We start from the raw sequence: 69,749 nt of genomic DNA, 5'->3' as shown, positions 1-69,749 counted from the left end.
TGACAGAGGCTGCCTCCCCAAGGTCAGGGAAGTTATTTCTCGGACTTCCCCGAACAGGGAACACATGTGACTGAAGAGAGCTGTGTGGAGTTGTCTCTCGAGCTCCCCCACGCACTGACAATGGTTCCGGAATCCTGAGCGTGGGGAGGTTCCACCAACGGTCGGCAGCGCGTGGGTTCTAACGGGATGCCTGAGCTCGTCTCCCCTGAGGGGTTTTCCTAATGTCTCTGTGCCAGGGTATGCTAGGGGGCGTTTGCAGGAAATCCCAGTGACAGAGGCTGCCTCCCCAAGGTCAGGGAAGTTATTTCTCGGACTTCCCCGAACAGGGAACACCTGTGACTGAAGAGAGCTGCGTGGAGTTGTCTCTCGAGCTCCCCCACGCACTGACAATGTTTCCGGAATCCTGAGCGTGGGGAGGTTCCACCAACGGTCGGCAGCGCGTGGGTTCTAACGGGATGCCTGAGCTCGTCTCCCCTGAGGGTTTTCCTAATGTCTCTGTGCCAGGGAATGCTAGGGGGGGTTTGCAGGAAATCCCAGTGACAGAGGCTGCCTCCCCAAGGTCAGGGAAGGTATTTCTCGGACTTCCCCGAACAGGGAACACCTGTGACTGAAGAGAGCTGCGTGGAGTTGTCTCTCGTGCTCCCCCACGCACTGACAGTGGTACGGGAATCCTGAGCGTGGGGAGGTTCCACCAACGGTCGGCAGCGCGTGGGTTTTAACGGGATGCCTGTGCTGGTCTCCCCTGATTGTTTTCCTAATGTCTCTGTGCCAGGGAATGCTAGGGGTGTTTTGCAGGAAATCCCAGTGACAGAGCTGCCTCCCAAAGGTCAGGGAAGTTATTTCTCGGACTTCCCCGAACAGGGAACACCTGTGACTGAAGAGAGCTGCGTGGAGTTGTCTCTCGAGCTCCCCCACGCACTGACAATGGTTCCGGAATCCTGAGCGTTGGGAGGTTCCACCAACGGTCGGCAGCGCGTGGGTTCTAACGGGATGCCTGAGCTCGTCTCCCCTGAGAATTTTCCTAATGTCTCTGTGCCAGGGAATGCTAGGGGGCGTTTGCAGGAATTCCCAGTGACAGAGGCTGCCTCCCCAAAGTCAGGGAAGGAATTTCTCAGACTTCCCCGAACAGGGAACACCTGTGACTGAAGAGAGCTGCGTGGACATGTCTCTCGAGCTCCCCCACGCACTGACAATGGTTCGGGAATCCTGAGCGTGGGGAGGTTACACCAACGGTCGGCAGCGCTTGGGATCTAACGGGATGCCTGAGCTCGTCTCCCCTGAGGGTTTTCCTAATGTCTCTGTGCCAGGGAATGCTAGGGGGGTTTTGAAGGAAATCCCAGTGACAGAGGATGCCTCCCCAAGGTCAGGGAAGGTATTTCTAGGACTTCACCGAACAGGGAACACCTGTGACTGAAGAGAGCTGCGTGGAGTTGTCCCTCGAGCTCCCCCACGCACTGACAATGGTTCCGGAATCCTGAGCGTGGGGAAGTTCCACCAACGGTCGGCAGCGCGTGGGTTCTAACGGGATGCATGAGCTAATCTCCCCTGAGGGTTTTCCAAATGTCTCTAAGCCAGGGAATGCTAGGGGAGGTTTTCAGGAAATCCCAGGGCCAGAGGCTGCCTCCCCAAGGTCAGGGAAAGTATTTCTCGGACTTCCCCGAACAGGGAACACCTGTGACTGAAGAGAGCTGCGTAGAGTTGTCTCTCGAGCTCCCCCACGCACTGACAATGGTTCCGGAATCCTGAGCGTGGGGAGGTTCCACCAAAGGTCGGCAGCGCTTGGGTTCTAACGGGATGCCTGAGCTCGTCTCCCATGAGGGTTTTCCTAATGTATCTGTGCCAGGGAATGCTAGGCGGGGTTTGCAGGAAATCCCAGTGACAGAGGCTGCCTCCCCAAGGTCAGGGAAGGTTTTTCTCGGACTTCCCCGAACAGGAAACACCTGTGACTGAAGAGAGCTGCGTGTACTTGTCTCTCGAGCTCCCCCACGCACTGACAATGGTTTCGGAATCCTGAGCGTGACGAGGTTCCACCAACGGTCGGCAGCGAGTGGGTACTAACGGGATGCCTGAGCTCGTCTCCGCTGAGGGTTTTCCTAATGACTCTTTGCCAGGGAATGCTAAAGGGGGTTTGCAGGAAATCCCAGTGACAGAGGCTGCCTCCCCAAGGTCAGGGAAGGTATTTCTCGGACTTCCCCGAACAGGGAACACCTGTGACTGAAGAGAGCTGCGTGGAGTTTTCTCTCGAAATCCCCCACGCACTGACAATGTTTCCGGAATCCTGAGCGTGGGGTGGTTCCACCAACGGTCGGCAGCGAGTGGGTTATAACTGTATGCCTGAGCTGGTCTCCCCTGAGGGTTTTCCTAATGTCTCTGTGCCAGGGAATGCTAGGGGGGGTTTGCAGGAAATCCCAGTGACAGAGGCTGCCTCCCCAAGGTCAGGGAAGGTATTTCTCGGACTTCCCCGAACAGGGAACACCTGTGACTGAAGAGAGCTGCGTGGAGTTGTCTCTCGAGCTCCCCCACGCACTGACAATGTTTCCGGAATCCTGAGCGTGGGGAGGTTCCACCAACGGGTGGCAGTGCGTGGGTTCAAATGGGATGCCTGGCCTCGTCTCCCCTGAGGGTTTTCCTAATTTCTCTTTGCCAGGGAATACTAGTTGGTGTTTGCAGGAAATCCCAGTGACAGAGGCTGCCTCCCCAAGGTCAGGGAAGGTATTTCTCAGACTTCCCCGAACAGGGAAGTCCTGTGACTGAAGAGAGCTGCGTGGAGTTGTCTCTCGAGCTCCCCCACGCACTGACAATGGTTCCGGAATCCTGAGCGTGGGGAGGTTCCACCAACGGTCGGGAGCACGTGGGTTCTACCTGGATGCCTGAGCTCGTCTCCGCTGAGGGTTTTCCTAATGTCTCTGTGCCAGGGAATGCTAGGGGGGGTTTGCAGGAAATCCCAGTGACAGAGGCTTCCTCCCCAAGGTCAGGGAAGTTATTTCTCGGACTTCCCCGAACAGGGAACACCTGTGACTGAAGAGAGCTGCGTGGACTTGTCTCTCGAGCTCCCCCACGCACTGACAATGCTTCCGGAATCCTGAGCGTTGAGAGTTTCCACCAACGGTCGGCAGCGAGTGGGTTCTAACGGGATGCGTGAGCTCGTCTCCGCTGAGGGTTTTCCTAATGTCTCTGTGCCAGGGAATGCTAGGGGGGGTTTGCAGGAAATCCCAGTTACAGAGGCTGCCTCCCCAAGGTCAGGGAAGGTATTTCACGGACTTCCCTTTTTAGGGAACACCTGTGACTGAAGAGAGCTGCGTGGAGTTGTCTCTCGAGCTCCCCCACGCACTGACAATATTTCCGGAATCCTGAGCGTGGGGAGGTTCCACCAACGGTCGGCAGCGCGTGGGTTCTAACGGGATGCCTGAGCTCGTCTCCCCTCAGGGTTTTCCTAATGTCTCTGTGCCAGGGAATGCTAGGGGGGGTTTGCAGGAAATCCCAGTGACAGAGGCTGCCTCCCCAAGGTCAGGGAAGGTATTTCTCGGACTTCCCCGAACAGGGAACACCTGTGACTGAAGAGAGTTGCGTGGAGTTGTCTCTCGAGCTCCCCCACGCACTGACAATATTTCCGGAATCCTGAGCGTGGGGAGGTTCCACCAACGGTCGGCAGCGCTTGGGTTCTAACGGGATGCCTGAGCTCGTCTCCCCAGAGGGTTTTCCTAATATCTCTGTGCCAGGGAATGCTAGGGGGGGTTTGCAGGAAATCCCAGTGACAGAGGCTGCCTCCCCAAAATCAGGGAAGGTATTTCTCAGACTTCCCCGAACAGGGAACACCTGTGACTGAAGAGAGCTGCGTGGAGTTGTCTCTCGAGCTCCCCCACGCACTGACAATGGTTCCGGAATCCTGAGCTTTGGGAGGTTCCACCAACGGTCGGCAGCGCGTGGGTTCTAACGGGATGCCTGAGCTCGTCTCCCCTGAGGGTTTTCCTAATGTCTCTGTGCCAGGGAATGCTAGGGGTGGTTTGCAGGAAATCCCAGTTACAGAGGCTGCCTCCCCAAGGTCAGGGAAGTTATTTCTCGGACTTCCCCGAACAGGGAACACCTGTGACTGAAGAGAGCTGCGTGGACTTGTCTCTCGAGCTCCCCCACGCACTGACAATGGTTCCGGAATCCTGAGCGTGGGGAGGTTCCACGAACGGTCGGCAGCACGTGAGTTCTAACGGGATGCCTGAGCTCGTCTCCCCTGAGGGTTTTCCTAATGTCTCTGTGCCAGGGAATGCTAGGGGGGGTTTGCAGGAAATCCCAGTGACAGAGACTTCCTCCCCAAGGTCAGGGAAAGTATTTCTCGGACTTCCCCGAACAGGGAAATCCTGTGACTGAAGAGAGCTGCGTGGAATTGTCTCTCGAGCTCCCCCACGCACTGACAATGGTTCCGGAATCCTGAGCGTGGGGAGGTTCCACGAACGGTCTGCAGCGCGTGGGTTCTAACAGGATGACTGAGCTCGTCTCCCCTGAGGGTTTTCCTAATGTCTCTGTGCCAGGGAATGCTAGGGGGGTTTGCAGGAAATCCCAGTGACAGAGGCTGCCTCCCCAAGGTCAGGGAAGTTATTTCTCGGACTTCCCCGAACAGGGAACACCTGTGACTGAAGAGAGCTGCATGGATTTGTCTCTCGATCTCCCCCACGCACTGAAAATGGTTCCGGAATCCCGAGCGTGGGGAGGTTCCACCAACGGTCGGCAGCGCGTGGGTTCGAACGGGATGCCTGAGCTCATCTCCCCTGAGGGTTTTCCTAATATCTCTGTGCCAGGGAATGCTAGGGGGGGTTTGCAGGAAATCCCAGTGACAGAGGCTGACTCCTCAAGGTCAGGGAAGGTATTTCTCGGACTTCCCCGAACAGGGAAAAACTGTGAATGAACAGAGCTGTGTGGAGTTGTCTCTCGAGCTCCCCCACGCACTGACAATGGTTCCGGAATCCTGAGCGTTGGGAGGTTCCACCAACGGTCGGCAGCGAGTGGGTTCTAACGGGATGCCTGAGCTCGTCTCCGCTGAGTGTTTTCCTAATGTCTCTGTGCCAGGGAATGCTAAAGGGGGTTTGCAGGAAATCCCAGTGACAGAGGCTGCCTCCCCAAGGTCAGGGAAAGTATTTCTCGGACTTCCCCGAACAGGGAACACCTGTGACTGAAGAGAGCTGCGTGGAGTTTTCTCTCGAACTCCCCCACGCACTGACAATGGTTCCGGAATCCTGAGCGTGGGGTGGTTCCACCAACGGTCGGCAGCGTGTGGGTTCTAACTGTATGCCTGAGCTCGTCTCCCCTGAGGGTTTTCCTAATGTCTCTGTGCCAGGGAATGCTAGTGGGGGTTTGCAGGAAATCCCAGTGACAGAGGCTGCCTCCCCAAGTTCAGGGAAGGTATTTCTCGGACTTCCCAAAACAGGGAACACCTGTGACTGAAGAGAGCTGCGTGGAGTTGTCTCTCGAGCTCCCCCACGCACAAACAATGTTTCCGGAATCCTGAGCGTGGGGAGGTTCCACCAACGGGTGGCAGTGCGTGGGTTCAAATGGGATGCCTGTCCTCGTCTCCCCTGAGGATTTTCCTAATTTCTCTTTGCCAGGGAATACTAGTTGGTGTTTGCAGGAAATCCCAGTGACAGAGGCTGCCTCCCCAAGGTCAGGGAAGGTATTTCTCAGACTTCCCCGAACAGGGAAGTTCTGTGACTGAAGAGAGCTGCGTGGAGTTGTCTCTCGAGCTCCCCCACTCACTGACAATCGTTCCGGAATCCTGAGCGTGGGGAGGTTCCACCAACGGTCGGGAGCACGTGGGTTCTAACTGGATGCCTGAGCTCGTCTCCGCTGAGGGTTTTCCTAATGTCTCTGTGCCAGGGAATGCTAGGGGGGGTTTGCAGGAAATCCCAGTGACAGAGGCTGCCTCCCCAAGGTCAGGGAAGGTATTTCTCGGACTTCCCCGAACAGGGAACACCTGTGACTGAAGAGAGTTGCGTGGAGTTGTCTCTCGAGCTCCCCCACGCACTGACAATATTTCCGGAATCCTGAGCGTGGGGAGGTTCCACCAACGGTCGGCAGCGCTTGGGTTCTAACGGGATGCCTGAGCTCGTCTCCCCTGAGGGTTTTCCTAATATCTCTGTGCCAGGGAATGCTAGGGGGGGTTTGCAGGAAATCCCAGTGACAGAGGCTGCCTCCCCAAAATCAGGGAAGGTATTTCTCAGACTTCCCCGAACAGGGAACACCTGTGACTGAAGAGAGCTGCGTGGAGTTGTCTCTCGAGCTCCCCCACGCACTGACAATGGTTCCGGAATCCTGAGCTTTGGGAGGTTCCACCAACGGTCGGCAGCGCGTGGGTTCTAACGGGATGCCTGAGCTCGTCTCCCCTGAGGGTTTTCCTAATGTCTCTGTGCCAGGGAATGCTAGGGGTGGTTTGCAGGAAATCCCAGTTACAGAGGCTGCCTCCCCAAGGTCAGGGAAGTTATTTCTCGGACTTCCCCGAACAGGGAACACCTGTGACTGAAGAGAGCTGCGTGGACTTGTCTCTCGAGCTCCCCCACGCACTGACAATGGTTCCGGAATCCTGAGCGTGGGGAGGTTCCACGAACGGTCGGCAGCACGTGAGTTCTAACGGGATGCCTGAGCTCGTCTCCCCTGAGGGTTTTCCTAATGTCTCTGTGCCAGGGAATGCTAGGGGGGGTTTGCAGGAAATCCCAGTGACAGAGACTTCCTCCCCAAGGTCAGGGAAAGTATTTCTCGGACTTCCCCGAACAGGGAAATCCTGTGACTGAAGAGAGCTGCGTGGAATTGTCTCTCGAGCTCCCCCACGCACTGACAATGGTTCCGGAATCCTGAGCGTGGGGAGGTTCCACGAACGGTCTGCAGCGCGTGGGTTCTAACAGGATGACTGAGCTCGTCTCCCCTGAGGGTTTTCCTAATGTCTCTGTGCCAGGGAATGCTAGGGGGGTTTGCAGGAAATCCCAGTGACAGAGGCTGCCTCCCCAAGGTCAGGGAAGTTATTTCTCGGACTTCCCCGAACAGGGAACACCTGTGACTGAAGAGAGCTGCATGGATTTGTCTCTCGAGCTCCCCCACACACTGAAAATGGTTCCGGAATCCCGAGCGTGGGGAGGTTCCACCAACGGTCGGCAGCGCGTGGTTTCGAACGGGATGCCTGAGCTCGTCTCCCCTGAGGGTTTTCCTAATATCTCTGTGCCAGGGAATGCTAGGGGGGGTTTGCAGGAAATCCCAGTGACAGAGGCTGACTCCTCAAGGTCAGGGAAGGTATTTCTCGGACTTCCCCGAACAGGGAAAAACTGTGAATGAACAGAGCTGCGTGGAGTTGTCTCTCGAGCTCCCCCACGCACTGACAATGGTTCCGGAATCCTGAGCGTTGGGAGGTTCCACCAACGGTCGGCAGCGAGTGGGTTCTAACGGGATGCCTGAGCTCGTCTCCGCTGAGTGTTTTCCTAATGTCTCTGTGCCAGGGAATGCTAAAGGGGGTTTGCAGGAAATTCCAGTGACAGAGGCTGCCTCCCCAAGGTCAGGGAAAGTATTTCTCGGACTTCCCCGAACAGGGAACACCTGTGACTGAAGAGAGCTGCGTGGAGTTTTCTCTCGAACTCCCCCACGCACTGACAATGGTTCCGGAATCCTGAGCGTGGGGTGGTTCCACCAACGGTCGGCAGCGTGTGGGTTCTAACTGTATGCCTGAGCTCGTCTCCCCTGAGGGTTTTCCTAATGTCTCTGTGCCAGGGAATGCTAGTGGGGGTTTGCAGGAAATCCCAGTGACAGAGGCTGCCTCCCCAAGTTCAGGGAAGGTATTTCTCGGACTTCCCAAAACAGGGAACACCTGTGACTGAAGAGAGCTGCGTGGAGTTGTCTCTCGAGCTCCCCCACGCACAAACAATGTTTCCGGAATCCTGAGCGTGGGGAGGTTCCACCAACGGGTGGCAGTGCGTGGGTTCAAATGGGATGCCTGTCCTCGTCTCCCCTGAGGATTTTCCTAATTTCTCTTTGCCAGGGAATACTAGTTGGTGTTTGCAGGAAATCCCAGTGACAGAGGCTGCCTCCCCAAGGTCAGGGAAGGTATTTCTCAGACTTCCCCGAACAGGGAAGTTCTGTGACTGAAGAGAGCTGCGTGGAGTTGTCTCTCGAGCTCCCCCACTCACTGACAATCGTTCCGGAATCCTGAGCGTGGGGAGGTTCCACCAACGGTCGGGAGCACGTGGGTTCTAACTGGATGCCTGAGCTCGTCTCCGCTGAGGGTTTTCCTAATGTCTCTGTGCCAGGGAATGCTAGGGGGGGTTTGCAGGAAATCCCAGTGACAGAGGCTGCCTCCCCAAAGTCAGGGAATGTATTTCTCAGACTTCCCCGAACAGGGAACACCTGTGACTGAAGAGAGCTGCGTGGAGTTGTCTCTCGAGCTCCCCCACGCACTGACAATGTTTCCAGAATCCTGAGCTTGGGGAGGTTCCACCAACGGTCGGCAGCGCGTGGGTTCTAACGGGATGCCTGAGCTCGTCTCCCCTGAGGGTTTTCCTAATGTCTCTGTGCCAGTGAATGCTAGGGGGGGTTTGCAGGAAATCCCAGTTACAGAGGCTGCCTCCCCAAGGTCAGGGATGTTATTTCTCGGACTTCCCCGAACAGGGAACACCTGTGACTGAAGAGAGCTGCGTGGAGTTGTCTCTCGAGCTCCCCCACGCACTGACAATATTTCCGGATTCCTGAGCGTGGGGAGGTTCCACCAACTGTCGGCAGCGCGTGGGTTCTAACGGGATGCCTGAGCTCGTCTCCCCCGAGGGTTTTCCTAATGTCTCTGTGCCAGGGAATGCTAGGGGGGGTTTGCAGGAAATCCCAGTGACAGAGGCTGCCTCCCCAAGGTCAGGGAAAGTATTTCTCGGACTTCCCCGGACAGGGAAAACCTGTGAATGAAGAGAGCTGCGTGGAAATGTCTCTCGAGCTCCCCCACGCACTGACAATGATTCCGGAATCCTGAGCGTGGGGAGGTTCCACCAACGGTCGGCAGCGCGTGGGTTCTAACAGGATGCCTGAGCTCGTCTCCCCTGAGGGTTTTCCTAATGTCTCTGTGCCAGGGAATGCTAGGGGAGGTTTGCAGGAAATCCCAGTGACAGAGGCTGCCTCCCCAAGGTTAGGGAAGGTATTTCTCGGACTTCCCCAAACAGGGAACACCTGTGACTGAAGAGAGCTGCGTGGAGTTGTCTCTCGTTCTCCCCCACGCACTGACAGTGGTTCGGGAATCCTGAGCGTGGGGAGGTTCCACCAACGGTCGGCAGCGGGTGGGTTCTAACGGGATGCCTGAGCTCGTCTCCCCTGATTGTTTTCCTAATGTCTCTGTGCCAGGGAATACTAGGGGGGTTTTACAGGAAATCCCAGTGACAGAGGGTGCCTCCCCAAGGTCAGGGAAGGTATTTCTCGGACTTCCCCGAACAGGGAACACCTGTGACTGAAGAGAGCTGCGTGGAGTTGTCTCTCGAGCTCCCCCACGCACTGACAATGGTTCCGGAATCCTGAGCGTGGGGAAGTTCCACCAACGGTCGGCAGCGCGTGGTTTCTAACGGGATGCCTGAGCTAATCTCCCCTGAGGGTTTTCCAAATGTCTCCATGCCAGGGAATGCTAGGGGGGGTTTGCAGGAAATCCCAGGGCCAGAGGCTGCCTCCCCAAGTTCAGGGAAGGTGTTTCTCGGACTTCCCCGAACAGGGAACACCTGTGACTGAAGAGAGCTGCCTGGAGTTGTCTCTCGAGCTCCCCCACGCACTGACAATGGTTCGGGAATCCTGAGCGTGGGGAGGTTCCACCAACGGTCGGCAGCGCTTGGGATCTAACGGGATGCCTGAGCTCGTCTCCCCTGAGGGTTTTCCTAATGTCTCTGTGCCAGGGAATGCTAGGCGGTGTTTGCAGGAAATCCCAGTGACAGAAGTTTCCTCCCCAAGGTCAGGGAAGGTTTTTCTCGGACTTCACGAACAGGGAACACCTGTGACTGAAGAGAGCTGCGTGTACTTGTCTCTCGAGCTCCCCCACGCACTGAAAATGGTTCCGGAATCCTGAGCGTGAGGAGGTTCCACCAACGGTCGGCAGCGCGTGGGTTCTAACGGGATGCCTGAGCTTGTCTCCCCTGAGGGTTTTCCTAATGTCTATGTGCCAGGGAATGCTAGGGGGGGTTTGCAGGAAATCCCAGTGACAGAGGCTGCCTACCCAAGGTCAGGGAAGGTATTTCTCGGACTTCCCCGAACAGGGAACACCTGTGACTGAAGAGAGTTGCGTGGAGTTGTCTCTCGAGCTCCCCCACGCACTGACAATATTTCCGGAATCCTGAGCGTGGGGAGGTTCCACCAACGGTCGGCAGCGCTTGGGTTCTAACGGGATGCCTGAGCTCGTCTCCGCTGAGGGTTTTCCTAATGTCTCTGTGCCAGGGAATGCTAGGGGGGGTTTGCAGGAAATCCCAGTGACAGAGGCTGCCTCCCCAAAATCAGGGAAGGTATTTCTCAGACTTCCCCGAACAGGGAATACCTGTGACTGAAGAGAGCTGCGTGGAGTTGTCTCTCGAGCTCCCCCACGCACTGACAATGGTTCCGGAATCCTGAGCTTTGGGAGGTTCCACCAACGGTCGGCAGCGCGTGGGTTCTAACGGGATGCCTGAGCTCGTCTCCCCTGAGGGTTTTCCTAATGTCTCTGTGCCAGGGAATGCTAGGGGTGGTTTGCAGGAAATCCCAGTGACAGAGGCTGCCTCCCAAAGGTCAGGGAAGTTATTTCTCGGACTTCCCCGAACAGGGAACACCTGTGACTGAAGAGAGCTGCATGGATTTGTCTCTCGAGGTCCCCCACGCACTGAAAATGGTTCCGGAATCCCGAGCGTGGGGAGGTTCCACCAACGGTCGGCAGCGCGTGGGTTCGAACGGGATGTCTGAGCTCGTCTCCCCTGAGGGTTTTCCTAATATCTCTGTGCCACGGAATGCTAGGGGGGGTTTGCAGGAAATCCCAGTGACAGAGGCTGACTCCTCAAGGTCAGGGAAGGTATTTCTCGGACTTCCCCGAACAGGGAAAAACTGTGAATGAACAGAGCTGCGTGGAGTTGTCTCTCGAGCTCCCCCACGCACTGACAATGGTTCCGGAATCCTGAGCGTTGGGAGGTTCCACCAACGGTCGGCAGCGAGTGGGTTCTAACGGGATGCCTGAGCTCGTCTCCGCTGAGGGTTTTCCTAATGTCTCTGTGCCAGGGATTGCTAAAGGGGGTTTGCAGGAAATCCCAGTGACAGAGGCTGCCTCCCGAAGTTCAGGGAAGGTATTTCTCGGACTTCCCCGAACAGGGAACACCTGTGACTGAAGAGAGCTGCGTGGAGTTTTCTCTCGAACTCCCCCACGCACTGACAATGGTTCCGGAATCCTGAGCGTGGGGTGGTTCCAACAACGGTCGGCAGCGTGTGGGTTCTAACTGTATGCCTGAGCTCGTCTCCCCTGAGGGTTTTCCTAATGTCTCTGTGCCAGGGAATGCTAGTGGGGGTTTGCAGGAAATCCCAGTGACAGAGGCTGCCTCCCCAAGTTCAGGGAAGGTGTTTCTCGGACTTCCCCGAACAGGGAACACCTGTGACTGAAGAGAGCTGCGTGGAGTTGTCTCTCGAGCTCCCCCACGCACTGACAATGTTTCCGGAATCCTGAGCGTGGGGAGGTTCCACCAACGGGTGGCAGTGCGTGGGTTCAAATGGGATGCCTGTCCTCGTCTCCCCTGAGGATTTTCCTAATTTCTCTTTGCCAGGGAATACTAGTTGGTGTTTGCAGGAAATCCCAGTGACAGAGGCTGCCTCCCCAAGGTCAGGGAAGGTATTTCTCAGACTTCCCCGAACAGGGAAGTTCTGTGACTGAAGAGAGCTGCGTGGAGTTGTCTCTCGAGCTCCCCCACTCACTGACAATCGTTCCGGAATCCTGAGCGTGGGGAGGTTCCACCAACGGTCGGGAGCACGTGGGTTCTAACTGGATGCCTGAGCTCGTCTCCCCTGAGGGTTTTCCTAATGTCTCTGTGCCAGGGAATGCTAGGGGGGGTTTGCAGGAAATCCCAGTGACAGAGGCTGCCTCCCCAAAGCCAGGGAATGTATTTCTCAGACTTCCCCGTACAGGGAACACCTGTGACTGAAGAGAGCTGCGTGGAGTTGTCTCTCGAGCTCCCCCACGCACTGACAATGTTTCCGGAATCCTGAGCTTGGGGAGGTTCCACCAACGGTCGGCAGCGCGTGGGTTCTAACGGGATGCCTGAGCTCGTCTCCCCTGAGGGTTTTCCTAATGTCTCTGTGCCAGTGAATGCTAGGGGGGGTTTGCAGGAAATCCCAGTGACAGAGGCTTCCTCCCCAAGGTCAGGGATGTTATTTCTCGGACTTCCCCGAACAGGGAACACCTGTGACTGAAGAGAGCTGCGTGGACTTGTCTCTCGAGCTCCCCCACGCACTGACAATGCTTCCGGAATCCTGAGCGTTGAGAGTTTCCACCAACGGTCGGCAGCGAGTGGGTTCTAACGGGATGCGTGAGCTCGTCTCCGCTGAGGGTTTTCCTAATGTCTCTGTGCCAGGGAATGCTAGGGGGGGTTTGCAGGAAATCCCAGTTACAGAGGCTGCCTCCCCAAGGTTAGGGAAGGTATTTCACGGACTTCCCTGATTAGGGAACACCTGTGACTAAAGTGAGCTGCGTGGAGTTGTCTCTCGAGCTCCCCCACGCACTGACAATATTTCCGGATTCCTGAGCGTGGGGAGGTTCCACCAACGGTCGGCAGCGCGTGGGTTCTAACGGGATGCCTGAGCTCGTCTCCCCTGAGGGTTTTCCTAATGTCTCTGTGCCAGGGAATGCTAGGGGGGGTTTGCAGGAAATCCCAGTGACAGAGGCTGCCTCCCCAAGGTCAGGGAAAGTATTTCTCGGACTTCCCCGGACAGGGAAAACCTGTGAATTAAGAGAGCTGCGTGGAAATGTCTCTCGAGCTCCCCCACGCACTGACAATGGTTCCGGAATCCTGAGCGTGAGGAGGTTCCACCAACGGTCGGCAGCGCGTGGGTTCTAACAGGATGCCTGAGCTCGTCTCCCCTGAGGGTTTTCTTAATGTCTCTGTGCCAGGGAATGCTAGGGGGGGTTTGCAGGAAATCCCAGTGACAGAGGCTGCCTCCCCAAGGTCAGGGAAGGTATTTCTCGGACTTCCCCAAACAGGGAACACCTGTGACTGAAGAGAGCTGCGTGGAGTTGTCTCTCGTTCTCCCCCACGCACTGACAGTGGTTCGGGAATCCTGAGCGTGGGGAGATTCCACCAACGGTCGGCAGCGGGTGGGTTCTAACGGGATGCCTGAGCTCGTCTCCCCTGATTGTTTTCCTAATGTCTCTGTGCCAGGGAATGCTAGGGGGGTTTTACAGGAAATCCCAGTGACAGAGGCTGCCTCCCCAAGGTCAGGGAAGGTATTTCTCGGACTTCCCCGAACAGGGAACACCTGTGACTGAAGAGAGCTGCGTGGAGTTGTCTCTCGAGCTCCCCCACGCACTGACAATATTTCCGGATTCCTGAGCGTGGGGAGGTTCCACCAACGGTCGGCAGCGCGTGGGTTCTAACGGGATGCCTGAGCTCGTCTCCCCTGAGGGTTTTCCTAATGTCTCTGTGCCAGGGAATGCTAGGGGGGGTTTACAGGAAATCCCAGTTACAGAGGCTGCCTCCCCAAGGTCAGGGAAGGTATTTCACGGACTTCCCTGTTTAGGGAACACCTGTGACTGAAGAGAGCTGCGTGGAGTTGTCTCTCGAGCTCCCCCACGCACTGACAATGTTTCCGGAATCCTGAGCGTGGGGAGGTTCCACCAACGGTCGGCAGCGCGTGGGTTCTAACGGGATGCCTGAGCTCGTCTCCCCTCAGTGTTTTCCTAATGTCTCTGTGCCAGGGAATGCTAGGGGGGGTTTGCAGGAAATCCCAGTGACAGAGGCTGCCTCCCCAAGGTCAGGGAAAGTATTTCTCGGACTTCCCCGAACAGGGAACACCTGTGAATGAAGAGAGCTGCGTGGAATTGTCTCTCGAGCTCCCCCACGCACTGACAATGGTTCCGGAATCCTGAGCGTTGGGAGGTTCCACCAACGGTCGGCAGCGCGTGGGTTCTAACAGGATGCCTGAGCTCGTTTCCCCTGAGGGTTTTCCTAATGTCTCTGTGCCAGGGAATGCTAGGGGGGGTTTGCAGGAAATCCCAGTGACAGAGGCTGCCTCCCCAAGGTCAGGGAAGGTATTTCTCGGACTTCCCCGAACAGGGAACACCTGTGACTGAAGAGAGTTGCGTGGAGTTGTCTCTCGAGCTCCCCCACGCACTGACAATATTTCCGGAATCCTGAGCGTGGGGAGGTTCCACCAACGGTCGGCAGCGCTTGGGTTCTAACGGGATGCCTGAGCTCGTCTCCCCTGAGGGTTTTCCTAATATCTCTGTGCCAGGGAATGCTAGGGGGGGTTTGCAGGAAATCCCAGTGACAGAGGCTGCCTCCCCAAAATCAGGGAAGGTATTTCTCAGACTTCCCCGAACAGGGAACACCTGTGACTGAAGAGAGCTGCGTGGAGTTGTCTCTCGAGCTCCCCCACGCACTGACAATGGTTCCGGAATCCTGAGCTTTGGGAGGTTCCACCAACGGTCGGCAGCGCGTGGGTTCTAACGGGATGCCTGAGCTCGTCTCCCCTGAGGGTTTTCCTAATGTCTCTGTGCCAGGGAATGCTAGGGGGGGTTTGCAGGAAATCCCAGTGACAGAGACTTTCTCCCCAAGGTCAGGGAAAGTATTTCTCGGACTTCCCCGAACAGGGAAATCCTGTGACTGAAGAGAGCTGCGTGGAATTGTCTCTCGAGCTCCCCCACGCACTGACAATGGTTCCGGAATCCTGAGCGTGGGGAGGTTCCACGAACGGTCTGCAGAGCGTGGGTTCTAACAGGATGACTGAGCTCGTCTCCCCTGAGGGTTTTCCTAATGTCTCTGTGCCAGGGAATGCTAGGGGGGGTTTGCAGGAAATCCCAGTGACAGAGGCTGCCTCCCCAAGTTCAGGGAAGGTATTTCTCGGACTTCCCATAACAGGGAACACCTGTGACTGAAGAGAGCTGCGTGGAGTTGTCTCTCGAGCTCCCCCACGCACTGACAATGTTTCCGGAATCCTGAGCGTGGGGAGGTTCCACCAACGGGTGGCAGTGCGTGGGTTCAAATGGGATGCCTGTCCTCGTCTCCCCTGAGGATTTTCCTAATTTCTCTTTGCCAGGGAATACTAGTTGGTGTTTGCAGGAAATCCCAGTGACAGAGGATGCCTCCCCAAGGTCAGGGAAGGTATTTCTCAGACTTCCCCGAACAGGGAAGTTCTGTGACTGAAGAGAGCTGCATGGAGTTGTCTCTCGAGCTCCCCCACTCACTGACAATCGTTCCGGAATCCTGAGCGTGGGGAGGTTCCACCAACGGTCGGGAGCACGTGGGTTCTAACTTGATGCCTGAGCTCGTCTCCGCTGAGGGTTTTCCTAATGTCTCTGTGCCAGGGAATGCTAGGGGGGGTTTGCAGGAAATCCCAGTGACAGAGGCTGCCTCCCCAAAGTCAGGGAATGTATTTCTCAGACTTCCCCGAACAGGGAACACCTGTGACTGAAGAGAGCTGCGTGGAGTTGTCTCTCGAGCTCCCCCACGCACTGACAATGTTTCCGGAATCCTGAGCTTGGGGAGGTTCCACCAACGGTCGGCAGCGCGTGGGTTCTAACGGGATGCCTGAGCTCGTCTCCCCTGAGGGTTTTCCTAATGTCTCTGTGCCAGTGAATGCTAGGGGGGGTTTGCAGGAAATCCCAGTGACAGAGGCTTCCTCCCCAAGGTCAGGGATGTTATTTCTCGGACTACCCCGAACAGGGAACACCTGTGACTGAAGAGAGCTGCGTGGACTTGTCTCTCGAGCTCCCCCACGCACTGACAATGCTTCCGGAATCCTGAGCGTTGAGAGTTTCCACCAACGGTCGGCAGCGAGTGGGTTCTAACGGGATGCGTGAGCTCGTCTCCGCTGAGGGTTTTCCTAATGTCTCTGTGCCAGGGAATGCTAGGGGGGGTTTGCAGGAAATCCCAGTTACAGAGGCTGCCTCCCCAAGGTTAGGGAAGGTATTTCACGGACTTCCCTGATTAGGGAACACCTGTGACTGAAGAGAGCTGCGTGGAGTTGTCTCTCGAGCTCCCCCACGCACTGACAATATTTCCGGATTCCTGAGCGTGGGGAGGTTCCACCAACGGTCGGCAGCGCGTGGGTTCTAACGGGATGCCTGAGCTCGTCTCCCCTGAGGGTTTTCCTAATGTCTCTGTGCCAGGGAATGCTAGGGGGGGTTTGCAGGAAATCCCAGTGACAGAGGCTGCCTCCCCAAGGTCAGGGAAAGTATTTCTCGGACTTCCCCGGACAGGGAAAACCTGTGAATGAAGAGAGCTGCGTGGAAATGTCTCTCGAGCTCCCCCACGCACTGACAATGGTTCCGGAATCCTGAGCGTGGGGAGGTTCCACCAACGGTCGGCAGCGCGTGGGTTCTAACAGGATGCCTGAGCTCGTCTCCCCTGAGGGTTTTCCTAATGTCTCTGTGCCAGGGAATGCTAGGGGAGGTTTGCAGGAAATCCCAGTGACAGAGGCTGCCTCCCCAAGGTTAGGGAAGGTATTTCTCGGACTTCCCCAAACAGGGAACACCTGTGACTGAAGAGAGCTGCGTGGAGTTGTCTCTCGTTCTCCCCCACGCACTGACAGTGGTTCGGGAATCCTGAGCGTGGGGAGGTTCCACCAACGGTCGGCAGCGGGTGGGCTCTAACGGGATGCCTGAGCTCGTCTCCCCTGATTGTTTTCCTAATGTCTCTGTGCCAGGGAATGCTAGGGGGGTTTTACAGGAAATCCCAGTGACAGAGGGTGCCTCCCCAAGGTCAGGGAAGGTATTTCTCGGACTTCCCCGAACAGGGAACACCTGTGACTGAAGAGAGCTGCGTGGAGTTGTCTCTCGAGCTCCCCCACGCACTGACAATGGTTCCGGAATCCTGAGCGTGGGGAAGTTCCACCAACGGTCGGCAGCGCGTGGTTTCTAACGGGATGCCTGAGCTAATCTCCCCTGAGGGTTTTCCAAATGTCTCCATGCCAGGGAATGCTAGGGGGGGTTTGCAGGAAATCCCAGGGCCAGAGGCTGCCTCCCCAAGGTCAGGGAAGGTATTTCTCGGACTTCCCCGAACAGGGAACACCTGTGACTGAAGAGAGCTGCCTGGAGTTGTCTCTCGAGCTCCCCCACGCACTGACAATGGTTCGGGAATCCTGAGCGTGGGGAGGTTCCACCAACGGTCGGCAGCGCTTGGGATCTAACGGGATGCCTGAGCTCGTCTCCCCTGAGGGTTTTCCTAATGTCTCTGTGCCAGGGAATGCTAGGCGGTGTTTGCAGGAAATCCCAGTGACAGAAGCTTCCTCCCCAAGGTCAGGGAAGGTTTTTCTCGGACTTCCCGAACAGGGAACACCTGTGACTGAAGAGAGCTGCGTGTACTTGTCTCTCGAGCTCCCCCACGCACTGAAAATGGTTCCGGAATCCTGAGCGTGAGGAGGTTCCACCAACGGTCGGCAGCGCGTGGGTTCTAACGGGATGCCTGAGCTTGTCTCCCCTGAGGGTTTTCCTAATGTCTATGTGCCAGGGAATGCTAGGGGGGGTTTGCAGGAAATCCCAGTGACAGAGGCTGCCTACCCAAGGTCAGGGAAGGTATTTCTCGGACTTCCCCGAACAGGGAACACCTGTGACTGAAGAGAGTTGCGTGGAGTTGTCTCTCGAGCTCCCCCACGCACTGACAATATTTCCGGAATCCTGAGCGTGGGGAGGTTCCACCAACGGTCGGCAGCGCTTGGGTTCTAACGGGATGCCTGAGCTCGTCTCCGCTGAGGGTTTTCCTAATGTCTCTGTGCCAGGGAATGCTAGGGGGGGTTTGCAGGAAATCCCAGTGACAGAGGCTGCCTCCCCAAAATCAGGGAAGGTATTTCTCAGACTTCCCCGAACAGGGAATACCTGTGACTGAAGAGAGCTGCGTGGAGTTGTCTCTCGAGCTCCCCCACGCACTGAAAATGGTTCCGGAATCCCGAGCGTGGAGAGGTTCCACCAACGGTCGGCAGCGCGTGGGTTCGAACGGGATGCCTGAGCTCGTCTCCCCTGAGGGTTTTCCTAATATCTCTGTGCCACGGAATGCTAGGGGGGGTTTGCAGGAAATCCCAGTGACAGAGGCTGACTCCTCAAGGTCAGGGAAGGTATTTCTCGGACTTCCCCGAACAGGGAAAAACTGTGAATGAACAGAGCTGCGTGGAGTTGTCTCTCGAGCTCCCCCACGCACTGACAATGGTTCCGGAATCCTGAGCGTTGGGAGGTTCCACCAACGGTCGGCAGCGAGTGGTTTCTAACGGGATGCCTGAGCTCGTCTCCGCTGAGGGTTTTCCTAATGTCTCTGTGCCAGGGATTGCTAAAGGGGGTTTGCAGGAAATCCCAGTGACAGAGGCTGCCTCCCGAAGTTCAGGGAAGGTATTTCTCGGACTTCCCCGAACAGGGAACACCTGTGACTGAAGAGAGCTGCGTGGAGTTTTCTCTCGAACTCCCCCACGCACTGACAATGGTTCCGGAATCCTGAGCGTGGGGTGGTTCCAACAACGGTCGGCAGCGTGTGGGTTCTAACTGTATGCCTGAGCTCGTCTCCCCTGAGGGTTTTCCTAATGTCTCTGTGCCAGGGAATGCTAGTGGGGGTTTGCAGGAAATCCCAGTGACAGAGGCTGCCTCCCCAAGTTCAGGGAAGGTGTTTCTCGGACTTCCCCGAACAGGGAACACCTGTGACTGAAGAGAGCTGCGTGGAGTTGTCTCTCGAGCTCCCCCACGCACTGACAATGTTTCCGGAATCCCGAGCGTGGGGAGGTTCCACCAACGGGTGGCAGTGCGTGGGTTCAAATGGGATGCCTGTCCTCGTCTCCCCTGAGGATTTTCCTAATTTCTCTTTGCCAGGGAATACTAGTTGGTGTTTGCAGGAAATCCCAGTGACAGAGGCTGCCTCCCCAAGGTCAGGGAAGGTATTTCTCAGACTTCCCCGAACAGGGAAGTTCTGTGACTGAAGAGAGCTGCGTGGAGTTGTCTCTCGAGCTCCCCCACTCACTGACAATCGTTCCGGAATCCTGAGCGTGGGGAGGTTCCACCAACGGTTGGGAGCACGTGGGTTCTAACTGGATGCCTGAGCTCGTCTCCGCTGAGGGTTTTCCTAATTTCTCTGTGCCAGGGAATGCTAGGGGGGGTTTACAGGAAATCCCAGTGACAGAGGCTGCCTCCCCAAAGTCAGGGAATGTATTTCTCAGACTTCCCCGAACAGGGAACACCTGTGACTGAAGAGAGCTGCGTGGAGTTGTCTCTCGAGCTCCCCCACGCACTGACAATGTTTCCGGAATCCTGAGCTTGGGGAGGTTCCACCAACGGTCGGCAGCGCGTGGGTTCTAACGGGATGCCTGAGCTCGTCTCCCCTGAGGGTTTTCCTAATGTCTCTGTGCCAGTGAATGCTAGGGGGGGTTTGCAGGAAATCCCAGTGACAGAGGCTTCCTCCCCAAGGTCAGGGATGTTATTTCTCGGACTTCCCCGAACAGGGAACACCTGTGACTGAAGAGAGCTGCGTGGACTTGTCTCTCGAGCTCCCCCACGCACTGACAATGCTTCCGGAATCCTGAGCGTTGAGATTTTCCACCAACGGTCGGCAGCGAGTGGGTTCTAACGGGATGCGTGAGCTCGTCTCCGCTGAGGGTTTTCCTAATGTCTCTGTGCCAGGGAATGCTAGGGGGGGTTTGCAGGAAATCCCAGTTACAGAGGCTGCCTCCCCAAGGTTAGGGAAGGTATTTCACGGACTTCCCTGATTAGGGAACACCTGTGACTGAAGAGAGCTGCGTGGAGTTGTCTCTCGAGCTCCCCCACGCACTGACAATATTTCCGGATTCCTGAGCGTGGGGAGGTTCCACCAACGGTCGGCAGCGCGTGGGTTCTAACGGGATGCCTGAGCTCGTCTCCCCTGAGGGTTTTCCTAATGTCTCTGTGCCAGGGAATGCTAGGGGGGGTTTGCAGGAAATCCCAGTGACAGAGGCTGCCTCCCCAAGGTCAGGGAAAGTATTTCTCGGACTTCCCCGGACAGGGAAAACCTGTGAATTAAGAGAGCTGCGTGGAAATGTCTCTCGAGCTCCCCCACGCACTGACAATGGTTCCGGAATCCTGAGCGTGAGGAGGTTCCACCAACGGTCGGCAGCGCGTGGGTTCTAACAGGATGCCTGAGCTCGTCTCCCCTGAGGGTTTTCCTAATGTCTCTGTGCCAGGGAATGCTAGGGGGGGTTTGCAGGAAATCCCAGTGACAGAGGCTGCCTCCCCAAGGTCAGGGAAGGTATTTCTCGGACTTCCCCAAACAGGGAACACCTGTGACTGAAGAGAGCTGCGTGGAGTTGTCTCTCGTTCTCCCCCACGCACTGACAGTGGTTCGGGAATCCTGAGCGTGGGGAGATTCCACCAACGGTCGGCAGCGGGTGGGTTCTAACGGGATGCCTGAGCTCGTCTCCCCTGATTGTTTTCCTAATGTCTCTGTGCCAGGGAATGCTAGGGGGGTTTTACAGGAAATCCCAGTGACAGAGGCTGCCTCCCCAAGGTCAGGGAAGGTATTTCTCGGACTTCCCCGAACAGGGAACACCTGTGACTGAAGAGAGCTGCGTGGAGTTGTCTCTCGAGCTCCCCCACGCACTGACAATGTTTCCGGAATCCTGAGCGTGGGGAGGTTCCACCAACGGGTGGCAGTGCGTGGGTTCAAATGGGATGCCTGTCCTCGTCTCCCCTGAGGATTTTCCTAATTTCTCTTTGCCAGGGAATACTAGTTGGTGTTTGCAGGAAATCCCAGTGACAGAGGCTGCCTCCCCAAGGTCAGGGAAGGTATTTCTCAGACTTCCCCGAACAGGGAAGTTCTGTGACTGAAGAGAGCTGCGTGGAGTTGTCTCTCGAGCTCCCCCACTCACTGACAATCGTTCCGGAATCCTGAGCGTGGGGAGGTTCCACCAACGGTCGGGAGCACGTGGGTTCTAACTGGATGCCTGAGCTCGTCTCCGCTGAGGGTTTTCCTAATGTCTCTGTGCCAGGGAATGCTAGGGGGGGTTTGCAGGAAATCCCAGTGACAGAGGCTGCCTCCCCAAAGTCAGGGAATGTATTTCTCAGACTTCCCCGAACAGGGAACACCTGTGACTGAAGAGAGCTGCGTGGAGTTGTCTCTCGAGCTCCCCCACGCACTGACAATGTTTCCGGAATCCTGAGCTTGGGGAGGTTCCACCAACGGTCGGCAGCGCGTGGGTTCTAACGGGATGCCTGAGCTCGTCTCCCCTGAGGGTTTTCCTAATGTCTCTGTGCCAGTGAATGCTAGGGGGGGTTTGCAGGAAATCCCAGTGACAGAGGCTTCCTCCCCAAGGTCAGGGATGTTATTTCTCGGACTTCCCCGAACAGGGAACACCTGTGACTGAAGAGAGCTGCGTGGACTTGTCTCTCGAGCTCCCCCACGCACTGACAATGCTTCCGGAATCCTGAGCGTTGAGAGTTTCCACCAACGGTCGGCAGCGAGTGGGTTCTAACGGGATGCGTGAGCTCGTCTCCGCTGAGGGTTTTCCTAATTTCTCTGTGCCAGGGAATGCTAGGGGGGGTTTGCAGGAAATCCCAGTTACAGAGGCTGCCTCCCCAAGGTTAGGGAAGGTATTTCACGGACTTCCCTGATTAGGGAACACCTGTGACTGAAGAGAGCTGCGTGGAGTTGTCTCTCGAGCTCCCCCACGCACTGACAATATTTCCGGATTCCTGAGCGTGGGGAGGTTCCACCAACGGTCGGCAGCGCGTGGGTTCTAACGGGATGCCTGAGCTCATCTCCCCTGAGGGTTTTCCTAATGTCTCTGTGCCAGGGAATGCTAGGGGGGGTTTGCAGGAAATCCCAGTGACAGAGGCTGCCTCCCCAAGGTCAGGGAAAGTATTTCTCGGACTTCCCCGGACAGGGAACACCTGTGAATTAAGAGAGCTGCGTGGAAATGTCTCTCGAGCTCCCCCACGCACTGACAATGGTTCCGGAATCCTGAGCGTGAGGAGGTTCCACCAACGGTCGGCAGCGCGTGGGTTCTAACAGGATGCCTGAGCTCGTCTCCCCTGAGGGTTTTCCTAATGTCTCTGTGCCAGGGAATGCTAGGGGGGGTTTGCAGGAAATCCCAGTGACAGAGGCTGCCTCCCCAAGGTCAGGGAAGGTATTTCTCGGACTTCCCCGAACAGGGAACACCTGTGACTGAAGAGAGCTGCGTGGAGTTGTCTCTCGTTCTCCCCCACGCACTGACAGTGGTTCGGGAATCCTGAGCGTGGGGAGATTCCACCAACGGTCGGCAGCGGGTGGGTTCTAACGGGATGCCTGAGCTCGTCTCCCCTGATTGTTTTCCTAATGTCTCTGTGCCAGGGAATGCTAGGGGGGTTTTACAGGAAATCCCAGTGACAGAGGCTGCCTCCCCAAGGTCAGGGAAGGTATTTCTCGGACTTCCCCGAACAGGGAACACCTGTGACTGAAGAGAGCTGCGTGGAGTTGTCTCTCGAGCTCCCCCACGCACTGACAATGGTTCCGGAATCCTGAGCGTGGGGAAGTTCCACCAACGGTCGGCAGCGCGTGGTTTCTAACGGGATGCCTGAGCTAATCTCCCCTGAGGGTTTTCCAAATGTCTCCATGCCAGGGAATGCTAGGGGGGGTTTGCAGGAAATCCCAGGGCCAGAGGCTGCCTCCCCAAGGTCAGGGAAGGTATTTCTCAGACTTCCCCGAACAGGGAACACCTGTGACTGAAGAGAGCTGCCTGGAGTTGTCTCTCGAGCTCCCCCACGCACTGACAATGGTTCGGGAATCCTGAGCGTGGGGAGGTTCCACCAACGGTCGGCAGCGCTTGGGATCTAACGGGATGCCTGAGCTCGTCTCCCCTGAGGGTTTTCCTAATGTCTCTGTGCCAGGGAATGCTAGGCGGTGTTTGCAGGAAATCCCAGTGACAGAAGCTTCCTCCCCAAGGTCAGGGAAGGTTTTTCTCGGACTTCCCGAACAGGGAACACCTGTGACTGAAGAGAGCTGCGTGTACTTGTCTCTCGAGGTCCCCCACGCACTGACAATGGTTCCGGAATCCTGAGCGTGGGGAGGTTCCACCAACGGTCGGCAGCGAGTGGGTTCTAACAGGATGCCTGAGCTCGTCTCCCCTGAGGGTTTTCCTAATGTCTCTGTGCCAGGGAATGCTAGGGGGGGTTTGCAGGAAATCCCAGTGACAGAGGCTGCCTCCCCAAAGTCAGGGAATGTATTTCTCAGACTTCCCCGAACAGGGAATACCTGTGACTGAAGAGAGCTGCGTGGAGTTGTCTCTCGAGCTCCCCCACGCACTGACAATGGTTCCGGAATCCTGAGCTTGGGGAGGTTCCACCAACGGTCGGCAGCGCGTGGGTTCTAACGGGATGCCTGAGCTCGTCTCCCCTGAGGGTTTTCCTAATGTCTCTGTGCCAGGGAATGCTAGGGGGGGTTTGCAGGAAATCCCAGTGACAGAGGCTTCCTCCCCAAGGTCAGGGAAGATATTTCTCGGACTTCCCCGAACAGGGAACACCTGTGACTGAAGAGAGCTGCGTGGACTTGTCTCTCGAGCTCCCCCACGCACTGACAATGCTTCCGGAATCCTGAGCGTTGAGAGTTTCCACCAACGGTCGGCAGCGAGTGGGTTCTAACGGGATGCGTGAGCTCGTCTCCGCTGAGGGTTTTCCTAATGTCTCTGTGCCAGGGAATGCTAGGGGGGGTTTGCAGGAAATCCCAGTTACAGCGGCTGCCTCCCCAAGGTCAGGGAAGGTATTTCACGGACTTCCCTGATTAGGGAACACCTGTGACTGAAGAGAGCTGCGTGGAGTTGTCTCTCGAGCTCCCCCACGCACTGACAATGGTTCCGGAATCCTGAGCGTGGGGAGGTTCCACCAACGGTCGGCAGGGAGTGGGTTCTAACGGGATGCCTGAGCTCGACTCCCCTGAGGGTTTTCCTAATTTCTCTGTGCCAGGGAATTCTAGGGGGGATTTGCAGGAAATCCCAGTGACAGAGGATGCCTCCCCAAGGTCAGGGAAGTATTTCTCGGACTTCCCCGAACAGGGAACACCTGTGAATGAAGAGAGCTGCGTGGAGTTGTCTCTCGAGCTCCCACACGCACTGACAATGGTTCCGGAAACCTGAGCGTGGGGAGGTTCCACCAACGGTCGGCAGCGCGTTGGTTCTAACGGGATGCCTGAGCTCGTCTCCGCTGAGGGTTTTCCTAATGTCTCTTGCCAGGGAATGCTAGGGGTGGTTTGCAGGAAATCCCAGTGACAGAGGCTGCCTCCCCAAGGTCAGGGAATGTATTTCTCGGTCTTCCCAGAACAGGGAACACCTGTGACTTAAGAGAGCTGCGTGGAGCTTTCTCTCGAGCTCCCCCACGCACTGACAATGGTTCCGGAATCCTGAGCGTGGGGAGGTTCCACCAACGGTCGGCAGCGAGTGGGTTCTAACAGGATGCCTGAGCTCGTCTCCCCTGAGGGTTTTCCTAATGTCTCTGTGCCAGGGAATGCTAGGGGGGGTTTGCAGGAAATCCCAGTTACAGAGGCTGCCTCCCTAAGGTCAGGGAAGGTATTTCTCAGACTTCCCCGAACAGGGAACACCTGTGACTGAAGAGAGCTGCATGGATTTGTCTCTCGAGCTCCCCCACGCACTGAAAATGGTTCCGGAATCCCGAGCGTGGGGAGGTTCCACCAACGGTCGGCAGCGCGTGGGTTCGAACGGGATGCCTGAGCTCGTCTCCCCTGAGAGTTTTCCTAATATCTCTGTGCCAGGGAATGCTAGGGGGGGTTTGCAGGAAATCCCAGTGACAGAGGCTGACTCCTCAAGGTCAGGGAAGTTATTTCTCGGACTTCCCCGAACAGGGAAAAACTGTGAATAAACAGAGCTGCGTGGAGTTGTCTCTCGAGCTCCCCCACGCACTGACAATGGTTCCGGAATCCTGAGCGTTGGGAGGTTCCACCAACGGTCGGCAGCGAGTGGGTTCTAACGGGATGCCTGAGCTCGTCTCCGCTGAGGGTTTTCCTAATGTCTCTGTGCCAGGGAATGCTAAAGGGGGTTTGCAGGATATCCCAGTGACAGAGGCTGCCTCCCCAAGGTCAGGGAAGGTATTTCTCGGACTTCCCCGAACAGGGAACACCTGTGACTAAAGAGAGCTGCGTGGAGTTTTCTCTCGAACTCCCCCACGCACTGACAATGGTTCCGGAATCCTGAGCGTGGGGTGGTTCCACCAACGGTCGGCAGCGAGTGGGTTCTAACTGTATGCCTGAGCTCGTCTCCCCTGAGGGTTTTCCTAATGTCTCTGTGCCAGGGAATACTAGTGGGGGTTTGCAGGAAATCCCAGTGACAGAGGCTGCCTCCCCAAGTTCAGGGAAGGTATTTCTCGGACTTCTCCGAACAGGGAACACCTGTGACTGAAGAGAGCTGCGTGGAGTTTTCTCTCGAGCTCCCCCACGCACTGACAATGTTTCCGGTATCCTGAGCGTGGGGAGGTTCCACCAACCGGTGGCAGTGCGTGGGTTCAAATGGGATGCCTGGCCTCGTCTCCCCTGAGGGTTTTCCTAATTTCTCTTTGCCAGGGAATACTAGTTGGTGTTTGGAGGAAATCCCAGTGACAGAGGCTGCCTCCCCAAGGTCAGGGAAGGTATTTCTCAGACTTCCCCGAACAGGGAAGTCCTGTGACTGAAGAGAGCTGCGTGGAGTTGTCTCTCGAGCTCCCCCACGCACTGACAATGGTTCCGGAATCCTGAGCGTGGGGAGGTTCCACCAACGGTCGGGAGCACGTGGGTTCTAACTGGATGCCTGAGCTCGTCTCCGCTGAGGGTTTTCCTAATGTCTCTGTGCCAGGGAATGCTAGGGGGGGTTTGCAGGAAATCCCAGTGACAGAGGCTGCCTCCCCAAAGTCAGGGAATGTATTTCTCAGACTTCCCCGAACAGGGAATACCTGTGACTGAAGAGAGCTGCGTGGAGTTGTCTCTCGAGCTCCCCCACGCACTGACAATGGTTCCGGAATCCTGAGCTTGGGGAGGTTCCACCAACGGTCGGCAGCGCGTGGGTTCTAACGGGATGCCTGAGCTCGTCTCCCCTGAGGGTTTTCCTAATGTCTCTGTGCCAGGGAATGCTAGAGGGGTTTGCAGGAAATCCCAGTGACAGAGGCTGCCTCCCCAAGGTCAGGGAAGGTATTTCTCGGACTTCCCCGAACAGGGAAAAACTGTGAATGAACAGAGCTGCGTGGAGTTCTCTCTCGAGTTCCCCCACGCACTGACAATGGTTCCGGAATCCTGAGCGTTGAGAGTTTCCACCAACGGTCGGCAGCGAGTGGGTTCTAACGGGATGCGTGAGCTCGTCTCCGCTGAGGGTTTTCCTAATGTCTCTGTGCCAGGGAATGCTAGGGGGGGTTTGCAGGAAATCCCAGTTACAGAGGCTGCCTCCCCAAGGTCAGGGAAGGTATTTCACGGACTTCCCTGATTAGGGAACACCTGTGACTGAAGAGAGCTGCGTGGAGTTGTCTCTCGAGCTCCCCCACGCACTGACAATGTTTCCGGAATCCTGAGCGTGGGGAGGTTCCACCAACGGTCGGCAGCGCGTGGGTTCTAACGGGATGCCTGAGCTCGTCTCCCCTGAGGGTTTTCCTAATGTCTCTGTGCCAGGGAATGCAAGGGGGGGTTTGCAGGAAATCCCAGTGACAGAGGCTGCCTCCCCAAGGTCAGGGAATGTATTTCTCGTACTTCCCCGAACAGGGAAACCTGTGAATGAAGAGAGCTGCGTGGAATTGTCTCTCGAGCTCCCCCACGCACTGACAATGGTTCCGGAATCCTGAGCGTGGGGAGGTTCCACCAACGGTCGGCAGCGCGTGGGATCTAACAGGATGCCTGAGCTCGGCTCCCCTGAGGGTTTTCCTAATGTCTCTGTGCCAGGGAATGCTAGGGGGGGTTTGCAGGAAATCCCAGTGACAGAGGCTGCCTCCCCAAGATCAGGGAAGGTATTTCTCGGACTTCCCCGAACAGGGAACACCTGTGACTGAAGAGAGCTGCGTGGAGTTGTCTCTCGAGCTCCCCCACGCACTGACAATGGTCCGGAATCCTGAGCTTGGGGAGGTTCCTCCAACGGTCGGCAGCGCGTGGGTTCTAACGGGATGCCTGAGCTCGTCTCCGCTGAGGATTTTCCTAATGTCTCTGTGCCAGGGAATGCTAGGGGGGGTTTGCAGGATATCCCAGTTACAGAGGCTGCCTCCCCAAGGTCAGGGAAGGTATTTCACGGACTTCCCTGATTAGGGAACACCTGTGACTGAAGAGAGCTGCGTGGAGTTGTCTCTCGAGCTCCCCCACGCACTGACAATGTTTCCGGAATCCTGAGCGTGGGGAGGTTCCACCAACGGTCGGCAGCGCGTGGGTTCTAACGGGATGCCTGAGCTCGTCTCCCCTGAGGGTTTTCCTAATGTCTCTGTGCCAGGGAATGCTAGGGGGGGTTTGCAGGAAATCCCAGTGACAGAGGCTGCCTCCCCAAGGTCAGGGAAAGTATTTCCGGACTTCCCCGAACAGGGAAAACCTGTGAATGAAGAGAGCTGCGTGGAATTGTCTCTCGAGCTCCCCCACGCACTGACAATGTTTCCGGAATCCTGAGCGTGGGGAGGTTCCACCAACGGTCGGCAGCGCGTGGGTTCTAACAGGATGCCTGAGCTCGTCTCCCCTGAGGGTTTTCCTAATGTCTCTGTGCCAGGGAATGCTTGGGGGGGTTTGCAGGAAATCCCAGTGACAGAGGCTGCCTCCCCAAGGTCAGGGAAGGTATTTCTCGGACTTCCCCGAACAGGGAACACCTGTGACTGAAGAGAGTTGCGTGGAGTTGTCTCTCGAGCTCCCCCACGCACTGACAATATTTCCGGAATCCTGAGCGTGGGGAGGTTCCACCAACGGTCGGCAGCGCGTGGGTTCTAACGGGATGCCTGAGCTCGTCTCCGCTGAGGGTTTTCCTAATGTCTCTTTGCCAGGGAATGCTAGGGGGGGTTTGCAGGAAATCCCAGTGACAGAGGCTGCCTCCTCAACGTCAGGGAAGGTATTTCTCAGACTTCCCCGAACAGGGAACACCTGTGACTGAAGAGAGCTGCGTGGAGTTGTCTCTCGAGCTCCCCCACGCACTGACAATGGTTCCGGAATCCTGAGCTTGGGGAGGTTCCACCAACGGTCGGCAGCGCGTGGGTTCTAACGGGATGCCTGATCTCGTCTCCCCTGAGGGTTTTCCTAATGTCTCTGTGCCAGGGAATGCTAGGGGTAGTTTGCAGGAAATCCCAGTGACAGAGGCTGCCTCCCCAAGGTCAGGGAAGTTATTTCTCGGACTTCCCCGAACAGGGAACACCTGTGACTGAAGAGAGCTGCGTGGACTTGTCTCTCGAGCTCCCCCACGCACTGACAATGGTTCCGGAATCCTGAGCGTGGGGAGGTTCCACCAACGGTCGGCAGCGAGTGGGTTCTAACGGGATGCCTGAGCTCGTCTCCGCTGAGGGTTTTCCTAATGTCTCTGTGCCAGGGAATGCTAAAGGGGGTTTGCAGGAAATCCCAGTGACAGAGGCTGCCTCCCCAAGGTCAGGGAAGGTATTTCTCGGACTTCCCCGAACAGGGAACACCTGTGACTGAAGAGAGCTGCGTGGAGTTTTCTCTCGAACTCCCCCACGCACTGACAATGGTTCCGGAATCCTGAGCGTGGGGTGGTTCCACCAACGGTCGGCAGCGAGTGGGTTCTAACTGTATGCCTGAGCTCGTCTCCCCTGAGGGTTTTCCTAATGTCTCTGTGCCAGGGAATGCTAGTGGGGGTTTGCAGGAAATCCCAGTGACAGAGGCTGCCTCCCCAAGGTCAGGGAAGGTATTTCTCGGACTTCCCCGTACAGGGAACACCTGTGACTGAAGAGAGCTGCGTGGAGTTGTCTCTCGAGCTCCCCCACGCACTGACAATGTTTCCGGAATCCTGAGCGTGGGGAGGTTCCACCAACGGTCGGCAGTGCGTGGGTTCAAATGGGATGCCTGGCCTCGTCTCCCCTGAGGATTTTCCTATTTTCTCTTTGCCAGGGAATACTAGTTGGTGTTTGCAGGAAATCCCAGTGACAGAGGCTGACTCCCCAAAGTCAGGGAAGGTATTTCTCAGACTTCCCCGAACAGGGAAGTCCTGTGACTGAAGAGAGCTGCGTGGAGTTGTCTCTCGAGCTCCCCCACTCACTGATAATGGTTCCGGAATCCTGAGCGTGGGGAGGTTCCACCAACGGTCGGGAGCACGTGGGTTCTAACTGGATGCCTGAGCTCGTCTCCCCTGAGGGTTTTCCTAATGTCTCTGTGCCAGGGAATGCTAGGGGGGGTTTGCAGGAAATCCCAGTGACAGAGGCTTCCTCCCCAAGGTCAGGGAAGTTATTTCTCGGACTTCCCCGAACAGGGAACACCTGTGACTGAAGAGAGCTGCGTGGACTTGTCTCTCGAGCTCCCCAACGCACTGACAATGCTTCCGGAATCCTGAGCGTTGAGAGTTTCCACCAACGGTCGGCAGCGCGTGGGTTCTAACGGGATGCGTGAGCTCGTCTCCGCTGAGGGTTTTCCTAATGTCTCTGTGCCAGGGAATGCTAGGGGGGGTTTGCAGGAAATCCCAGGTACAGAGGCTGCCTCCCCAAGGTCAGGGAAGGTATTTCACGGACTTCCCTGATTAGGGAACACCTGTGACTGAAGAGAGCTGCGTGGAGTTGTCTCTCGAGCTCCCCCACGCACTGACAATGTTTCCGGAATCCTGAGCTTGGGGAGGTTCCACCAACGGTCGGGAGCACGTGGGTTCTAACGGGATGCCTGAGCTCGTCTCCCCTGAGGGTTTTCCTAATGTCTCTGTGCCAGGGAATGCTAGGGGGGGTTTGCAGGAAATCCCAGTGACAGAGGCTACCTCCCCAAGGTCAGGGAAGTTATTTCTCGGACTTCCCCGAACAGGGAACACCTGTGACTGAAGAGAGCTGCGTGGATTTGTCTCTCGATCTCCCCAACGCACTGACAATGCTTCCGGAATCCTGAGCGTTGAGAGTTTCCACCAACGGTCGGCAGCGCGTGGGTTCTAACGGGATGCGTGAGCTCGTCTCCGCTGAGGGTTTTCCTAATGTCTCTGTGCCAGGGAATGCTAGGGGGTGTTTGCAGGAAATCCCAGGTACAGAGGCTGCCTCCCCAAGGTCAGGGAAGGTATTTCACGGACTTCCCTGATTAGGGAACACCTGTGACTGAAGAGAGCTGCGTGGAGTTGTCTCTCGAGCTCCCCCACGCACTGACAATGTTTCCGGAATCCGGAGCGTGGGGAGGTTCCACCAACGGTCGGCAGCGCGTGGGTTCTAACGGGATGCCTGAGCTCATCTCCCCTGAGGGTTTTCCTAATGTCTCTGTGCCAGGGAATGCTAGGGGGGTTTTGCAGGAAATCCCAGTGACAGAGGCTGCCTCCCCAAGGTCAGGGAATGTATTTCTCTGACTTCCCTGAACAGGGAACACCTGTGACTGAAGAGAGCTGCGTGGAGTTGTCTCTCGAGCTCCCCCAGGCACTGACAATGGTTCCGGAATCCTGAGCGTGGGGAGGTTCCACCAACGGTCGGCAGCGCATGGGTTCTAACGGAAAGCCTAAGCTCGTCTCCCCTGAGGGTTTTCCTAATGTCTCTGTGCCAGGGAATGCTAGGGGGGGGTTGCAGGAAATCCCAGTGACAGAGGCTGCCTCCCCAAAGTCAGGGAAGGTATTTCTCAGACTTCCCCGAACAGGGAACACCTGTGACTGAAGAGAGCTGCGTGGACTTGTCTCTCGAGCTCCCCCACGCACTGACAATGGTTCCGGAATCCTGAGCTTCGGGAGGTTCCACCAACGGTCGGCAGCGCGTGGGTTCTAACGGGATGCCTGAGCTCGTCTCCCCTGAGGGTTTTCCTAATGTCTCTGTGCCAGGGAATGCTAGGGGGGGTTTGCAGGAAATCCCAGTGACAGAGGCTTCCTCCCCAAGGTCAGGGAAATTATTTCTCGGACTTCCCCGAACAGGGAACACCTGTGACTGAAGAGAGCTGCGTGGACTTGTCTCTCGAGCTCCCCAACGCACTGACAATGCTTCCGGAATCCTGAGCGTTGAGAGTTTCCACCAACGGTCGGCAGCGCGTGGGTTCTAACGGGATGCGTGAGCTCGTCTCCGCTGAGGGTTTTCCTAATGTCTCTGTGCCAGGGAATGCTAGGGGGGGTTTGCAGGAAATCCCAGGTACAGAGGCTGCCTCCCCAAGGTCAGGGAAGGTATTTCACGGACTTCCCTGATTAGGGAACACCTGTGACTGAAGAGAGCTGCGTGGAGTTGTCTCTCGAGCTCCCCCACGCACTGACAATGTTTCCGGAATCCTGAGCGTGGGGAGGTTCCACCAACGGTCGGCAGCGCGTGGGTTCTAACGGGATGCCTGAGCTCGTCTCCCCTGAGGGTTTTCCTAATGTCTCTGTGCCAGGGAATGCTAGGGGGGGTTTGCAGGAAATCCCAGTGACAGAGGCTGCCTCCCCAAATTCAGGGAAAGTATTTCTCGGAATTCCCCGAACAGGGAAAACCTGTGAATGAAGAGAGCTGCGTGGAATTGTCTCTCGAGCTCCCCCACGCACTGACAATGTTTCCGGAATCCTGAGCGTGGGGAGGTTCCACCAACGGTCGGCAGCGCGTGGGTTCTAACAGGATGCCTGAGCTCGTCTCCCCTGAGGGTTTTCCTAATGTCTCTGTGCCAGGGAATGCTAGGGGGTTTTGCAGGAAATCCCAGTGACAGAGGCTGCCTCCCCAAGGTCAGGGAAAGTATTTCTCGGACTTCCCCCAACAGGGAACACCTGTGACTGAAGAGAGCTGCGTGGAGTTTTCTCTCGTGCTCCCCCAGGCACTGACAGTGGTTCGGGAATCCTGAGCGTGGGGAGGTTCCACCAACGGTCGGCAGCGCGTGGGTTCTAACGGGATGCCTGAGCTCGTCTCCCCTGATTGTTTTCCTAATGTCTCTATGCCAGGGAATGCTAGGGGGGATTTGCAGGAAATCCCAGTGACAGAGGCTGCCTCCCCAAGGTCAGGGAAGGTATTTCTCGGACTTCCCCGAACAGGGAACACCTGTGACTGAAGAGAGCTGCGTGGAGTTGTCTCTCGAGCTCCCCGACGCACTGACAATGGTTCCAGAATCCTAAGCGTGGGGAAGTTCCACCAACGGTCGGCAGCGCGTGGTTTCTAACGGGATGCCTGAGCTAATCTCCCCTGAGGGTTTTCCAAATGTCTCTATGCCAGGGAATGCTAGGGGGGGTTTGCAGGAAATCCCAGGGCCAGAGGCTGCCTCCCCAAGGTCAGGGAAGGTATTTCTCGGACTTCCCCGAACAGGGAACACCTGTGACTGAAGAGAGCTGCCTGGAGTTGTCTCTCGAGGTCCCCCACGCACTGACAATGGTTCGGGAATCCTGAGCGTGGGGAGGTTCCACCAACGGTCGGCAGCGCTTGGGATCTAACGGGATGCCTGAGCTCGTCTCCTCTGAGGGTTTTCCTAATGTCTCTGTGCCAGGGAATGCCAGGCGGTGTTTGCAGGAAATCCCAGTGACAGAGGCTGCCTCCCCAAGGTCAGGGAAGCTTTTTCTCGGACTTCCCTTACAGGGAACACCTATGACTGAAGAGAGCTGCGTGAAGTTTTCTCTCGAGCTCCCCCACGCACTGACAATGGTTCCGGAATCCTGAGCGTGGGGTGGTTCCACCAACGGTCGGCAGCGAGTTGGTTCTAACTGTATGCCTGAGCTCGTCTCCGATGAGGGTTTTCCTAATGTCTCTGTGCCAGGGAATGCTAGGGGCGGTTTGCAGGAATTCCCAGTGACAGAGGCTGACTCCCCAAGGTCAGGGAAGCTATTTCTCGGACTTCCCCGAACAGGGAACCACTGTGAATGAAGAGAGCTGCGTGGAGTTGTCTCTCGAGCTCCCCCACGCACTGACAATGGTTCCGGAATCCTGAGCGTGGGGAGGTTCCACCAACGGGTGGCAGTGCGTGGGTTCAAATGGGATGCCGGGCCTCGTCTCCCCTGAGGGTTTTCCTAATTTCTCTTTGCCAGGGAATACTAGTTGGTGTTTGCAGGAAATCCCAGTGACAGAGGCTGCCTCCCCAAGGTCAGGGAAGGTATTTCTCAGACTTCCCCGAACAGGGAAGTCCTGTGACTGAAGAGAGCTGCGTGGAGTTGTCTCTCGAGCTCCCCCACGCACTGACAATGGTTCCGGAATCCTGAGCGTGGGGAGGTTCCACCAACGGTCGGGAGCACGTGGGTTCTAACGGGATGCCTTAGCTCGTCTCTGCTGAGGGTTTTCCTAATGTCTCTGTGCCAGGGAATGCTAGGGGGGGTTTGCAGGGAATCCCAGTGACAGAGGCTGCCTCCCCAAAGTCAGGGAAGGTATTTCTCAGACTTCCCCGAACAGGGAACACCTGTGACTGAAGAGAGCTGCGTGGACTTGTCTCTCGAGCTCCCCCACGCACTGACAATGGTTCCGGAATCCTGAGCTTGGGGAGGTTCCACCAACGGTCGGCAGCGCGTGGGTTCTAACGGGATGCCTGAGCTCGTCTCCCCTGAGTGTTTTCCTAATGTCTCTGTGCCAGGGAATTCTAGGGGGGGTTTGCAGGAAATCCCAGTGACAGAGGCTTCCTCCCCAAGGTCAGGGAAGTTATTTCACGGACTTCCCCGAACAGGGAACACCTGTGACTGAAGAGAGCTGCGTGGACTTGTCTCTCGAGCTCCCCCACGCACTGACAATGCTTCCGGAATCCTGAGCGTTGAGAGTTTCCACCAACGGTCGGCAGCGCGTGGGTTCTAACGGGATGCGTGAGCTCGTCTCCGCTGAGGGTTTTCCTAATGTCTCTGTGCCAGGGAATGCTAGGGGGGGTTTGCAGGAAATCCCAGGTACAGAGGCTGCCTCCCCAAGGTCAGGGAAGGTATTTCTCAGACTTCCCTGATTAGGGAACACCTGTGACTGAAGAGAGCTGCGTGGAGTTGTCTCTCGAGCTCCCCCACGCACTGACAATGTTTCCGGAATCCTGAGAGTGGGGAGGTTCCACCAACGGTCGGCAGCGCGTGGGTTCTAACGGGATGCCTGAACTCGTCTCCGCTGAGGGTTTTCCTAATGTCTCTGTGCCAGGGAATGCTAGGGGGGGTTTGCAGGAAATCCCAGGTACAGAGGCTGCCTCCCCAAGTTCAGGGAAGGTATTTCACGGACTTCCCTGATTAGGGAACACCTGTGACTGAAGAGAGCTGCGTGGAGTTGTCTCTCGAGCTCCCCCACGCACTGACAATGTTTCCGGAATCCTGAGCGTGGGGAGGTTCCACCAACGGTCGGCAGCGCGTGGGTTCTAACGGGATGCCTGAGCTCGTCTCCCCTGAGGGTTTTCCTAATGTCTCTGTGCCAGGGAATGCTAGGGGGGGTTTGCAGGAAATCCCAGTGACAGATGCTGCCTCCCCAAGGTCAGGGAAAGTATTTCTCGGACTTCCCCGAACAGGGAACACCTGTGACTGAAGAGAGCTGCGTGGAGTTGTCCCTCGAGCTCCCCCACGCACTGACAATGGTTCCGGAATCCTGAGCGTGGGGAAGTTCCACCAACAGTCGGCAGCGCGTGGGTTCTAACGGGATGCCTGAGCTAATCTCCCCTGAGGGTTTTCCAAATGTCTCTAAGCCAGGGAATGCTATGGGAGGTTTTCAGGAAATCCCAGGGCCAGAGGCTGCCTCCCCAAGGTCAGGGAAAGTATATCTCGGACTTCCCCGAACAGGGAACACCTGTGACTGAAGAGAGCTGCGTGGAGTTGTCTCTCGAGCTCCCCCACGCACTGACAATGGTTCCGGAATCCTGAGCGTGGGGAGGTTCCACCAACGGTCGGCAGCGCTTGGGTTCTTACGGGATGCCTGAGCTCGTCTCCCCTGAGGGTTTTCCTAATGTATCTGTGCCAGGGAATGCTAGGCGGGGTTTGCAGGAAATCCCAGTGAAAGAGGCTGCCTCCCCAAGGTCAGGGAAGGTATTTCTCGGACTTCCCCGAACAGGAAACACCTGTGACTGAAGAGAGCTGCGTGTACTTGTCTCTCGAGCTCCCCCACGCACTGACAATGGTTCCGGAATCCTGAGCGTGAGGAGGTTACACCAACGGTCGGCAGCGCGTGGGTTCTAACGTGATGCCTGAGCTCGTCTCCCCTTAGTGTTTTCCTAATGTCTCTGTGCCAGGGAATGCTAGGGGGGGTTTGCAGGAAATCCCAGTGACAGTGGCTGCCTCCCCAATGTCAGGGAATGTATTTCTCGGACTTCCCCGAACAGGGAACACCTGTGACTGAAGAGAGCTGTGTGGAGTTGTCTCTCGAGCTCCCCCACGCACTGACAATTTTTCCGGAATCCTGAGCTTGGGGAGGTTCCACCAACGGTCGGCAGCGCGTGGGTTCTAACGGGATGCCTGAGCTCGTCTCCGCTGAGGGTTTTCCTAATGTCTCTGTGCCATGGAATGCTAAAGGGGGTTTACAGGAAATCCCAGTGACAGAGGCTGCCTCCCCAAGGTCAGGGAAGGTATTTCTCGGAATTCCCCGAACAGGGAACACCTGTGACTGAAGAGAGCTGCGTGGAGTTTTCTCTCGAGCTCCCCCACGCACTGATAATGGTTCCGGAATCCTGAGCGTGGGGAAGTTCCACCAACAGTCGGCAGCGCGTGGGTTCTAACGGGATGCCTGAGCTAATCTCCCCTGAGGGTTTTCCAAATGTCTCTAAGCCAGGGAATGCTATGGGAGGTTTTCAGGAAATCCCAGGGCCAGAGGCTGCCTCCCCAAGGTCAGGGAAAGTATATCTCGGACTTCCCCGAACAGGGAACACCTGTGACTGAAGAGAGCTGCGTGGAGTTGTCTCTCGAGCTCCCCCACGCACTGACAATTGTTCCGGAATCCTGAGCGTGGGGAGGTTCCACCAACGGTCGGCAGCGCTTGGGTTCTTACGGGATGCCTGAGCTCGTCTCCCCTGAGGGTTTTCCTAATGTATCTGTGCCAGGGAATGCTAGGCGGGGTTTGCAGGAAATCCCAGTGAAAGAGGCTGCCTCCCCAAGGTCAGGGAAGGTTTTTCTCGGACTTTCCCGAACAGGAAACACCTGTGACTGAAGAGAGCTGCGTGTACTTGTCTCTCGAGCTCCCCCACGCACTGACAATAGTTCCGGAATCCTGAGCGTGAGGAGGTTACACCAACGGTCGGCAGCGCGTGGGTTCTAACGTGATGCCTGAGCTCGTCTCCCCTTAGTGTTTTCCTAATGTCTCTGTGCCAGGGAATGCTAGGGGGGGTTTGCAGGAAATCCCAGTGACAGAGGCTGCCTCCCCAAGGTCAGGGAAGGTATTTCACGGACTTCCCTGATTAGGGAACACCTGTGAATGAAGAGAGCTGCGTGGAGTTGTCTCTCGAGCTCCCCCACGCACTGACAATGTTTCCGGAATCCTGAGCGTGGGGAGGTTCCACCAACGGTCGGCAGCGCGTGGGTTCTAACGGGATGCCTGAGCTCGTCTCCCCTGAGGGTTTTCCTAATGTCTCTGTGCCAGGGAATGCTAGGGGGGGTTTGCAGGAAATCCCAGTGACAGAGACTGCCTCCCCAAGGTCAGGGAAAGTATTTCTCGGACTTCCCCGAACAGGGAAAACCTGTGAATGAAGAGAGCTGCGTGGAATTGTCTCTCGAGCTCCCCCACGCACTGACAATGGTTCCGGAATCCTGAGCGTGGGGAGGTTCCACAAACGGTCGGCAGCGCGTGGGTTCTAACAGGATGCCTGAGCTCGTCTCCCCTGAGGGTTTTCCTAATGTCTCTGTGCCAGGGAATGCTATGGGGGGTTTGCAGGAAATCCCAGTGACAGAGGCTGCCTCCCCAAGGTCAGGGAAAGTATATCTCGGACTTCCCCGAACAGGGAACACCTGTGACTGAAGAGAGCTGCGTGGAGTTGTCTCTCGAGCTCCCCCACGCACTGACAATGGTTCCGGAATCCTGAGCGTGGGGAGGTTCCACCAACGGTCGGCAGCGCTTGGGTTCTTACGGGATGCCTGAGCTCGTCTCCCCTGAGGGTTTTCCTAATGTATCTGTGCCAGGGAATGCTAGGCGGGGTTTGCAGGAAATCCCAGTGAAAGAGGCTGCCTCCCCAAGGTCAGGGAAGGTATTTCTCGGACTTCCCCGAACAGGAAACACCTGTGACTGAAGAGAGCTGCGTGTACTTGTCTCTCGAGCTCCCCCACGCACTGACAATGGTTCCGGAATCCTGAGCGTGAGGAGGTTACACCAACGGTCGGCAGCGCGTGGGTTCTAACGTGATGCCTGAGCTCGTCTCCCCTTAGTGTTTTCCTAATGTCTCTGTGCCAGGGAATGCTAGGGGGGGTTTGCAGGAAATCCCAGTGACAGTGGCTGCCTCCCCAATGTCAGGGAATGTATTTCTCGGACTTCCCCGAACAGGGAACACCTGTGACTGAAGAGAGCTGTGTGGAGTTGTCTCTCGAGCTCCCCCACGCACTGACAATTTTTCCGGAATCCTGAGCTTGGGGAGGTTCCACCAACGGTCGGCAGCGCGTGGGTTCTAACGGGATGCCTGAGCTCGTCTCCGCTGAGGGTTTTCCTAATGTCTCTGTGCCATGGAATGCTAAAGGGGGTTTACAGGAAATCCCAGTGACAGAGGCTGCCTCCCCAAGGTCAGGGAAGGTATTTCTCGGAATTCCCCGAACAGGGAACACCTGTGACTGAAGAGAGCTGCGTGGAGTTTTCTCTCGAGCTCCCCCACGCACTGATAATGGTTCCGGAATCCTGAGCGTGGGGAAGTTCCACCAACAGTCGGCAGCGCGTGGGTTCTAACGGGATGCCTGAGCTAATCTCCCCTGAGGGTTTTCCAAATGTCTCTAAGCCAGGGAATGCTATGGGAGGTTTTCAGGAAATCCCAGGGCCAGAGGCTGCCTCCCCAAGGTCAGGGAAAGTATATCTCGGACTTCCCCGAACAGGGAACACCTGTGACTGAAGAGAGCTGCGTGGAGTTGTCTCTCGAGCTCCCCCACGCACTGACAATTGTTCCGGAATCCTGAGCGTGGGGAGGTTCCACCAACGGTCGGCAGCGCTTGGGTTCTTACGGGATGCCTGAGCTCGTCTCCCCTGAGGGTTTTCCTAATGTATCTGTGCCAGGGAATGCTAGGCGGGGTTTGCAGGAAATCCCAGTGAAAGAGGCTGCCTCCCCAAGGTCAGGGAAGGTTTTTCTCGGACTTTCCCGAACAGGAAACACCTGTGACTGAAGAGAGCTGCGTGTACTTGTCTCTCGAGCTCCCCCACGCACTGACAATAGTTCCGGAATCCTGAGCGTGAGGAGGTTACACCAACGGTCGGCAGCGCGTGGGTTCTAACGTGATGCCTGAGCTCGTCTCCCCTTAGTGTTTTCCTAATGTCTCTGTGCCAGGGAATGCTAGGGGGGGTTTGCAGGAAATCCCAGTGACAGAGGCTGCCTCCCCAAGGTCAGGGAAGGTATTTCACGGACTTCCCTGATTAGGGAACACCTGTGAATGAAGAGAGCTGCGTGGAGTTGTCTCTCGAGCTCCCCCACGCACTGACAATGTTTCCGGAATCCTGAGCGTGGGGAGGTTCCACCAACGGTCGGCAGCGCGTGGGTTCTAACGGGATGCCTGAGCTCGTCTCCCCTGAGGGTTTTCCTAATGTCTCTGTGCCAGGGAATGCTAGGGGGGGTTTGCAGGAAATCCCAGTGACAGAGACTGCCTCCCCAAGGTCAGGGAAAGTATTTCTCGGACTTCCCCGAACAGGGAAAACCTGTGAATGAAGAGAGCTGCGTGGAATTGTCTCTCGAGCTCCCCCACGCACTGACAATGGTTCCGGAATCCTGAGCGTGGGGAGGTTCCACAAACGGTCGGCAGCGCGTGGGTTCTAACAGGATGCCTGAGCTCGTCTCCCCTGAGGGTTTTCCTAATGTCTCTGTGCCAGGGAATGCTATGGGGGGTTTGCAGGAAATCCCAGTGACAGAGGCTGCCTCCCCAAGATCAGGGAAGGTATTTCTCGGACTTTCCCGAACAGGGAACACCTGTGACTGAAGAGAGCTGCGTGGAGTTGTCTCTCGAGCTCCCCCACGCACTGACAATGTTTCCGGAATCCTGAGCGTGGGGAGGTTCCACCAACGGGTGGCAGTGCGTGGGTTCAAATGGGATGCCTGGCCTCGTCTCCCCTGAGGGTTTTCCTAATTTCTCTTTGCCAGGGAATACTAGTTGGTGTTTGCAGGAAATCCCAGTGACAGAGGCTGCCTCCCCAAGGTCAGGGAAGGTATTTCTCAGACTTCCCCGAACAGGGAAGTCCTGTGACTGAAGAGAGCTGCGTGGAGTTGTCTCTCGAGCTCCCCCACGCACTGACAATGGTTCCGGAATCCTGAGCGTGGGGAGGTTCCACCAACGGTCGGGAGCACGTGGGTTCTAACTGGATGCCTGAGCTCGTCTCCGCTGAGGGTTTTCCTAATGTCTCTGTGCCAGGAAATGCTAGGGGGGGTTTGCAGGAAATCCCAGTGACAGAGGCTTCCTCCCCAAGGTCAGGGAAGTTATTTCTCGGACATCCCCGAACAGGGAACACCTGTGACTGAAGAGAGCTGCGTGGACTTGTCTCTCGAGCTCCCCCACGCACTGAAAATGCTTCCGGAATCCTGAGCGTTGAGAGTTTCCACCAACGGTCGGCAGCGAGTGGGTTCTAACGGGATGCGTGAGCTCGTCTCCGCTGAGGGTTTTCCTTATGTCTCTGTGCCAGGGAATGCTAGGGGGGGTTTGCAGGAAATCCCAGTTACAGAGGCTGCCTCCCCAAGGTCAGGGAAGGTATTTCACGGACTTCCCTGATTAGGGAACACCTGTGACTGAAGAGAGCTGCGTGGAGTTGTCTCTCGAGCTCCCCCACGCACTGACAATGTTTCCGGAATCCTGAGCGTGGGGAGGTTCCACCAACGGTCGGCAGCGCGTGGGTTCTAACGGGATGCCTGAGCTCGTCTCCCCTGAGGGTTTTCCTAATGCCTCTGTGCCAGGGAATGCTAGGGGGCGTTTGCAGGAAATCCCAGTGACATAGGCTGCCTCCCCAAGGTCAGGGAAAGTATTTCTCGGACTTCCCCGAACAGGGAAAACCTGTGAATGAAGAGAGCTGCGTGGAATTGTCTCTCGAGCTCCCCCACGCACTGACAATGGTTCCGGAATCCTGAGCGTGGGGAGGTTCCACCAACGGTCGGCAGCGCGTGGGTTCTAACAGGATGCCTGAGCTCGTTTCCCCTGAGGGTTTTCCTAATGTCTCTGTGCCAGGGAATGCTAGGGGGGGTTTGCAGGAAATCCCAGTGACAGAGGCTGCCTCCCCAAGGTCAGGGAAGGTATTTCTCGGACTTCCCCGAACAGGGAACACCTGTGACTGAAGAGAGCTTCGTGGAGTTGTCTCTCGAGCTCCCCCACGCACTGACAATGTTTCCGGAATCCTGAGCGTGGGGAGGTTCCACCAACGGTCGGCAGCGCGTGGGTTCTAACGGGATGCCTGAGCTCGTCTCCCCTGAGGGTTTTCCTAATGTCTCTGTGCCAGGGAATGCTAGGGGGGGTTTGCAGGAAATCCCAGTGACAGATGCTGCCTCCCCAAGGTCAGGGAAAGTATTTCTCGGACTTCCCCGAACAGGGAACACCTGTGACTGAAGAGAGCTGCGTGGAGTTGTCCCTCGAGCTCCCCCACGCACTGACAATGGTTCCGGAATCCTGAGCGTGGGGAAGTTCCACCAACAGTCGGCAGCGCGTGGGTTCTAACGGGATGCCTGAGCTAATCTCCCCTGAGGGTTTTCCAAATGTCTCTAAGCCAGGGAATGCTATGGGAGGTTTTCAGGAAATCCCAGGGCCAGAGGCTGCCTCCCCAAGGTCAGGGAAAGTATATCTCGGACTTCCCCGAACAGGGAACACCTGTGACTGAAGAGAGCTGCGTGGAGTTGTCTCTCGAGCTCCCCCACGCACTGACAATGGTTCCGGAATCCTGACAGTGGGGAGGTTCCACCAACGGTCGGCAGCGCTTGGGTTCTTACGGGATGCCTGAGCTCGTCTCCCCTGAGGGTTTTCCTAATGTATCTGTGCCAGGGAATGCTAGGCGGGGTTTGCAGGAAATCCCAGTGAAAGAGGCTGCCTCCCCAAGGTCAGGGAAGGTTTTTCTCGGACTTCCCCGAACAGGGAACACCTGTGACTGAAGAGAGCTGCGTGGAGTTGTCTCTCGAGCTCCCCCACGCACTGACAATGGTTCCGGAATCCTGAGCTTTGGGAGGTTCCACCAAAGGTCGGCAACGCTTGGGATCTAACGGAATGCCTGAGCTCGTCTCCGCTGAGGGTTTTCCTAATGTCTCTGTGCCAGGTAATGCTAAAGGGGGTTTGCAGGAAATCCCAGTGACAGAGGCTGCCTCCCCAAGGTCAGGGAAGGTATTTCTCAGACTTCCCCGAACAGGGAACACCTGTGACTGAAGAGAGCTGCGTGGAGTTGTCTCTCGAGCTCCCCCACGCACTGACAATGGTTCCGGAATCCTGAGCTTTGGGAGGTTCCACCAAAGGTCGGCAGCGCTTGGGATCTAACGGAATGCCTGAGCTCGTCTCCGCTGAGGGTTTTCCTAATGTCTCTGTGCCAGGTAATGCTAAAGGGGGTTTGCAGGAAATCCCAGTGACAGAGGCTGCCTCCCCAAGGTCAGGGAAGGTATTTCTCAGACTTCCCCGAACAGGGAACACCTGTGACTGAAGAGAGCTGCGTGGAGTTGTCTCTCGAGCTCCCCCACGCACTGACAATGGTTCCGGAATCCTGAGCTTGGGGAGGTTCCACCAACGGTCGGCAGCGCGTGGGTTCTAACGGGATGCCTGAGCTCGTTTCCCCTGAGGGTTTTCCTAATGTCTCTGTGCCAGGGAATTCTAGGGGGGGTTTGCAGGAAATCCCAGTGACAGAGGCTTCCTCCCCAAGGTCAGGGAAGGTATTTCTCAGACTTCCCTGATTAGGGAACACCTGTGACTGAAGAGAGCTGCGTGGAGTTGTCTCTCGAGCTCCCCCACGCACTGACAATGTTTCCGGAATCCTGAGCGTGGGGAGGTTCCACCAACGGTCGGCAGCGCGTGGGTTCTAACGGGATGCCTGAACTCGTCTCCGCTGAGGGTTTTCCTAATGTCTCTGTGCCAGGGAATGCTAGGGGGGGTTTGCAGGAAATCCCAGGTACAGAGGCTGCCTCCCCAAGGTCAGGGAAGGTATTTCACGGACTTCCCTGATTAGGGAACAGCTGTGACTGAAGAGAGCTGCGTGGAGTTGTCTCTCGAGCTCCCACACGCACTGACAATGTTTCCGGAATCCTGAGCGTGGGGAGGTTCCACCAACGGTCGGCAGCGCGTGGGTTCTAACGGGATGCCTGAGCTCGTCTCCCCTGAGGGTTTTCCTAATGTCTCTGTGCCAGGGAATGCTAGGGGGGGTTTGCAGGAAATCCCAGTGACAGATGCTGCCTCCCCAAGGTCAGGGAAAGTATTTCTCGGACTTCCCCGAACAGGGAACACCTGTGACTGAAGAGAGCTGCGTGGAGTTGTCCCTCGAGCTCCCCCACGCACTGACAATGGTTCCGGAATCCTGAGCGTGGGGAAGTTCCACCAACAGTCGGCAGCGCGTGGGTTCTAACGGGATGCCTGAGCTAATCTCCCCTGAGGGTTTTCCAAATGTCTCTAAGCCAGGGAATGCTATGGGAGGTTTTCAGGAAATCCCAGGGCCAGAGGCTGCCTCCCCAAGGTCAGGGAAGGTATTTCTCGGACTTCCCCGAACAGGGAACACCTGTGACTGAAGAGAGCTGCGTGGAGTTGTCTCTCGAGCTCCCCCACGCACTGACAATGGTTCCGGAATCCTGAGCGTGGGGAGGTTCCACCAACGGTCGGCAGCGCTTGGGTTCTTACGGGATGCCTGAGCTCGTCTCCCCTGAGGGTTTTCCTAATGTATCTGTGCCAGGGAATGCTAGGCGGGGTTTGCAGGAAATCCCAGTGAAAGAGGCTGCCTCCCCAAGGTCAGGGAAGGTTTTTCTCGGACTTCCCCGAACAGGAAACACCTGTGACTGAAGAGAGCTGCCTGGAGTTGTCTCTCGAGCTCCCCCACGCACTGACAATGGTTCGGGAATCCTGAGCGTGGGGAGGTTCCACCAACGGTCGGCAGCGCTTGGGATCTAACGGGATGCCTGCGCTCGTCTCCCCTGAGGGTTTTCCTAATGTCTCTGTGCCAGGGAATGCTTGGCGGTGTTTGCAGGAAATCCCAGTGACAGAGGCTGCCTCCCCAAGGTCAGGGAAGGTTTTTCTCGGACTTCCCGAACAGGGAACACCTGTGACTGAAGAGAGCTGCGTGTACTTGTCTCTCGAGCTCCCCCACGCACTGACAATGGTTCCGGAATCCTGAGCGTGAGGAGGTTCCACCAACGGTCGGCAGCGCGTGGGTTCTAACGGGATGCCTGTGCTTGTCTCCCCTGAGGGTTTTCCTAATTTCTCTGTCCCAGGGAATGCTAGGGGGGGTTTGCAGGAAATCCCAGTGACAGAGGCTGCCTCCCCAAGGTCAGGGAAGGTATTTCTCGGACTCCCCGGGACAGGGAACACCTGTGACTGAAGAGAGCTGCCTAGACTTGTCTCTCGAGCTCCCCCAAGCACTGACAATGGTTCGGGAATCCTGAGGGTGGGGAGGTTCCACCAACGGTCGGCAGCGCTTGGGATCTAACGGGATGCCTGAGCTCGTCTCCCCTGAGGGTTTTCCTAATGTCTCTGTGCCAGGGAATGCTAGGGGGGTTTTGCAGGAAATCCCAGGGCCAGAGCCTGCCTCCCCAAGGTCAGGGAAGGTTTTTCTCGGACTTCCCAGAACAGGGAACACCTGTGACTGAAGAGAGCTTCGTGGAGTTGTCTCTCGAGCTCCCCCACGCACTGACAATGGTTCGGGAATCGTGAGCGTGGGGAGGTTCCACCAACGGTCGGCAGCGCTTGGGTTCTAACGGGATGCCTGAGCTCATCTCCCCTGAGGGTTTTCCTAATGTCTCTGTGCCAGGGAATGCTAGGCGGGGTTTGCAGGAAATCCCAGTGACAGAGGCTGCCTCCCCAAGGTCAGGGAATGTATTTCTCGGACTTCCCCGAACAGGGAACACCTGTGACTGAAGAGAGCTGCGTGTACTTGTCTCTCGAGCTCCCCCACGCACTGAAAATGTTTCCGGAATCCTGAGCGTGAGGAGGTTCCACCAACGGTCGGCAGCGCGTGGGTTCTAACGGGATGCCTGAGCTCGTCTCCCCTGAGTGTTTTCCTAATGTCTCTGTGCCAGGGAATGCTAGGGGGGGTTTGCAGGAAATCCCAGTGACAGAGGCTGCCTCCCCAAGGTCAGGGAAGGTGTTTCTCGGACTTCCCCGAACAGGGAACACCTGGGACTGAATAGAGCTGCATGGAGTTGTCTCTCGAGCTCCCCCACGCACTGAAAATGGTTCCGGAATCCTGAGCGTGGGGAGGTTCCACCAACGGTCGGCAGCGCGTGGGTTCTAACGGGATGCCTGAGCTCGTCTCCCCTGAGGGTTTTCCTAATGTCTCTGTGCCAGGGAATGCTAGGGGGGGTTTGCAGGAAATCCCAGGGACAAAGGCTGCCTCCCCAAGATCAGGGAAGATATTTCTCGGACTTCCCCGAACAGGGAACACCTGTGACTGAAGAGAGCTGCGTGGACTTGTCTCTCGAGCTCCCCCACGCACTGACAATGGTTCCGGAATCCTGAGCGTGGGGAGGTTCCACCAACGGTCGGCAGCGCGTGAGTTCTAACGGGATGCCTGAGCTCGTCTCCCCTGAGGGTTTTCCTAATGTCTCTGTGCCAGGGAATGCTAGGGGGGGTTTGCAGGAAATCCCAGTGACAGAGACTTCCTCCCCAAGGTCAGGGAAAGTATTTCTCGGACTTCCCCGAACAGGGAAAACCTGTGACTGAAGAGAGCTGCGTGGAATTGTCTCTCGAGCTCCCCCACGCACTGACAATGGTTCCGGAATCCTGAGCGTGGGGAGGTTCCACCAACGGTCGGCAGCGCGTGGGTTCTAACAGGATGCCTGAGCTCGTCTCCCCTGAGGGTTTTCCTAATGTCTCTGTGCCAGGGAATGCTAGGGGGGGGTTGCAGGAAATCCCAGTGACAGAGGCTGCCTCCCTAAGGTCAGGGAAGTTATTTCTCAGACTTCCCCGAACAGGGAACACCTGTGACTGAAGAGAGCTGCATGGATTTGTCTCTCGAGCTCCCCCACGCACTGAAAATGGTTCCGGAATCCCGAGCGTGGGGAGGTTCCACCAACGGTCGGCAGCGCGTGGGTTCGAACGGGATGCCTGAGCTCGTCTCCCCTGAGGGTTTTCCTAATATCTCTGTGCCAGGGAATGCTAGGGGGGGTTTGCAGGAAATCCCAGTGACAGAGGCTGACTCCTGAAGGTCAGGGAAGTTATTTCTCGGACTTCCCCGAACAGGGAAGTCCTGTGACTGAAGAGAGCTGCGTGGAGTTGTCTCTCGAGCTCCCCCACGCACTGACAATGGTTCCGGAATCCTGAGCGTGGGGAGGTTCCACCAACGGTCGGGAGCACGTGGGTTCTAACTGGATGCCTGAGCTCGTCTCCGCTGAGGGTTTTCCTAATGTCTCTGTGCCAGGGAATGCTAGGGGGGGTTTGCAGGAAATCCCAGTGACAGAGGCTTCCTCCCCAAGGTCAGGGAAGTTATTTCTCGGACTTCCCCGAACAGGGAACACCTGTGACTGAAGAGAGCTGCGTGGACTTGTCTCTCGAGCTCCCCCACGCACTGACAATGCTTCCGGAATCCTGAACGTTGAGAGTTTCCACCAACGGTCGGCAGCGTGTGGGTTCTAACGGGATGCGTGAGCTCGTCTCCGCTGAGGGTTTTCCTAATATTTCTGTGCCAGGGAACGCTAGGGGGGGGTTGCAGGAAATCCCAGTTACAGAGGCTGCCTCCCCAAGGTCAGGGAAGGTATTTCACGGACTTCCCTGATTAGGGAACACCTGTGAATGAAGAGAGCTGCGTGGAGTTGTCTCTCGAGATCCCCCACGCACTGACAATGTTTCCGGAATCCTGAGCGTGGGGAGGTTCCACCAACGGTCGGCAGCGCGTGGGTTCTAACGGGATGCCTGAGCTCGTCTCCCCTGAGGGTTTTCCTAATGTCTCTGTGCCAGGGAATGCTAGGGGGGGTTTGCAGGAAATCCCAGTGACAGAGGCTGCCTCCCCAAGGTCAGGGAAAGTATTTCTCGGACTTCCCCGAACAGGGAAAACCTGTGAATGAAGAGAGCTGCGTGGAATTGTCTCTCGTGCTCCCCCACGCACTGACAATGGTTCCGGAATCCTGAGCGTGGGGAGGTTCCACCAACGGTCGGCAGCGCGTGGGTTCTAACAGGATGCCTGAGCTCGTCTCCCCTGAGGGTTTTCCTAATGTCTCTGTGCCAGGGAATGCTAGGGGGGGTTTGCAGGAAATCCCAGTGACAGAGGCTGCCTCCCCAAGATCAGGGAAGGTATTTCTTGGACTTCCCCGAACAGGGAACACCTGTGACTGAAGAGAGCTGCGTGGAGTTGTCTCTCGAGTTCCCCCACGCACTGACAATGTTTCCGGAATCCTGAGCGTGGGGAGGTTCCACCAACGGGTGGCAGTGCGTGGGTTCAAATGGGATGCCTGGCCTCGTCTCCCCTGAGGGTTTTCCTAATTTCTCTTTGCCAGGGAATACTAGTTGGTGTTTGCAGGAAATCCCAGTGACAGAGGCTGCCTCCCCAAGGTCAGGGAAGGTATTTCTCAGACTTCCCCGAACAGGGAAGTCCTGTGACTGAAGAGAGCTGCGTGGAGTTGTCTCTCGAGCTCCCCCACGCACTGACAATGGTTCCGGAATCCTGAGCGTGGGGAGGTTCCACCAACGGTCGGGAGCACGTGGGTTCTAACTGGATGCCTGAGCTCGTCTCCGCTGAGGGTTTTCCTAATGTCTCTGTGCCAGGAAATGCTAGGGGGGGTTTGCAGGAAATCCCAGTGACAGAGGCTTCCTCCCCAAGGTCAGGGAAGTTATTTCTCGGACTTCCCCGAACAGGGAACACCTGTGACTGAAGAGAGCTGCGTGGACTTGTCTCTCGAGCTCCCCCACGCACTGAAAATGCTTCCGGAATCCTGAGCGTTGAGAGTTTCCACCAACGGTCGGCAGCGAGTGGGTTCTAACGGGATGCGTGAGCTCGTCTCCGCTGAGGGTTTTCCTAATGTCTCTGTGCCAGGGAATGCTAGGGGGGGTTTGCAGGAAATCCCAGTTACAGAGGCTGCCTCCCCAAGGTCAGGGAAGGTATTTCACGGACTTCCCTGATTAGGGAACACCTGTGACTGAAGAGAGCTGCGTGGAGTTGTCTCTCGAGCTCCCCCACGCACTGACAATGGTTCCGGAATCCTGAGCGTGGGGAGGTTCCACCAACGGTCGGCAGCGCGTGGGTTCTAACGGGATGCCTGAGCTCGTCTCCCCTGAGGGTTTTCCTAATGTCTCTGTGCCAGGGAATGCTAGGGGGCGTTTGCAGGAAATCCCAGTGACAGAGGCTGCCTCCCCAAGGTCAGGGAAAGTATTTCTCGGACTTCCCCGAACAGGGAAAACCTGTGAATGAAGAGAGCTGCGTGGAATTGTCTCTCGAGCTCCCCCACGCACTGACAATGGTTCCGGAATCCTGAGCGTGGGGAGGTTCCACCAACGGTCGGCAGCGCGTGGGTTCTAACAGGATGCCTGAGCTCGTTTCCCCTGAGGGTTTTCCTAATGTCTCTGTGCCAGGGAATGCTAGGGGGGGTTTGCAGGAAATCCCAGTGACAGAGGCTGCCTCCCCAAGGTCAGGGAAGGTATTTCTCGGACTTCCCCGAACAGGGAACACCTGTGACTGAAGAGAGCTGCGTGGAGTTGTCTCTCGAGCTCCCCCACGCACTGACAATATTTCCGGAATCCTGAGCGTGGGGAGGTTCCACCAACGGTCGGCAGCGCTTGGGTTCTAACGGGATGCCTGAGCTCGTCTCCGCTGAGGGTTTTCCTAATGTCTCTGTGCCAGGGAATGCTAGGGGGGGTTTGCAGGAAATCCCAGTGACAGAGGCTGCCTCCCCAAAATCAGGGAAGGTATTTCTCAGACTTCCCCGAACAGGGAACACCTGTGACTGAAGAGAGCTGCGTGGAGTTGTCTCTCGAGCTCCCCCACGCACTGACAATGGTTCCGGAATCCTGAGCTTTGGGAGGTTCCACCAACGGTCGGCAGCGCTTGGGATCTAACGGAATGCCTGAGCTCGTCTCCCCTGAGGGTTTTCCTAATGTCTCTGTGCCAGGGAATGCTAGGGGGGTTTTGCAGGAAATCCCAGTGACAGAGGATGCCTCCCCAAGGTCAGGGAAGGTATTTCTCGGACTTCCCCGAACAGGGAACACCTGTGACTGAAGAGAGCTGCGTGGAGTTGTCTCTCGAGCTCCCCCACGCACTGACAATGGTTCCGGAATCCTGAGCGTGGGGAAGTTCCACCAACAGTCGGCAGCGCGTGGGTTCTAACGGGATGCCTGAGCTAATCTCCCCTGAGGGTTTTCCAAATTTCTCTATGCCAGGGAATGCTAGGGGAGGTTTTCAGGAAATCCCAGGGCCAGAGGTTGCCTCCCCAAGGTCAGGGAAGTTATTTATCGGACTTCCCCGAACAGGGAACACCTGTGACTGAAGAGAGCTGCGTGGAGTTGTCTCTCGAGCTCCCCCACGCACTGACAATAGTTCCGGAATCCTGAGCGTGGGGAGGTTCCACCAACGGTCGGCATCGCTTGGGTTCTAACGGGATGCCTGAGCTCGTCTCCCCTGAGGGTTTTCCTAATGTATCTGTGCCAGGGAATACTAGGCGGGGTTTGCAGGAAATCCCAGTGACAGAGGCTGCCTCCCCAAGGTCAGGGAAGGTTTTTCTCGGACTTCCCCGAACAGGAAACACCTGTGACTGAAGAGAGCTGCGTGTACTTGTCTCTCGAGCTCCCCCACGCACTGACAATGGTTCCGGAATCCTGAGCGTGAGGAGGTTCCACCAACGGTCGGCAGCGCGTGGGTTCTAACGGGATGCCTGAGCTCGTCTCCCCTGAGGGTTTTCCTAATGTCTCTGTGCCAGGGAATGCTAGGGGGGGTTTGCAGGAAATCCCAGTGACAGAGGCTGCCTCCCCAAGGTCAGGGAAGGTATTTCTCGGACTTCCCCGAACAGGGAACACCTGTGACTGAAGAGAGCTGTGTGGAGTTGTCTCTCGAGATCCCCCACGCACTGACAATGGTTCCGGAATCCTGAGCGTGGGGAGGTTCCACCAACGGTCGGCAGCGCGTGGGTTCTAACGGGATGCCTGAGCTCGTCTCCCCTGAGGGGTTTTCCTAATGTCTCTGTGCCAGGGAATGCTAGGGGGCGTTTGCAGGAAATCCCAGTGACAGAGGCTGCCTCCCCAAGGTCAGGGAAGGTATTTCTCTGACTTCCCCGAACAGGGAACACCTGTGACTGAAGAGAGCTGCGTGGAGTTTTCTCTCGAGCTCCCCCACGCACAGACAATGGTTCCGGAATCCTGAGCGTGGGGTGGTTCCACCAACGGTCGGCAGCGAGTGGGTTCTAACTGTATGCCTGAGCTCGTCTCCGATGAGGGTTTTCCTAATGTCTCTGTGCCAGGGAATGCTAGGGGGGGTTTGCAGGAAATCCCAGTGACAGAGGCTGCCTCCCCAAAGTCAGGGAAGGTATTTCTCCGACTTCCCCGAACAGGGAACACCTGTGACTGAAGAGAGCTGCGTGGAGTTGTCTCTCGAGCTCCCCCACGCACTGACAATGGTTCCAGAATCCTGAGCTTGGGGAGGTTCCACCAACTGTCGGCAGCGCGTGGGTTCTAACGGGATGCCTGAGCTCGTCTCCCCTGAGGGTTTTCCTAAATTCTCTGTGCCAGGGAATGCTAGGGGGGGTTTGCAGGAAATCCCAGTGACAGAGGCTGCCTCCCCAAGGTCCGGGAAGGTATTTCTCGGACTTCCCCGAACAGGGAACACCTGTGACTGAAGAGAGCTGCATGGAGTTGTCTCTCGAGCTCCCCCACGCACTGAAAATGGTTCCGGAATCCTGAGCGTGGGGAGGTTCCACCAACGGTCGGCAGCGCGTGGGTTCAAACGGGATGCCTGAGCTCGTCTCCCCTGAGGGTTTTCCTAATGTCTCTGTGCCAGGGAATGCTAGGGGGGGTTTGCAGGAAATCCCAGTGACAGAGGCTGACTCCCCAAGGTCAGGGAAGGTATTTCTCGGACTTCCCCGAACAGGGAACCACTGTGAATTAAGAGAGCTGCGTGGAGTTGTCTCTCGAGCTCCCCCACACACTGACAATGGTTCCGGAATCCTGAGCGTTGGGAGGTTCCACCAACGGTCGGCAGCGAGTGGGTTCTAACGGGATGCCTGAGCTCGTCTCCGCTGAGGGTTTTCCTAATGTCTCTGTGCCAGGGAATGCTAAAGGGGGTTTGCAGGAAATCCCAGTGACAGAGGCTGCCTCCCCAAGGTCAGGGAAGGTATTTCTCGGAATTCCCCGAACAGGGAACACCTGTGACTGAAGAGAGCTGCGTGGAGTTTTCTCTCGAGCTCCCCCACGCTCTGACAATGGTTCCGGAATCCTGAGCGTGGGGTGGTTCCACCAAAGGTCGGCAGCGTGTGGGTTCTAACTGTATGCCTGAGCTCGTCACTGCTGAGGGTTTTCCTAATGTCTCTGTGCCAGGGAATGCTAGTGGGGGTTTGCAGGAATTCCCAGTGACAGAGGCTGCCTCCCCAAGGTCAGGGAAGGTATTTCTCGGACTTCCCCGAACAGGGAACACCTGTGACTGAAGAGAGCTGCGTGGAGTTGTCTCTCGAGCTCCCCCACGCACTGACAATGATTGCGGAATCCTGAGCGTGGGGAGGTTCCACCAACGGTCGGGAGCACGTGGGTTCTAACGGGATGCCTGAGCTCGTCTACGCTGAGGGTTTTCCTAATGTCTCTGTGCCAGGGAATGCTAGGGGGGGTTTGCAGGGAATCCCAGTGACAGAGGCTGCCTCCCCAAAGTCAGGGAAGGTATTTCTCAGACTTCCCCGAACAGGGAACACCTGTGACTGAAGAGAGCTTCGTGGAGTTGTCTCTCGAGCTCCCCCACGCACTGACAATGGTTCCGGAATCCTGAGCTTGGGGAGGTTCCACCAACGGTCGGCAGCGCGTGGGTTCTAACGGGATGCCTGAGCTCGTCTCCCCTGAGGGTTTTCATAATGTCTCTGTGCCAGGGAATTCTAGGGGGGGTTTGCAGGAAATCCCAGTGACAGAGGCTTCCTCCCCAAGGTCAGGGAAGTTATTTCACGGACTTCCCCGAACAGGGAACACCTGTGACTGAAGAGAGCTGCGTGGACTTGTCTCTCGAGCTCCCCCACGCACTGACAATGCTTCCGGAATCCTGAGCGTTGAGAGTTTCCACCAACGGTCGGCAGCGCTTGGGTTCTAACGGGTTGCGTGAGCTCGTCTCCGCTAAGGGTTTTCCTAATGTCTCTGTGCCAGGGAATGATAGGGGGGGTTTGCAGGAAATCCCAGTGACAGAGGCTGCCTCCCCAAGGTCAGGGAAGGTATTTCACGGACTTCCCTGATTAGGGAACACCTGTGACTGAAGAGAGCTGCGTGGAGTTGTCTCTCGAGCTCCCCCACGCACTGAAAATGTTTCCGGAATCCTGAGCGTGGGGAGGTTCCACCAACGGTCGGCAGCGCGTGGGTTCTAACGGGATGCCTGAACTCGTCTCCGCTGAGGGTTTTCCTAATGTCTCTGGGCCAGGGAATGCTATGGGGGGTTTGCAGGAAATCCCAGGTACAGAGGCTGCCTCCCCAAGGTCAGGGAAGGTATTTCACGGACTTCCCTGATTAGGGAACACCTGTGACTGAAGAGAGCTGCGTGGAGTTGTCTCTCGTGCTCCCCCACGCACTGACAGTGGTACGGGAATCCTGAGCGTGGGGAGGTTCCACCAACGGTCGGCAGCGCGTGGGTTCTAACGGGATGCCTGAGCTAATCTCCCCTGAGGGTTTTCCAAATGTCTCTATGCCAGGGAATGCTAGGGGAGGTTTTCAGGAAATCCCAGGGCCAGAGGCTGCCTCCCCAAGGTCAGGGAAGGTATTTCTCGGACTTCCCCGAACAGGGAACACCTGTGACTGAAGAGAGCTGCGTGGAGTTGTCTCTCGAGCTCCCCCACGCACTGACAATGTTTCCGGAATCCTGAGCGTGGGGAGGTTCCACCAACGGTCGGCAGCGCTTGGGTTCTAACGGGATGCCTGAGCTCGTCTCCCCTGAGGGTTTTCCTAATTTATCTGTGCCAGAGAATACTAGGCGGGGTTTGCAGGAAATCCCAGTGACAGAGGCTGCCTCCCCAAGGTCAGGGAAGGTTTTTCTCGGACTTCCCCGAACAGGAAACACCTGTGATTGAAGAGAGCTGCGTGTACATGTCTCTCGAGCTCCCCCACGCACTGACAATGGTTCCGGAATCCTGAGCGTGAGGAGGTTCCACCAACGGTCGGCAGCGCGTGGGTTCTAACGGGATGCCTGAGCTCGTCTCCCCTGAGGGTTTTCCTAATGTCTCTGTGCCAGGGAATGCTAGGGGGGGTTTGCAGGAAATCCCAGTGACAGAGGCTGCCTCCCCAAGGTCAGGGAAGGTATTTCTCGGACTTCCCCGGACAGGGAACACCTGTGACTGAAGAGAGCTGCGTGGAGTTGTCTCTCGAGCTCCCCCACGCACTGACAATGTTTCCGGAATCCTGAGCGTGGGGAGGTTCCACCAACGGGTGGCAGTGCGTGGGTTCATATGGGATGCCTGGCCTCGTCTCCCCTGAGGGTTTTCCTAATTTCTCTTTGCCAGGGAATACTAGTTGGTGTTTGCAGGAAATCCCAGTGACAGAGGCTGCCTCCCCAAGGTCAGGGAATGTATTTCTCAGACTTCCCCGAACAGGGAAGTCCTGTGACTGAAGAGAGCTGCGTGGAGTTGTCTCTCGAGCTCCCCCACGCACTGACAATGGTTCCGGAATACTGAGCGTGGGGAGGTTCCACCAACGGTCGGCAGCGCGTGGGTTCTAACGGGATGCCTGAGCTCGTCTCCCCTGAGGGTTTTCCTAATGTCTCTGTGCCAGGGAATGCTAGGGGGGGTTTGCAGGAAATCCCAGTGACAGAGGCTGCCTCCCCAAAATCAGGGAAGGTATTTCACGGACTTCCCTGATTAGGGAACACCTGTGACTGAAGAGAGCTGCGTGGAGTTGTCTCTCGAGCTCCCCCACGCACTGAAAATGTTTCCGGAATCCTGAGCGTGGGGAGGTTCCACCAACGGTCGGCAGCGCGTGGGTTCTAACGGGATGCCTGAACTCGCCTCCGCTGAGGGTTTTCCTAATGTCTCTGGGCCAGGGAATGCTAGGGGGGGTTTGCAGGAAATCCCAGGTACAGAGGCTGCCTCCCCAAGGTCAGGGAAGGTATTTCACGGACTTCCCTGATTAGGGAACACCTGTGACTGAAGAGAGCTGCGTGGAGTTGTCTCTCGAGCTCCCCCACGCACTGACAATGTTTCCGGAATCCTGAGCGTGGGGAGGTTCCACCAACGGTCGGCAGCGCGTGGGTTCTAACGGGATGCCTGAGCTCGTCTCCCCTGAGGGTTTTCCTAATGTCTCTGTGCCAGGGAATGCTAGGGGGGGTTTGCAGGAAATCCCAGTGACAGCGGTTGCCTCCCCAAGGTCAGGGAAAGTATTTCTCGGACTTCCCCGAACAGGGAAAACCTGTGAATGAAGAGAGCTGCGTGGAATTGTCTCTCGAGCTCCCCCACGCACTGAGAATGGTTCCGGAATCCTGAGCGTGGGGAGGTTTCACCAACGGTCGGCAGCGCGTGGGTTCTAACAGGATGCCTGAGCTCATCTCCCCTGAGGGTTTTCCTAATGTCTCTGTGACAGGGAATGCTAGGGGGGGTTTGCAGGAAATCCCAGTGACAGAGGCTGCCTCCCCAAGGTCAGGGAAGGTATTTCTCGGACTTCCCCGAACAGGGAACACCTGTGACTGAAGAGAGCTGCGTGGAGTTGTCTCTCGTGCTCCCCCACGCACTGACAGTGGTACGGGAATCCTGAGCGTGGGGAGGTTCCACCAACGGTCGGCAGCGCGTGGGTTCTAACGGGATGCCTGAGCTAATCTCCCCTGAGGGTTTTCCAAATGTCTCTATGCCAGGGAATGCTAGGGGAGGTTTTCAGGAAATCCCAGGGCCAGAGGCTGCCTCCCCAAGGTCAGGGAAGGTATTTCTCGGACTTCCCCGAACAGGGAACACCTGTGACTGAAGAGAGCTGCGTGTACTTGTCTCTCGAGCTCCCCCACGCACTGACAATGGTTCCGGAATCCTGAGCGTGAGGAGGTTCCACCAACGGTCGGCAGCGCGTGGGTTCTAACGGGATGCCTGAGCTCGTCTCCCCTGAGGGTTTTCCTAATGTCTCTGTGCCAGGGAATGCTAGGGGGGGTTTGCAGGAAATCCCAGTGACAGAGGCTGCCTCCCCAAGGTCAGGGAAGGTATTTCTCGGACTTCCCCGGACAGGGAACACCTGTGACTGAAGAGAGCTGCGTGGAGTTGTCTCTCGAGCTCCCCCACGCACTGACAATGTTTCCGGAATCCTGAGCGTGGGGAGGTTCCACCAACGGGTGGCAGTGCGTGGGTTCATATGGGATGCCTGGCCTCGTCTCCCCTGAGGGTTTTCCTAATTTCTCTTTGCCAGGGAATACTAGTTGGTGTTTGCAGGAAATCCCAGTGACAGAGGCTGCCTCCCCAAGGTCAGGGAATGTATTTCTCAGACTTCCCCGAACAGGGAAGTCCTGTGACTGAAGAGAGCTGCGTGGAGTTGTCTCTCGAGCTCCCCCACGCACTGACAATGGTTCCGGAATACTGAGCGTGGGGAGGTTCCACCAACGGTCGGCAGCGCGTGGGTTCTAACGGGATGCCTGAGCTCGTCTCCCCTGAGGGTTTTCCTAATGTCTCTGTGCCAGGGAATGCTAGGGGGGTTTTGCAGGAAATCCCAGTGACAGAGGCTGCCTCCCCAAGGTCAGGGAAGGTATTTCACGGACTTCCCTGATTAGGGAACACCTGTGACTGAAGAGAGCTGCGTGGAGTTGTCTCTCGAGCTCCCCCACGCACTGAAAATCTTTCCGGAATCCTGAGCGTGGGGAGGTTCCACCAACGGTCGGCAGCGCGTGGGTTCTAACGGGATGCCTGAACTCGTCTCCGCTGAGGGTTTTCCTAATGTCTCTGGGCCAGGGAATCCTAGGGGGGGTTTGCAGGAAATCCCAGGTACAGAGGCTGCCTCCCCAAGGTCAGGGAAGGTATTTCACGGACTTCCCTGATTAGAGAACACCTGTGACTGAAGAGAGCTGCGTGGAGTTGTCTCTCGAGCTCCCCCACGCACTGACAATGTTTCCGGAATCCTGAGCGTGGGGAGGTTCCACCAACGGTCGGCAGCGCGTGGGTTCTAACGGGATGCCTGAGCTCGTCTCCCCTGAGGGTTTTCCTAATGTCTCTGTGCCAGGGAATGCTAGGGGGGGTTTGCAGGAAATCCCAGTGACAGAGGCTGCCTCCCCAAAGTCAGGGAAAGTATTTCTCGGACTTCCCCGAACAGGGAAAACCTGTGAATGAAGAGAGCTGCGTGGAATTGTCTCTCGAGATCCCCCACGCACTGACAATGTTTCCGGAATCCTGAGCGTGGGGAGGTTCCACCAACGGTCGGCAGCGCGTGGGTTCTAACAGGATGCCTGAGCTCGTCTCCCCTGAGTGTTTTCCTAATGTCTCTGTGACAGGGAATGCTAGGGGGGGTTTGCAGGAAATCCCAGTGACAGAGGCTGCCTCCCCAAGGTCAGGGAAGGTATTTCTCGGACTTCCCCGAACAGGGAACACCTGTGACTGAAGAGAGCTGCGTGGAGTTGTCTCTCGTGCTCCCCCACGCACTGACAGTGGTACGGGAATCCTGAGCGTGGGGAGGTTCCACCAACGGTCGGCAGCGCGTGGGTTCTAACGGGATGCCTGAGCTAATCTCCCCTGAGGGTTTTCCAAATGTCTCTATGCCAGGGAATGCTAGGGGAGGTTTTCAGGAAATCCCAGGGCCAGAGGCTGCCTCCCCAAGGTCAGGGAAGGTATTTCTCGGACTTCCCCGAACAGGGAACACCTGTGACTGAAGAGAGCTGCGTGGAGTTGTCTCTCGAGCTCCCCCACGCACTGACAATGGTTCCGGAATCCTGAGCGTGGGGAGGTTCCACCAACGGTCGGCAGCGCTTGGGTTCTAACGGGATGCCTGAGCTCGTCTCCCCTGAGGGTTTTCCTAATTTATCTGTGCCAGGGAATACTAGGCGGGGTTTACAGGAAATCCCAGTGACAGAGGATGCCTCCCCAAGGTCAGGGAAGGTTTTTCTCGGACTTCCCCGAACAGGAAACACCTGTGACTGAAGAGAGCTGCGTGTACTTGTCTCTCGAGCTCCCCCACGCACTGACAATGGTTCCGGAATCCTGAGCGTGAGGAGGTTCCACCAACGGTCGGCAGCGCGTGGGTTCTAACGGGATGCCTGAGCTCGTCTCCCCTGAGGGTTTTCCTAATGTCTCTGTGCCAGGGAATGCTAGGGGGGGTTTGCAGGAAATCCCAGTGACAGAGTCTGCCTCCCCTAGGTCAGGGAAGGTATTTCTCGGACTTCCCCGGACAGGGAACACCTGTGACTGAAGAGAGCTGCGTGGAGTTGTCTCTCGAGCTCCCCCACGCACTGACAATGTTTCCGGAATCCTGAGCGTGGGGAGGTTCCACCAACGGGTGGCAGTGCGTGGGTTCATATGGGATGCCTGGCCTCGTCTCCCCTGAGGGTTTTCCTAATTTCTCTTTGCCAGGGAATACTAGTTGGTGTTTGCAGGAAATCCCAGTGACAGAGGCAGCCTCCCCAAGGTCAGGGAATGTATTTCTCAGACTTCCCCGAACAGGGAAGTCCTGTGACTGAAGAGAGCTGCGTGGAGTTGTCTCTCGAGCTCCCCCACGCACTGACAATGGTTCCGGAATACTGAGCGTGGGGAGGTTCCACCAACGGTGGGCAGCGCGTGGGTTCTAACGGGATGCCTGAGCTCGTCTCCCCTGAGGGTTTTCCTAATGTCTCTGTGCCAGGGAATGCTAGGGGGGGTTTGCAGGAAAACCCAGTGACAGAGGCTGCCTCCCCAAGGTCAGGGAAGGTATTTCTCGGACTTCCCCAAACAGGGAACACCTGTGACTGAAGAGAGCTGCGTGGAGTTTTCTCTCGTGCTCCCCCACGCACTGACAGTGGTTCGGGAATCCTGAGCGTGGGGAGGTTCCACCAACGGTCGGCAGCACGTGGGTTCTAACGGGATGCCTGAGCTCGTCTCCCCTGATTGTTTTCCTAATGTCTCTGTGCCAGGGAATGCTATGGGGGTTTTACAGGAAATCCCAGTGACAGAGGCTGACTCCCCAAGGTCAGGGAAGGTATTTCTCGGACTTCCCCGAACAGGGAACACCTGTGACTGAAGAGAGCTGCGTGGAGTTGTCTCTCGAGCTCCCCAACGCACTGACAATGGTTCCGGAATCCTGAGCGTGGGGAAGTTCCACCAACGGTCGGCAGCGCGTGGTTTCTAACGGGATGCCTGAGCTAATCTCCCCTGAGTGTTTTCCAAATATCTCTATGCCAGGGAATGCTAGGGGGGTTTGCAGGAAATCCCAGGGCCAGAGGCTGCCTCCCCAAGGTCAGGGAAGCTATTTCTCGGACTTCCCCGAACAGGGAACACCTGTGACTGAAGAGAGCTGCGTGGACTTGTCTCTCGACCTCCCCAACGCACTGACAATGGTTCGGGAATCCTGAGCGTGGGGAGGTTCCACCAACGGTCGGCAGCGCTTGGGATCTAACGGGATGCCTGAGCTCGTCTCCCCTGAGGGTTTTCCTAATGTCTCTGTGCCAGGGAATGCTAGGGGGGTTTTGCAGGAAATCCCAGTGACAGAGGATGCCTCCCAAAGGTCAGGGAAGGTATTTCTCGGACTTCCCCGAACAGGGAACACCTGTGACTGAAGAGAGCTGCGTGGAGTTGTCTCTCGAGCTCCCCCACGCACTGACAATGGTTCCGAAATCCTGAGAGTGGGGAAGTTCCACCAACGGTCGGCAGCGCGTGGGTTCTAACGGGATGCTTGAGCTAATCTCCCCTGAGGGTTTTCCAAATATCTCTATGCCAGGGAATGCTAGGGGAGGTTTTCAGGAAATCCCAGGGCCAGAGGCTGCCTCCCCAAGGTCAGGGAAGGTATTTCTCGGACTTCCCCGAACAGGGAACACCTGTGACTGAAGAGAGCTGCGTGGACTTGTCTCTCGAGCTCCCCCACGCACTGACAATGGTTCCGGAATCCTGAGCGTGGGGAAGTTCCACCAACGGTCGGCAGCGCGTGGTTTCTAACGGGATGCCTGAGCTAATCTCTCCTGAGTGTTTTCCAAATGTCTCTATGCCAGGGAATGCTAGGGGGGTTTGCAGGAAATTCCAGGGCCAGAGGCTGCCTCCACAAGGTCAGGGAAGGTATTTCTCGGACTTCCCCGAACAGGGAACACCTGTGACTGAAGAGAGCTGCGTGGACTTGTCTCTCGACCTCCCCCACGCACTGACAATGGTTCGGGAATCCTGAGCGTGGGGAGGTTCCACCAACGGTCGGCAGCGCTTGGGATCTAACGGGATGCCTGAGATCGTCTCCGCTGAGGGTTTTCCTAATGTCTCTGTGCCAGGGAATGCTAGGGGGGTTTTGCAGGAAATCCCAGTGACAGAGGATGCCTCCCAAAGGTCAGGGAAGGTATTTCTCGGACTTCCCCGAACAGGGAACACCTGTGACTGAAGAGAGCTGCGTGGAGTTGTCTCTCGAGCTCCCCCACGCACTGACAATGGTTCCGGAATCCTGAGAGTGGGGAAGTTCCACCAACGGTCGGCAGCGCGTGGGTTCTAACGGGATGCTTGAGCTAATCTCCCCTGAGGGTTTTCCAAATGTCTCTATGCCAGGGAATGCTAGGGGAGGTTTTCAGGAAATCCCAGGGCCAGAGGCTGCCTCCCCAAAGTCAGGGAAGGTATTTCTCGGACTTCCCCGAACAGGGAACACCTGTGACTGAAGAGAGCTGCGTGGACTTGTCTCTCGAGCTCCCCCACGCACTGACAATGGTTCCGGAATCCTGAGCGTGGGGAAGTTCCACCAACGGTCGGCAGCGCGTGGTTTCTAACGGGATGCCTGAGCTAATCTCCCCTGAGAGTTTTCCAAATGTCTCTATGCCAGGGAATGCTAGGGGGGTTTGCAGGAAATCCCAGGGCCAGAGTCTGCCTCCACAAGGTCAGGGAAGGTATTTCTCGGACTTCCCCGAACAGGGAACACCTGTGACTGAAGAGAGCTGCGTGGACTTGTCTCTCGACCTCCCCCACGCACTGACAATGGTTCGGGAATCCTGAGCGTGGGGAGGTTCCACCAACGGTCGGCAGCGCTTGGGATCTAACGGGATGCCTGAGCTCGTCTCCCCTGAGGGTTTTCCTAATGTCTCTGTGCCAGGGAATGCTAGGGGGGTTTTGCAGGAAATCCCAGTGACAGAGGCTGCCTCCCCAAGGTCAGGGAAAGTATTTCTCGGACTTCCCCGAACAGGGAAAACCTGTGAATGAAGAGAGCTGCGTGGAATTGTCTCTCGAGCTCCCCCACGCACTGACAATGGTTCCGGAATCCTGAGCGTGGGGAGGTTCCACCAACGGTCGGCAGCGCGTGGGTTCTAACAGGATGCCTGAGCTCGTCTCCCCTGAGGGTTTTCCTAATGTCTCTGTGCCAGGGAATGCTAGGGGGGGTTTGCAGGAAATCCCAGTGACAGAGGCTGCCTCCCCAAGGTCAGGGAAGGTATTTCTCGGACTTCCCCGAACAGGGAACACCTGTGAATGAAGAGAGCTGCGTGGAGTTTTCTCTCGTGCTCCCCCAGGCACTGACAGTGGTTCGGGAATCCTGAGCGTGGGGAGGTTCCACCAACGGTCGGCAGCGCGTGGGTTCTAACGGGATGCCTGAGCTCGTCTCCCCTGATTGTTTTCCTAATGTCTCTGTGCCAGGGAATGCTAGGGGGCGTTTGCAGGAAATCCCAGTGACAGAGGCTGCCTCCCCAAGGTCAGGGAAGGTATTTCTCGGACTTCCCCGAACAGGGAACACCTGTGACTGAAGAGAGCTGCGTGGAGTTTTCTCTCGAGCTTCCCCACGCACTGACAATGGTTCCGGAATCCTGAGCGTGGGGTGGATCCACCAACGGTCGGCAGCGAGTGGGTTGTAACTGTATGCCTGAGCTCGTCTCCGATGAGGGTTTTCCTAATGTCTCTGTGCCAGGGAATGCTAGGGGGGGTTTGCAGGAAATCCCAGTGACAGAGGCTGCCTCCCCAAAGTCAGGGAATGTATTTCTCAGACTTCCCAGAACAGGGAACACCTGTGACTGAAGAGAGCTGCGTGGAGTTTTCTCTCGAGCTCCCCCACGCACTGACAATGGTTCCGGAATCCTGAGCTTGGAGAGGTTCCACCAACGGTCGGCAGCGCGTGGGTTCTAACGGGATGCCTGAGCTCGTCTCCCCTGAGGGTTTTCCTAATATCTCTGTGCCAGGGAATGCTAGGGGGGGTTTGCAGGAAATCCCAGTGACAGAGGCTGCCTCCCCAAGGTCAGGGAAGGTATTTCTCGGACTTCCCCGAACAGGGAACACCTGTGACTGAAGAGAGCTGCATGGAGTTGTCTCTCGAGCTCCCCCACGCACTGAAAATGATTCCGGAATCCTGAGCGTGGGGAGGTTCCACCAACGGTCGGCAGCGCGTGGGTTCAAACGGGATGCCTGAGCTCGTCTCCCCTGAGGGTTTTCCTAATGTCTCTGTGCCAGGGAATGCTAGGGGGGGTTTGCAGGAAATCCCAGTGACAGAGGCTGACTCCCCAAGGTCAGGGAAGGTATTTCTCGGACTTCCCCGAACAGGGAACAACTGTGAATGAAGAGAGCTTCGTGGAGTTGTCTCTCGAGCTCCCCCACGCACTGACAATGGTTCCGGAATCCTGAGAGTTGGGAGGTTCCACCAACGGTCGGCAGCGAGTGGGTTCTAACGGGATGCCTGAGCTCGTCTCCGCTGAGGGTTTTCCTAATGTCTCTGTGCCAGGGAATGCTAAAGGGGGTTTGCAGGAAATCCCAGTGACAGAGGCTGCCTCCCCAAGGTCAGGGAAGGTATTTCTCGGAATTCCCCGAACAGGGAACACCTGTGACTGAAGAGAGCTGCGTGGAGTTTTCTCTCGAGCTCCCCCACGCACTGACAATGGTTCCGGAATCCTGAGCGTGGGGTGGTTCCACCAACGGTCGGCAGCGAGTGGGTTCTAACTGTATGCCTGAGCTCGTCACCGCTGAGATTTTTCCTAATGTCTCTGTGCCAGGGAATGCTAGTGGGGGATTGCAGGAATTCCCAGTGACAGAGGCTGCCTCCCCAATTTCAGGGAAGGTATTTCTCGGACTTCCCCGAACAGGGAACACCTGTGACTGAAGAGAGCTGCGTGGAGTTGTCTCTCGAGCTCCCCCACGCACTGACAATGTTTCCTGAATCCTGAGCGTGGGGAGGTTCCACCAACGGGTGGCAGTGCGTGGGTTCAAATGGGATGCCTGGCCTCGTCTCCCCTGAGGGTTTTCCTAATTTCTCTTTGCCAGGGAATACTAGTTGGTGTTTGCAGGAATTCCCAGTGACAGAGGCTGTCTCCCCAAGGTCAGGGGAGGTGTTTCTCAGACTTCCCCGAACACGGAAGTCCTGTGAATGAAGAGAGCTGCGTGGAGTTGTCTCTCGAGCTCCCCCACGTACTGACTATGGTTCCGGAATCCTGAGCGTGGGGAGGTTCCACCAACGGTCGGGAGCACGTGGGTTCTAACGGGATGCCTGATCTCGTCTCCGCTGGGGGTTTTCCTAATGTCTCTGTGACAGGGAATGCTAGGGGGGGTTTGCAGGAAATCCCAGTGACAGAGGCTGCCTCCCCAAAGTCAGGGAAGGTATTTCTCAGACTTCCCCGAACAGGGAACACCTGTGACTGAAGAGAGCTGCGTGGAGTTGTCTCTCGAGCTCCCCCACGCACTGACAATGCTTCCGGAATCCTGAGCGTTGAGAGTTTCCACCAACGGTCGGCAGCGCGTGGGTTCTAACGGGATGCGTGAGCTCGTCTCCGCTGAGGGTTTTCCTAATGTCTCTGTGCCAGGGAATGCTAGGGGGGGTTTACAGGAAATCCCAGTGACAGAGGCTGCCTCCCCAAGGTCAGGGAAAGTATTTCTCGGACTTCCCCGAACAGGGAAAACCTGTGAATGAAGAGAGCTGCGTGGAATTTTCTCTCGAGCTCCCCCACGCACTGACAATGGTTCCGGAATCCTGAGCGTGGGGAGGTTCCACCAACGGTCGGCAGCGCGTGGGTTCTAACGGGATGCCTGAGCTCGTCTCCCCTGAGGGTTTTCCTAATGTCTCTGTGCCAGGGAATGCTAGGGGGGTTTGCAGGAAATCCCAGTGACAGAGGCTGCCTCCCCAAGGTCAGGGAAGGTATTTCTCGGACTTCCCCAACAGGGAACACCTGTGACTGAAGAGAGCTGCGTGGAGTTTTCTCTCGTGCTCCCCCACGCACTGACAGTGGTTCGGGAATCCTGAGCGTGGGGAGGTTCCACCAACGGTCGGCAGCACGTGGGTTCTAACGGGATGCCTGAGCTCGTCTCCCCTGATGGTTTTCCTAATGTCTCTGTGCCAGGGAATGCTAGGGGGGTTTTACAGGAAATCCCAGTGACAGAGGCTGCCTCCCCAAGGTCAGGGAAGTTATTTCTCGGACTTCCCCGAACAGGGAACACCTGTGACTGAAGAGAGCTCCGTTGAGTTGTCTCTCGAGCTCCCCCACGCACTGACAATGGTTCCGGAATCCTGAGCGTGGGGAAGTTCCACCAACGGTCGGCAGCGCGTGGGTTCTAACGGGATGCTTGAGCTAATCTCCCCTGAGGGTTTTCCAAATGTCTCTATGCCAGGGAATGCTAGGGAAGGTTTTCAGGAAATCCCAGGGCCAGAGGCTGCCTCCCCAAGGTCAGGGAAGGTATTTCTCGGACTTCCCCGAACAGGGAACACCTGTGACTGAAGAGAGCTACGTGGACTTGTCTCTCGAGCTCCCCCACGCACTGACAATGGTTCCGGAATCCTGAGCGTGGGGAGGTTCCACCAACGGTCGGCAGCGCTTGGGTTCTAACGGGATGCCTGAGCTCGTCTCCCCTGAGGGTTTTCCTAATGTATCTGTGCCAGGGAATAATAGGCGGGGTTTGCAGGAAATCCCAGTGACAGAGGCTGCCTCCCCAAGGTCAGGGAAGGTTTTTCCCGGACTTCCCCGAACAGGGAACACCTGTGACTGAAGAGAGCTGCGTGTACTTGTCTCTCGAGCTCCCCCACGCACTGACAATGTTTCCGGAATCCTGAGCGTGAGGAGGTTCCACCAACGGTCGGCAGCGCGTGGGTTCTAACGGGATGCCTGAGCTCGTCTCCCCTGAGGGTTTTCCTAATGTCTCTGTGCCAGGGAATGCTAGGGGGGGTTTGCAGGAAATCTCAGTGACAGAGGCTGCCTCCCCAAGGTCAGGGAATGTATTTCTCGGACTTCCCCGAACAGGGAACACCTGTGACTGAAGAGAGCTGCGTGGAGTTGTCTCTCGAACTCCCCCACGCACTGACAATGGTTCCGGAATCCTGAGCGTGGGGAGGTTCCACCAACGGTCGGCAGCGCGTGGGTTCTTACGGGATGCCTGAGCTCGTCTCCCCTGAGGGTTTTCATAATGTATCTCTGCCAGGGAATGCTAGGGGGGTTTTGCAGGAAATCCCAGTGACAGAGGCTGCCTCCCCAAGTCAGGGAAGGTATTTCTCGGACTTCCCCGAACAGGGAACACCTGTGACTGAAGAGAGCTGCGTGGAGTTGTCTCTCGAGCTCCCCCACGCACTGACAATGGTTCCGGAATCCTGAGCGTGGGGAAGTTCCACCGACGGTAGGCAGCGCGTGGGTTCTAACGGGATGCCTGAGCTAATCTCCCCTGAGGTTTTTCCAAATGTCTCTATGCCAGGGAATGCTAGGGGGGGTTTGCAGGAAATCCCAGGGCCAGAGCATGCCTCCCCAAGGTCATGGAAGGTTTTTCTCGGACTTCCCCGAACAGGGAACACCTGTGACTGAAGAGAGCTGCGTGGAGTTGTCTCTCGTGCTCCCCCACGCACTGACAATGGTTCGGGAATCGTGAGCGTGGGGAGGTTCCACCAACGGTCGGCAGCGCGTGGGTTCTAACGGGATGCCTGAGCTCGTCTCCCCTGAGGGTTTTCCTAATGTCTCTGTGCCAGGGAATGCTAGGGGGGGTTTGCAGGAAATCCCAGTGACAGAGGCTGCCTCCCCAAGGTCAGAGAAGGTGTTTCTCGGACTTCCCCGAACAGGGAACACCTGTGACTGAATAGAGCTGCGTGGAGTTGTCTCTCGAGCTCCCCCACGCACTGACAATGGTTCCGGAATTCTGAGCGTGGGGAGGTTCCACCAACGGTCGGCAGCGCGTGCGTTCTAACGGGATGCCTGAGCTCGTCTCCCCTGAGGCTTTTCCTAAAGTCACTGTGCCAGGGAATGCTAGGGGGGGTTTGCAGGAAATCCCAGTGACAGATGCTTCCTCCCCATGGTCAGGGAAGTTATTTCTCGGACTTCCCCGAACAGGGAACACCTGTGAATGAAGAGAGATGCGTGGAGTTGTCTCTCGAGCTCCCCCACGCACTGACAATGCTTCCGGAATCCTGAGCGTTGGGAGGTTCCACCAACGGTCGGCAGCGCGTGGGTTCTAACGGGATGCGTGAGCTCGTCTCCGCTGAGGGTTTTCCTAATATCTCTGTCCCAGGGAATGCTAGGGGGGGTTTGCAGGAAATCCCAGTTAGAGAGGCTGCCTCCCCAAGGTCAGGGAAGGTATTTCACGGACTTCCCTGATTAGGGAACACCTGTGACTGAAGAGAGCTGCGTGGAGTTGTCTCTCGAGCTCCCCCACGCACTGACAATGTTTCCGGAATCCTGAGCGTGGGGAGGTTCCACCAACGGTCGGCAGCGCGTGGGTTCTAACGGGATGCCTGAGCTCGTCTCCCCTGAGGGTTTTCCTAATGTCTCTGTGCCAGGGAATGCTAGGGGGGGTTTGCAGGAAATCCCAGTGACAGAGGATGCCTCCCCAAGGTCAGGGAAAGTATTTCTCGGACTTCCCCGAACAGGGAAAATCTGTGAATGAAGAGAGCTGCGTGGAATTGTCTCTCGAGCTCCCCCACGCACTGACAATGGTTCCGGAATCCTGAGCGTGGGGAGGTTCCACCAACGGTCGGCAGCGCGTGGGTTCTAACGGGATGCCTGAGCTCGTCTCCCCTGAGGGTTTTCCTAATGTCTCTGTGCCAGGGAATGCTAGGGGGGGTTTGCAGGAAATCCCAGTGACAGAGGCTGCCTCCCCAAGGTCAGGGAAGGTAATTCTCGGACTTCCCCGACAGGGAACACCTGTGACTGAAGAGAGCTGCGTGGAGTTTTCTCTCGTGCTCCCCCACGCACTGACAGTGGTTCGGGAATCCTGAGCGTGGGGAGGTTCCACCAACGGTCGGCAGCACGTGGGATCTAACGGGATGCCTGAGCTCTTCTCCCCTGATTGTTTTCCTAATGTCTCTGTGCCAGGGAATGCTAGGGGGGTTTTACAGGAAATCCCAGTGACAGAGGCTGCCTCCCCAAGGTCAGGGAAGGTATTTCTCGGACTTCCCCGAACAGGGAACACCTGTGACTGAAGAGAGCTGCGTTGAGTTGTCTCTCGGGCTCCCCCACGCACTGACAATGTTTCCGGAATCCTGAGCGTGGGGAAGTTCCACCAACGGTCGGCAGCGCGTGGTTTCTAACGGGATGCCTGAGCTAATCTCCCCTGAGTGTTTTCCAAATGTCTCTATGCCAGGGAATGCTAGGGGGGTTTGCAGGAAATCCCAGGGCCAGAGGCTGCCTCACCAAGGTCAGGGAAGGTATTTCTCGGACTTCCCCGAACAGGGAACACCTGTGACTGAAGAGAGCTGCCTGGAGTTGTCTCTCGAGCTCCCCCACGCACTGACAATGGTTCGGGAATCCTGAGCGTGGGGAGGTTCCACCAACGGTCGGCAGCGCTTGGGATCTAACGGGATGCCTGAGCTCGTCTCCCCTGAGGGTTTTCCTAATGTCTCTGTGCCAGGGAATGCTAGGCGGTGTTTGCAGGAAATCCCAGTGACAGAGGCTGCCTCCCCAAGGTCAGGGAAGGTTTTTCTCGGACTTCTCGAACAGGGAACACCTGTGACTGAAGAGAGCTGCGTGTACTTGTCTCTCGAGCTCCCCCACGCACTGACAATGTTTCCGGAATCCTGAGCGTGAGGAGGTTCCACCAACGGTCGGCAGCGCGTGGGTTCTAACGGGATGCCTGAGCTTGTCTCCCCTGAGGGTTTTCCTAATGTCTCTGTGCCAGGGAATGCTAGGGGGGGTTTGCAGGAAATCCCAGTGACAGAGGCTGCCTCCCCAAGGTCAGGGAAGGTATTTCTCGGACTTCCCCGAACAGGGAACACCTGTGACTGAAGAGAGCTCCGTGGAGTTGTCTCTCGAGCTCCCCCACGCACTGACAATGGTTCCGGAATCCTGAGCGTGGGGAGGTTCCACCAACGGTCGGCAGCGCGTGGGTTCAACGGGATGCCTGAGCTCGTCTCCCCTGAGGATTTTCCTAATGTCTCTGTGCCAGGGAATGCTAGGGGGCGTTTGCAGGAAATCCCAGTGACAGAGGCTGCCTCCCCAAGGTCAGGGAAGGTATTTCTCGGACTTCCCCGAACAGGGAACACCTGTGACTGAAGAGAGCTGCGTGGACTTGTCTCTCGACCTCCCCCACGCACTGACAATGGTTCGGGAATCCTGAGCGTGGGGAGGTTCCACCAACGGTCGGCAGCACGTGGGATCTAACGGGATGCCTGAGCTCGTCTCCCCGGAGGATTTTCCTAATGTCTCTGTGCCAGGGAATGCTAGGGGGGTTTTGCAGGAAATCCCAGTGACAGAGGATGCCTCCCCAAGGTCAGGGAAGGTATTTCTCGGACTTCCCCGAACAGGGAACACCTGTGACTGAAGAGAGCTGCGTGGAGTTGTCTCTCGAGCTCCCCCACGCACTGACAATGGTTCCGAAATCCTGAGCGTGGGGAGGTTCCACCAACGGTCGGCAGCGCGTGGGTTCTAACGGGATGCTTGAGCTAAACTCCCCTGAGGGTTTTCCAAATGTCTCTGTGCCAGGGAATGCTAGGGGGGGTTTTCAGGAAATCCCAGGGCCAGAGGCTGCCTCCCCAAGGTCAGGGAAGGTATTTCTCGGACTTCCCCGAACAGGGAACACCTGTGACTGAAGAGAGCTACGTGGACTTGTCTCTCGAGATCCCCCACGCACTGACAATGGTTCCGGAATCCTGAGCGTGGGGAGGTTCCACCAACGGTCGGCAGCGCTTGGGTTCTAACGGGATGCCTGAGCTCGTCTCCCCTGAGGGTTTTCCTAATGTATCTGTGCCAGGGAAAAATAGGCGGGGTTTGCAGGAAATCCCAGTGACAGAGGCTGCCTCCCCAAGGTAAGGGAAGGTTTTTCTCGGACTTCCCCGTACAGGGAACACCTGTGACTGAAGAGAGCTGCGTGTACTTGTCTCTCGAGGTCCCCCACGCACTGACAATGGTTCCGGAATCCTGAGCGTGAGGAGGTTCCACCAACGGTCGGCAGCGCGTGGGTTCTAACGGGATGCCTTAGCTCGTCTCCCCTGAGGGTTTTCCTAATGTCTCTGTGCCAGGGAATGCTAGGGGGTGTTTGCAGGAAATCTCAGTGACAGAGGCTGCCTCCCCAAGGTCAGGGAATGTATTTCTCGGACTTCCCCGAACAGGGAACACCTGTGACTGAAGAGAGCTGCGTGGAGTTGTCTCTCGAACTCCCCCACGCACTGACAATGGTTCCGGAATCCTGAGCGTGGGGAGGTTCCACCAACGGTCGGCAGCGCGTTGGTTCTTACGGGATGCCTGAGCTCGTCTCCCCTGAGGGTTTTCATAATTTATCTGTGCCAGGGAATGCTAGGGGTGTTTTGCAGGAAATCCCAGTGACAGAGGCTGCCTCCCCAAGTCAGGGAAGGTATTTCTCGGACTTCCCCGAACAGGGAACACCTGTGACTGAAGAGAGCTGCGTGGAGTTGTCTCTCGAGCTCCCCCACGCACTGACAATGGTTCCGGAATCCTGAGCGTGGGGAAGTTCCACCGACGGTCGGCAGCGCGTGGGTTCTAACGGGATGCCTGAGCTAATCTCCCCTGAGGTTTTTCCAAATGTCTCTATGCCAGGGAATGCTAGGTGGGGTTTGCAGGAATTCCCAGGGCCAGAGCCTGCCTCCCCAAGGTCAGGGAAAGTTTTTCTCGGACTTCCCCGAACAGGGAACACCTGTGACTGAAGAGAGCTGCGTGGAGTTGTCTCTCGAGCTCCCCCACGCACTGACAATGGTTCGGGAACCGTGAGCGTGGGGAGGTTCCACCAACGGTCGGCAGTGCGTGGGTTCTAACGGGATGCCTGAGCTCGTCTCCCCTGATTGTTTTCCTAATGTCTCTGTGACAGGGAATGCTAGGGGGGGTTTGCAGGAAATCCCAGGGACAGAGGCTGCCTCCCCATGGTCAGGGAAGGTTTTTCTCGGACTTCCCCGAACAGGGAACACCTGTGACTGAATAGAGCTGCATGGAGTTGTGTCTCGAGCTCCCCCACGCACTGAAAATGTTTCTGGAATCCTGAGCGTGGGGAGGTTCCACCAACGTTCGACAGCGCGTGGGTTCTAACGGGATGCCTGAGCTCGTCTCCCCTGAGGATTTTCCTAATGTCTCTGTGCCAGGGAATGCTAGGGGGTTTTGCAGGAAATCCCAGTGACAGATGCTGACTCCCCATGGTCAGGGAAGGTATTTCTCGGACTTCCCCGAACAGGGAACAACTGTGAATGAAGAGAGCTGCGTGGAGTTGTCTCTCGAGCTCCCCCACGCACTGACAATGTTTCCGGAATCCTGAGCGTTGGGAGGTTCCACCAACGGTCGGCAGCGCGTGGGTTCTAACGGGATGCCTGAGCTCGTCTCCGCTGAGGGTTTTCCTAATATCTCTGTGCCAGGGAATTCTAGGGGGGGTTTGCAGGAAATCCCAGTGACAGAGGCTGCCTCCCCAAGGTCAGAGAAGGTGTTTCTCGGACTTCCCCAACAGGGAACACCTGTGACTGAAGAGAGCTGCGTGGAGATGTCTCTCGAGCTCCCCCACGCACTGACAATGGTTCCGGAATTCTGAGCGTGGGGAGGTTCCACCAACGGTCGGCAGCGCGTGCGTTGTAACGGGATGCCTGAGCTCGTCTCCCCTGAGGCTTTTCCTAAAGTCACTGTGCCAGGGAATGCTAGGGGGGGTTTGCAGGAAATCCCAGTGACAGAGGCTGCCTCCCCAAGGTCAGGGAAGGTATTTCTCGGACTTCCCCGAACAGGGAACACCTGTGACTGAAGAGAGCTGCGTGGACATATC

This window comes from Vicugna pacos, unplaced genomic scaffold (genome assembly GCF_048564905.1).
Source record: "Vicugna pacos unplaced genomic scaffold, VicPac4 SAC-SAT, whole genome shotgun sequence".
Lineage (NCBI taxonomy): Eukaryota > Metazoa > Chordata > Mammalia > Artiodactyla > Camelidae > Vicugna > Vicugna pacos.
This window is presented reverse-complemented; position numbering follows the sequence as displayed.